We start from the raw sequence: 72,089 nt of genomic DNA, 5'->3' as shown, positions 1-72,089 counted from the left end.
TATGTATTTTGTTAGGACATATGTGATTCAATGTTAGGAACATATATCACTATTTTATGTAATTGGCTAATCCTTTGACAAAACACACTTTACTTATAATTGGGTAAATCTAGGATGTATTTAATACTTCAAGGAACAAGGTTTCAAGTTCAAGTGTTAAAGTCATGCAAGTCTGTCCAAGAGTCAAGTGAGAAAGTGCTGGATTTTAAAGCTTGACAACTAGCTTGACAGCTAGCATCCATCGAAGTTTAAAAGCTGTTTCAGCCCATGGCTCAACAGCTAGCTTAATAGATGGTTTTCTATCGAGATTTATGAAACTCAATTTTTCAGAACTGATTTTCATCCAATCTGTGGGTATATGTTTGGGCTTTCTTTTCTCATAACCCTAAACATATATAAGGATTATTTTATGGGCCGTCTAGGGTTGTGCAAGTGTGAAGCAAAGTTTTGTTCATGCAAATTGTGACCGGAGACAAAATTTTCCCTAGTTCATCTTTCTCTTGAAGAAGCTGCTGTGTTTGTACACCATAGGATTTTGTAATCAAGGAGCTTCTTGATCTTCATTGTGTGATGAACTGAAGAACTTTGTAGCCAACATCTTTCTCAAGTTGTTGATTAAGTCGTGTACTAGGATCCGTGCATCTATTGATTAGTCAAGTATTGGAAGCCGTGCATTGAAAAAAGAGATTGTCACTACAGAACAAGTCCAATTGGGTATTGGGGTAGGGGTTCAACTATAGGTTGATATAAGGTACTAGGATTCCTTTACTTGTAACCGCTTGTTGTGATAATAATGGATTCTTAGGAATGATGACCTTAAAATCACCCAGTAGAGGTTTTTGCCGTGTTGATTTTCCCCATTCGAAAAAAAATCACCGTGTCAATTTAATTTCCGCTACATTTAGTTTAAGTGGTGATTTGTTTGTGTTGCCACGCATATTATATGTTAATCTGATTAATTAATCAACTTGGCTAATTAATTGTGATAGTTTTTAGACCCCTTAAAACCAATTGATTTAACCTAGGTAATTAGCCAAGTTGTTACTTAATTCAATTTAACAAGTCTAGGTTATCACAATAACAAAGATCAAATCATGCAAAGCAGCAGAAAATAAATAACACAAGATATGATCACCTAGGAAACCAAATCGGTAAAAACCTGGGGAGGATTTGACCTAGCTATCCTCAAGGTAAACTTGAATCCACTATCTTGAAAGAATCGAAGTTCATACAATAAGACTTACAAGCCCCCACGCTCGACTTCTTATTGCTACCAACCAGTATAACTTACTGACACGATCACGTGCAAGCTTTGAATCCACGGATTCCTTCTTTCTTTGATTCACCACCAGATACAAGCACACCTGCTTGTGTTTTCTTTAAACTTCAATGGCAACAACTAAGTTGATCATCAAGGTGTAGATAAATCTTCTCCTTGAAAACCCTAAGTTTGTGTAAAAGAAAGCTCATCTAGATCTCACAAGAGATTTACACAAACAGCAATATGAGCAACACTAAAACGTGGCCAGGGTTTGCCTTTTATACTTAGGACAAATAAGAAATCGTAAAAACGTTTTAAAACAACTAGGGCTGAGTTGGAAAATTCTGCAGAAAAACATTCTGCCCGAGTTTCGATCGATCGAGCCTAAACTTCGATCAATCGAGCCAGGTCGAAATGCATTAATCTTTTCTGCATTAAGCTCGATTCCAACTTTACATAAACGCACAACTTTGAGCAAGACGAAAACACTTCTAAACACATTGTTTTGATCATGGTTTGCCAACAATACAAATTAGAATTCTAAATACATAAATTCCTAAGTCTTTAGAACCTAACAAATTCCCCATTTGGCAATCCGTGACAAAACACAACTAGAAACTCAAAGTTTACAAAATAAAAAGCCCTTTACAAAAATAATGCTCATAAAACAAATTTAATCCTAACTACTATCCATCAGTTGCAAGTGTAGACAACAGCTCAATTGAATCAATCTGTATATTTCCTGAAACACTAAACAAAATGCATAACTGCATGTGTGGAAACAATACAAGTAAACAAATTAAATTCTTGATTTCAAACAACACACAATAAAGACATATATCAATGAATAACTCATAAATATAAATCAATAAACAGTTTGAAATAAGAAACATATAAAGTACCAACAAAAAAAATACTCCCCCTAACATGAATATCCCATAAAAAACATGGCAAGAGCTAAAAAGGTAAAATACAATGTGAAGCACCTAGATACAATCTAAACTCTATAAGCTCCAACCAAAGAAAAAAACTCTCCCCTTGAAAACAAAAACTCTACAAAATACTCCCCCTTTTTGTGACGGAATGCCAAAGGGCAAACAAAATCCATCATCAAAAGGGAGGTGGTCGAAACTGAGCCAACTCCGCACGCAAGGCACGGATCTCATCAAGCACGTCCACCAAAATCTTTCCATGAGCTGTCTGAACGGTCAAGACATGATCCAATGTACGACGAATGTCTGAATCATCCGAAGCAGTCGGTGGAGGAACATCAGCATCAACAGCAGCACCCGATGTCTCAGCAACATCAGCACTTGTAGAAGAGGGAAGAGGGGGAACAGCACTAGATGACGCACTTCTAGAACGTGAAGGAGCAACTCTCAAGTGAGCAGCCCTCTGTCTAAGAAAGGTGGCACCTATGGGAGCAACAACATGCACAGGCTCACCAGACGGGAAACCATCTAAACCTAAAAAGAGCAAAATCCTATGAATGAAAATAGGATGAATAAGCGCATACCCTACGACAGAACTCCTATGAACCTCGTTCAAAGAACAAAGGAACAAATGAGGAAAACTGATAGACGCTCTAGAAACGAATGCATACAAAAACACACATCGCTCTAGAGGGATGGTGTGGAAATGAGAAATAGGCCACAACGAATGACACGCTATCCTAAAGAAAAGATAGGCAGTCTCGGTAAGCTCAGCGGACGTGATCCGAGTATCAGAACCCCACTAGATAAATGACCCGATGATGTAAGACATGACAACATCTAATGAGGGTGACTCATCATAGGGATAGTCAGGCTTCCGAACAACCGGAACCCAAGAGCCTCAGCCACTACCCGAGGGGTAATGATGAACTCAACACCTCGTATCGAACTCCTAACAAGGGTGTTGGAATCATAGACGTGGCAAGAGAGGTTCGAGAAGAACTCTCTAATCAGGGCGGTCGGGGGTAGATGATCTATCTCTAAGAGAGGCAACCAACCTCTAGACTCAAAATTAGCCCTAATGGTCGGATCAATCTCATCTAAAACTACAGCTCGCTCAGCCCATATCTTACGCTTACTGTTCAAAGTATCAAAGGCCTCTCTGCACTTATCATTCCTAAACACCTCACTCCTAGAGGGAGACTCAGAGGAAGTGAAAGGGGTCCTATGGGCTCTAGTTTGCCTAGGCATGGTGCTAGGATAAGGACCAAAACACAGAGCAAATGAACAAAAACACAAAAGACAAAAACCAAGGGCAGACTGCAAGTTAGCACAAAAAAAAATATAGAACAAAAATCTATATGATGCATGAACAATTTAAATGGTATGATGCATGTCCTAATGCAGTGCAATTAAGTCCAAAAAAGTTCAAATTCACAAAATTGGCTTGAACATAGAGGTATTAACACAAAAACCCCAAAATTTGGAAAACCACTTGATCAATTTGAAAGATATTGACGAATTGATCATCATACATGATAGAGTTCAAAAAGTAATGACCAAATACATCAATTGAACAAGCCAGTTTCATCAATTTAACCCTATTTGACAAAATCCCCAATTCAGATCAATTTCAAACCCTAGAATTTCCAATTTTTTAAAAACCACAAAATTGATCAAATTAAACTACAAGAATCATGATAGTAACATCTTAGAACAAAAACCCAATGATCAATTTCATCAAAAATGGTTTGAATCATCAAAAACCCCAAAATATGAAAAGTGTCGAAAATACCCAATGAATATGCATGAAAAATGCACGAAATCATGAAATAAAATGCAAAAGGAAGGGCAAAAAGGACTTACCAGCCTGGGGAGACAAAAACCTTGCAAAAATTTCAGAAGAAAACGACAAAAAATCCTTGGTAGAGCCTTAGCCAAGTTAGAGAGAGAGGAAAGTTTGAAAAACTTTTGAAAAAGTCCAATCTGACTTTTTAAAAAATATGATTCACGAGTTTCGATCGATCGAAACAGACAGAGGCTTTAACAAAATAATTTTAAAAGAATTCGATCTATCGAAAAACAGTTTCAATCGATCGAAACAGACAGAGGTTCTCTCTAACAAATTTAAAAATTTTCGATTGATCGAAAAATAGAATGGATCGATCGAAATGGGCAGAGGCTCACTAAATTTGAGGAAAAACACAGTTTTTTGAAAAACATTTAGAATCAACTCAAAGCATTGAAATTTAAGAACAAAATGCATGAGTATGTGATGATGTGATTTTCAAAAAACAAGAATTATAAGCCCAAATTTCCCAAAAATAAAATTTCTTGCATTATCCATAAATTTTCAATCAACAAATTAATTTTGCACAAAATTTAAAGTATTTGCAAAACATGGTTGGTCAGACCATAAACACACACAAAAACATGTACAAAGTTTAGTAAAGAGTAACTCATGTAGTGTGTGCAACTAGCAACAACTTGAGATACATGTGAGGCGATATGTGAATAACAATTAATCACAAAGTCTACAAAATTCATCACAAAGAATTTTAAAAGAGACTATCACCTAAAGAGTTACATCATATAACTCCCACATCTCCTAGATCATAAGCTTGCAATCATATAAGTTTCTTGAATTTATGCCTCATAATATACATACCAATTTTAAGTCATATGAGTTTGGCATCAAGCCTAATAGTACACACCAATTTTAAGTATTAAGCAATTTAAACCGAGGCTTCACCTTATGTTTTTTTTTTGTGCGTGTGCTACACTTTCTCAAGCACAAAATCTTATAATATGCACTAAGGTGTTCATGAATAGCTAGTGAACAGTGGTGAGATGGTTATTTATGCATTTCTCTAAAAGTTCAAGTCCAACATTCAAAAACAAGTGACTTCAAGATTAAGACAGAGTAATCAAAAACCATAAACATTTTTCCCACACAACATGCACTACAAAGCTTCAACTAGTAAAGTACAATAAGTAAGCTCATCAAAGCTAAATAAGGTACAAACGACATGTTATGTGAAAATAAATTGACCAACCTTGTTCTCAAAAACCAAGAAGAATAGTACAAAACAAAATTTGCTTCCTTTTTCTTCTTTTTTTTTTTTTTTTTTTTTTTTTTTTATTAAAAAAAACACTTAGAATGAAATGCATGAATGTTATGCAATGCAAATCCTAGAAAACAAAAAACAAAATAAAACCAAAGAACAATGGTTACAAAGGGTAGAGTAATGAAGCACAAAGACCATGTTAGAAAGACTCAGTTAGTTCGAGTCTTTTGCATCCAAAACCTTTTAGATGCACCCTGAACATTGGAGTTCTTATTCACATGGAAATGATTACCAACTCCAGGATTGGAATAAAGGTTTAAAACCTTTACCAATTCACCAATAAGTACCATAGGATCTTGTGCTTGAGGCACAGGTACTTTTAGTTTGTTTGCTCTCTTTGCAGCTTGCAGCTTGTAACAATTTGGACGAATGTGTCCAGACTTTCCACAAAAGTGACAAACACATGCAGGCTTATCATGTGTCTTGTCCTTAGATAGGATAGGCTTCTTAGACTTAGACTCCTTCAGATCAACCCTAATCTTCCTAGATGGTGAAACTTCTATGGGTTTGACAACCTCACTCACAGGGGGTTTGACAGTTTCACTCACTATCTCACTCACAGAAGGTTTAGAAGAAGATGATAAAGGAACAAACTTTGTGGAATGGGGAGCAGACACAGAGATGCTTTCAACATAGCCTAATCCAGTTTTGTCAGAAGAAGACTTTTGAACACTCAACATTTGATCAAGTTTAGAAATAGCAAATCTAGCAACAGATAAATCAAGTTCCAAAGATTTAACTTTATCAAGCAAAAGTATATTCTCAGTTTTCACATTGTTCAAAAGTTCATTAGTATCAAACAGTTTAACAAGCAAATTCTTCTTATCAAGCTCAAGAGATTCAATTTTCTTCAGGCCAAGTTCAACATTCATAGCATCCTTTGCAGCAACTTTGCAAAGTTTATTATAGGCCTCTTGAAGATTTGCATCTTCAGAGAGTTCCCCATCAGAAGGGTTCTCTTCAACAGATATGCTCTCATCGACTACAGCAGTAGCAGTGAAAGTAATGAAGTTTCCATCCTCATCACAATCAGACTCATTATCAGAAATTTCACCATCACTAAGGGTTACAGCCATAGCCTTACCCTTACACTTCAAATAGGTAGGACATTTAGATTTCATGTGTCCATACCCTTGACATCCAAAACACTGAGAATCCAAAGAATTATTAGAAGATTGACCTACTTTTTCTTTAGGTTTATCATTATTGTTAACCTTAGTGGGATCATGCTTCCTAAAGTTTCTAGGTTCAGCAATGTTTGTGCCTCTTGCCTTTCTGTGACTATTCCTGAGAAAGTTTCTAAAGTTCTTGGCAAGGTAAGCAATTTCTGTAATAGAGAGCTCATCATCAAATCCACCACCTTCAACATCATTAACTGACTTAAGAGCCATTGATTTGGATTTGGTAGTTTTGGGTAGATCCAACTCATAAGATTGAAGAGATCCTACAAGTTCATCAACAGGGATGGAGTTCACGTCCTTGCTTTCAGTAATGGCAGTTACCTTGGGTCTAAAGTCTTCAGTTAAAGATCTAAGAATCTTCCTAACAATTTTAGGTTGATCATAGATTTCACCCAAGTTAAAAGCAGAATTAACAATGTCATTCAATTTAGTATAGAATTCATCAAAAGATTCATCATCAGACATCCTAATGCTTTCAAATTTAGAAGTCAATTGCTGCAATTTATTGATTTTGACAGCCTTTGTGCCTTCATGCACAGTCTGGAGGATATTCCAAGCAGTATGAGCAACCTCAACATTAGAGATTCTCTTAAATTCCTACATAGAAACAGCATTAAAGATAGCATTCATAACCTTGCTATTAAACGCAGCTGCTTCTTTTTGAGAAATTTCCCACTCACTAACAGGAGTAGTGGGCTTCTCTCATCCGTATTCGACAGAGTTCCACACTCTCTCATCAATAGATTTCAAGAATGCTTTCATCCTTACTTTTCAATAAGTATAATTATTCCCATCAAAGTGAGGAGGAATAACTAGAGAGTGTCCGTGTTCCATGACAATAGGGGTCAAGGATCAGCTCAATGATCAAAGGATCAACAATAAAAGAGCAACCCCTTCTGATACCACTTGATAGTTTTTAGATCCCTTAAAACCAATTGATTTAACCTAGGTAATTAGCCAAGTTGTTACTTAGTCCAATTTAACAAGTCTAGGTTATCACAATAACAAAGATCAAATCATGCAAAGCAGTGGAAAATAAATAACACAAAATATGATCACCCAGGAAATCAGACCGGTAAAAACCTGGGGAGGATTTGACCTAGCTATCCTCAAGGTAAACTTGAATCCACTATCTTGAAAAAATCGAAGTTCATACAATAAGACTTACAAGCCCCCACGCTCGACTTCTTATTGCTACCAACCAGTAGAACTTACTGACACGACCACGTGCAAACTCCAAATCCACGGACTCCTTCTTTCTTGGATTCACCACCAGATACAAGCACACCCGCTTGTGTTTTCTTTAAACTTCAATGGCAGCAACTGAGTTGATCATCAAGGTGTAGATAAATCTTCTCCTTGAAAACTCTAAGTTTGTGTAAAGGAAAGCTCCTCTAGATCTCACAAGAGATTTACATAAACAACAATATGAGCAACACTAAAACGTGGCTAGGGTTTGCCTTTTATACTTAGAACAAATAAGAAACCCTAAAAACGTTTTAAAACAACTAGGGCTGAGTTGGAAAATTCTGCAGAAAAACATTCTGTCCGAGCTTCGATCAATCGAGCCTAAGCTTCGATCGATCGAGCCAGGCCGAAATGCATTAATCTTTTATGCATTAAGCTCGATTCCAACTTTACATAAACGCACAACTTTGAGCAAGACTAAAACACTTTGTCACCTCCGCATTAATGAGAGGTTCTCTACCTAATCTCTTCCACATTAAATGCATATAGGACAACCTGAACAGTGCAAACATCCCCAAAAGTCCTATTTCATAATGAAAGGGGGATAGAATTGAGGGAGGATGTGACAAGTAACCCAAAAAATCCGGCTAGGAGCAAGCCAGCTAGAGAGATAAAGGAAGAAAAAATGATTATAAAAGGGGAGGAGGCTGCAACAAAGTAGGGGCAGGAAGATCTTAAGAGAAAAGACCCTAGAGAAGAAAAAGAAGGAGAGAGAACAGAAGAAGCTGAGGAAAGACACATTGTACCTTTGTTTTCTTACTAACCCCATACAACTCGGGAAAGCAGTTTATGTATTTGAGATTAGTTCATCCTCACCCTTACTCTAATAGTCAGTTGTTTAAGTATCCCACTATGGAATTTCTACCTTATTTTTATAACAAGTAAATTATGCAAGTTAGTTACCTTGACATCTTAGCTCGTTACTGTTTGAGCTTGAGTTTTTGTCCCCCACAATAATTATTTATTTATTTTTTCCTAAAACTCAAACAAGGGAGATGATAAATAGCTGTGTTTAGACATAAAATTTAATTTAAAATTTCATTTTTTGGCTACCCATCATTTTAGAAAGTAGTCTCTTTCTTTTAATTCGTATATATAATTAGATGTTTCTACAGTAAAAAAACATATATAATTAGATAATTATAAAAATTTTACGTTTTCAAAACATTTTTTTATAGATTTTATGCAACGTTTATGGGGGCTTCAAATGTAAGTGATTGATTTAAAAAAAAAAAATTATTTTATTTTATAATTACATTGATTATTTACTAAATGATGAATAGTAAATAGCATATATATATATATATATATATATGCACCATCACCTTTAATGGCATTAATTAAATACAAAATAGTTATAACGTACCATTAATAGAGGACTAAATGTGTTGCCACATGTCTGATATGATGTGTTACAGACAAATTGCTACTTGCCATATGACACTATTTGTCCACATCATTCTAAATTGATTGAAGATTGCGCCACTTGTCATTACTGTATGCATTCACTAGCGTGGGATACTATTTATATATTAGACTAGTAAGTTACCTATGTAATGCATTAATAATATTATAATGTTTTATGCAAGATAGTTTTGAAGAATATTGTATATATATTATAGCATAAGTGTTATAGAACTTTGTTAGTAATGTGTTCATTGTAAAAAACCAAAAAAATAAAAAAATAAAATAAAATACCTGTAGGAGTTTCAGTGACTTAATGGTGATGGGAGGCCAGCATGACAATGGTTGCAGCTCGTCAAATTCCCCTCATTCTCTCTCTTACAAATGTTTTGTCAAACTTAGGTCTTTTATTTTGGTAATAATGAAATATTGCATTTCATTTAACAATTCACAACATTTTTGTGTCTCTCTATCTCTCCCTAGTGCCTTGTCTAGTTAGTTATATCAGTCCTTAATTATTATTATTATTATTATTATTATTATTATTATTATTTTGCTTTTTTTAATACTAAAACGGTGGGTATGCTAAAAGACATGAAGAAGAGAGAAATGTGTAGTGTAAGCTCAGACAATTAATGAAATATTAATGAGATAAATGTAAAAATAAGTTAATGTGATTTTTTTGGGTATAAGGAAAAAAAATAAATAAATAAATAAATGCAAAAGTAGAGTGCCACATAGCAGGATCTCATGCACCCTCACAAACAGTCTTTAAAACCAAGGCCGGCCCTAGGCCTAGGCCACTTAGGCCATTGCCTAGGGCCCCTTACTAGAGAAAGGCCCCCAAATTTTGGAGCAAAAATTTTTTTTGAAAAAAAAATATTTTTTTCGAGATCTAGGAAAAAAATTTTACTTTTTTTTTTTTTACTTTTAAAAAGTGCAAAAGAATTGGGTAATATTAGAAATAATATTACTTTAAATACATGAGTCTTACAAATTATGTGTCAGCAATCACAAGAAATAATTCAAATAGGAAAATGCTAAAAATACTATTAATTTGATTTGTATAGGTCGACAACTTATTAAATGCATTTTTGAATTACTTTTTGTAATTGGTGATACATCTTCTTCTTTTTTTCTTTCTTTTTTTTTTTTTTTTTTTTGTTTTTGAGAATCAAATATGGGTAATATTATTAAGTTGTTGGAAAATCAGAAATAACAAAATGACTGATACATTTTTTTTTTTTTTTTTTTTTTTTACTTTCAAAAAGTGCAAAAGAATTGAGTAATGTTAAAAATAATATAACTTTAAATACATGAGTCTTACAAATATACGTGTCAGCAATTAGAAGAAATAATTCAAATAGGAAAATGCTAAAAATACTATTAATTTGATTTGTATAGGTCAACAACTTATTAAATGCATTTTTGAATTACTTTTTGTAATTGGTGATACATCATTTTTTTTTCTTTTTTCTTTTTTTTTTTCTTTCTTGAGAATCAAATCTGGGTAATATTATTAAGTTGTTGGAAAATCAGAAATAACAAAATGACTGATGTTTGGTGGAACATGCTCCATCCAGACTAGTAAAGGAAATGAAACAATTGCTCTCTTGGCCAAAGCATGGGCTACACAATTGCCTTGCTGCCTAGTATGAGAGAAAGAAAAGGTTCTAAGTGAACCTATAATAGACACCGTGTCTTTGACAATCTCACCAATGGAGGAGTGACCCCAATCCGCAAACCTCAAAGCCCTGCACACCACCTCGGAATCACCTTCTAGTTCAGAATAAGATAAGCCCTACTCCACGACAAATTTTGCTGCTCTTCTATGTAAGCTTCATGTTGTAAAATTTATCATATCCCTAATACCATTCAATCAAATACTTGTTTATTATTTTCTTAAAATGTCACTAATCAAATCATTGTTACATCGTTTGTAAGTATTTTTGTAGTAAAATTTGTTATAGTTTTAGCATTTTTTCAACCAAAAAAAAAAAAAAAGAGTTTTGTTATAAAAAAAAAAATGATGATATTAAAACTAGTTAAATAGGAGTATTATTTAAGTGATAACAAAAACACCCCATTTAAATATATCTGCCTCATTTTGATGTTTTCATTTTTTGGTCAAATATATATATATATATATATCTGCCTCCTAATTCATTGCGCCGCCCCTGTTTAAAACTCTGAAAGACTGATATTATTAAAACGGACTCAAAAGTCAATCTAGTAGCCGCTCGACCCAACGAAAACTACTACTAGGAATTGAAACTTTGATACCAATAGGCGATAGGGAGTTGAATCTGGCGTATGTTATGTTTATGTGGTACCAAGATGCGCACCATTAGCAATCACATACCCCTTGGTACGATGATCATTCTATAAGTATAAATACTTGTGGGGTGTGGGGGGCAAGGATCGGGGTTCAAGTCTTTAGGAGGGAGTTTCACACGCATATATACTTAGATTAGGATAGAGTAGAATTCTATCTTATATATTAAAAAAAAAAAAAAAGCATCATTGACCATAAAAGAATGACCTCTCATATCAACATCTCCCACTAGTCTCACCGGCTCCAACTGCCGAGCCCGTGCTTCTTTAACTCTATTGACTATTATGCTAAAGAATGTCAATTCTTGTGCCAGTTGGATTCCATGGACGTTTCCATCACGTCATTAATCTTCTAGTCATTTGTATAGAGCTAACTTGACAACTCCAGGAATTTTCTGTACAAGGGCAATTGTAATGCCGTTTGTGTATGGCTAACTTGACAACTCCAGGAATTTTCTGTACGAGGGTAATTGCAATGCCATTAATCTTCTAGTCAATTGAACGGAAATCAGTTCACTTTATTGGAGTATTGCTAGAGTTACAACAAATATGTTGTTGACCAGAATTTGTTGAGAATTTATAATTGATTCTCAAAATTTTAAGATTAAGACTTAATTTTTTCAGAATTCTAATAATATAGAATTATTAAGAACAAAGTTTACCATAGCACACCCTTGGTGCGGTAGTCACTCCACAAGTATAAATACTTATGGAGTGCAAGGGGCAAGGTCTTGGATTCAAGTCTCCAGAAGGAAGTTTCACACACATATACACTTAAATTAAACTAGAATAGAAATTCTATCTTGTATAAAAAAAAAAAAAAAAAAAAAAAAAAAAAAAAAAAACAAAAACAAAAACAAAAACAAAAACAAAAACAAAGTTTAGCTACAAAATTGGTTATAACCTTAGACTACAGCCTTACTTAATATTTTTTTATTGGAGGTGAAGTTTGACAAATCCACCATTAGATTACAACTTTTTCTTATATCCTTTATGCTTGTAAAATTACTAGAAAATTAAAGATCAATAGCTATGTCATCAATGCATTGTTTAAATTGCAAGTATTTGTAGTTTAAAATTATGCATAAAATATAAGCTTATAGATTATATAGTAAATAATATCTGATTGACATAAAATTTGACGTGTATTAAGAGAGTAAGGAATATGCAATTTAACGGTTAGATTTTCAAAATATGTAGTAATATTTATTTTATTGAGTAAGGTTGTAGCTTTAGACTCCAACCAATTTTGTAACTGAACTTTGTTCATTTAGTAATTAGAGAGTACTGGCATAAGTGCATAATAAAAAACGTATCATAGTTTAGTCAACTAAGCCCAAAACTTAGCCACATTAAACCATGCAAAGTTATCCACATTAAGTCATGCAAAATTATGAAAAAAATACACGGTTGCTGTAGTAATCGTGTAAATTTTACATTTAATTTTTTGTTCTTTCTTTACGTATCAAGAAGATGAAAAAAAAAAAAAAAGATGAAAAAAAAAAATTGATGATGATTACTGTGTGTGAAGAAAAAAGAAACAATTAAAAAAAAATTTTAATATTTTAATAACATGTAGTGTAAAATAAATAATCTAATATGAGATGTTTTGAAAAGTAAGTATGTAAAATAGAAAAAGTAAGTTTCTATGCTAAAATAGAAAGAAATTTTTGCCCAAAATTATACGAAAGCTCTTACTAGCTTTTTACTTATCTAAGGCTGTGTTTGGTTGCTGGAAAACGTTTTCCGGAAAATACATATTTTCCGGAAATGCTAATTTCCGGAAAAGGAAAATGTATTCGGGTGTTTGGCTGTCTCAGAAATCGTTTTACGGAAAATCAATTCCGGTGTTTGATTCGTCCAAATATTTTACGGAAATCGTTTTACGAAAAATTAATTCCGGTGTTTGGTTCGTCCAAATATTTTACGGAAAATACTTTACGGAAAATACTTTACGGAAAACGTTTTCCCATGTTTGGTTCAGAAAATACTTTACGGAAAATGATCTAGAATCTGACCCAAAAAATCGTCCATCCATGAATGAAGTTTTGGAGGAATTGGAGAAGATCAATGCTATTAAGGAAAAAGTAGCTGAGCCGAAGCATAATCCTAAGCCCAATAAACGCAAAGAAGATAGGTACCAACACCACCAAAACCATGGTGTTAATCGAGCTGGAGCTAAAGCTTAAAAATAACTAGTTTGAAGCTATATTTTGCTCTTATAGATAAAATTCAAGAACCTGCATTCCCTATACATATCTGTAACAATACAAAAATTATGGTCATTTGGTTCAACATCAAACATAATCATTCGAATATACCCATAATATTTATATAAAAACAGCCACATCAATCATTCACCATTGGCATTACACCTCAATGGCATACGAAAATGATACCTATTTGTGGTATCTGAACAGTACAAATACATAATTTGGGCAATTGTATCGTCCCAATAATACAAAAGAGTACATATATAATACATTGATAGGTCAATATTAATACTACAACAAAAGTTAATTCCTAAATCTACCATCACAGTCAACATGAAATAAGCAAATCAAATTTGTGAGAAAAAATAACCATCTAACCACAGCTTCCTCAACCTAGCATTCTTGGCTAAAAATCCACGTGCCGTCTTCTCATTCTCACAAAGATGATCGAAGGCAGTAACGAGCATATCTTCGCTATATCCATCCGTCATCATAGCCATTACCTCATTATACAAAGTTGTATAATCTACCGGACCCCGATTAATTTCTTTCAGAGCGACAGCTATTTCCTTCAGTTGATCAGACAGATCAGTCAACACACTATCATCAGCATTAGAAGCTGCACGCCCTCTTTTGCGGGACTTGGAAATTCCCGACCCAGTGGTGGATGATTCATTTGCATTCTTCCCCTTTTCAACCACACATTCCTTCACATTATCTGCAACAAACTCTGCACTATCCCCATTATCTGGCTCATTTTCGATATCCACTCCGGACTTAGCAAAGCCACCTGTGGCTGTGTCCTTTCCCACCACAATCGCTAATTCATCGTAAAACTCAATTTTTTTGTTCAGATACTCGGCATGCTTCCGATGTGCCTGTAAGGGAGAAAAGAACGTATATAACAATGCAATAATAACTTCACTCATAAATTCAATATAAAAGACTATGCAATAACAATTAAAGCAAATACTCCATACTTTTTCCTACATTTTCTCAGTAATCAAACAAGTAATGCAAAAAAACTCTCAAATAAGGATGAAACAAGTAAATACATTATGTTACTATTATGCACACTTCACTGCTAAGAGAGCCCAATTAAAAAAAAAAAAAGAAAAAAAACACAACAGCAAGCACAAATCTTTTGGTTAAAAACTTTGTTTTCTTTCATTCACTTCTTCCTAGCAACCAAATAGAAAGATCAAAGAAAACAGTGGGTCCTTAATTTCCTATTATTCCCAAGTCATAGCTGAAAAAAAACCCATTAAAAAAATCACCTTAAAAAGAAAGTATCAATCTTTTCTTTACTTTCCCAACATTTTATTAGCAACCAAACCGAGAACCAAAGAAAATTGTAGCTCAGACACATATACACATATAGATAGATGAAAACGCATAGATATGTATAGATATAATACATAGGTAAGGTGACATGAAAGTTATGTTTGGAAAACCTTATAAAAGCAATGGAATTCTAAAAAGAATGACACTATAAATTTCATATAAAAGGCAAAAACATATATTATTATCTATATTAAGAAAATATAGTTGGAAGCCATACCATAACTTCTTCTTGGTATGTTTTAGCGTCACAAGTTATCATTTTCAGATTTTCGTCCCAACCGAATCCACTCTTCTTTCTAAGCTCTTGAATAGTTGCCCACATGGACCTTAGAGTTCGCATCCGGTTCTCCACAAATACAGGGTGGCACTCAACCCCGAAATGGGCCGTTATCTCCTTCGCTACAAGAGCAAAGGAGCCGGCCCTAAAAGTATTAGAGGGCTTATTGCCCTTTCCAGCCTCCTCTGTAAGTATCTTTAGCATCATCTCATGCATAGGTGGCAGCCACCTAAATTGCTTGCTGCCGCTAACTTTTTCTTTGCCCTTTGACATTACTACATATGAAAATAGTATAGTGAGAGTAGCATTTAGTAATTACGCTCGGAACATGAATAACAAATCAAACACACATACAACCACGCTTATGAATGTGCACAACAGAATGGAACATGCTAACTATGGAAATGACAATGTAATACCATCAAATAACAATGTAATGCTAAAAATACTTTTTCATTACATCACCAAAAGTCTATATTACATACATTGTCTTTACAAAAAAACAAAAAGAAAAAACACATTACAATCATAGAAATCTAAATAAAGTACTACTCTCCACTCCTGATATAATCAGACCACATGGCTTGGCATATCTCATCTCTCTTAGCATTCCATGATCTACTATCTTCGACGGACTCCCGATGGGATTGTGTTTCTTGTTGGTGGTCACTAAGCTCTACTTGGTTCATTGCATCTTCCATAATATGGTCATTTGGTTCAACCCCCATAATGTGATTATGAACCACACAACACGCTAACACTACTTTCACTTGGGTTGGGAAAGACCAATATGGTTCTGCATCCAACACTCGAAAACGTTTTTTCACCACTCCAAACCCTCGCTCAATGGTAGTTCTCAATGAAGAGTGTCGGAGGTTGAACAATTCTTGCGCATTCTCAGGAGGACGATCACTAAACTCTTTCAAGTGATATCGTACACTCCGATACGGTGACAATATTCCATTTTTATTACCATACCCAGCATCACCAAGATAAAATTTACCTACATATATTAAAAAAAAAAAAACCAAATCACTACTATGTTTAGGAAAACACATAATATTTATTAAACTAACAAACCAAAAGGGTGAAGTAATCGTGTAATACCATTGGGAATTGAAAATCCCCCTGTCCTAGCAAATGCATCATTTAATACACGTGAATCATGTGCACTGCCTTCCCATCCAGCCAACACATAAGTGAACTTTAAGTCAAAACTAATGGCAGCTAACACATTTTGCGTGGTTCCATCTTTGCGACCACGAAATCTTCCTTGTATTTCAGGTGGCACAGATGCACGAACATGTGTACCATCTATTGCTCCAACACAATCCTAATTTTCGACAAACATAATGGTTTAAAATTACATAAATCTTCACAATTTACAAAAACACACAAGTCGCAATATTTACCTTAAAATATGGGTAAAACCTTCTGCTATTCCTTATCTCTGGAGGTGTATCTTCGCTACGCAGTCTTATTAGAGCTCTATATAATTTCAGGACCCCCCTAAGGACAATCTTGAAGTATCTATGAACAGTCTCAGTTGATCTATAGATCCGACTACCCATTACACGAAACCTCACATTATGACCAATAATGTGCAAGAAAATGAACACTTGCTCCGTAACAGACATGTGAACAGTCGGACGTACGTGCTCCCCCTCAGTGAGGGTGTGACATAAGTGGTGGAAAGCTATAGGCTTCATCCTAAGTTGATTCACACAATGTCTCTCACTTCCATGCAAAACACTATTTATGTATTCCTCTCTCTCGGCGGCATGGTTAACATAAGGCGCCCTAGGCAGTTCTCTACGTCTACGTCGTAATTTCTTTAACAATGCAACCCCCACAAGGAGGACAGATGCAACTGAGGCAAGAATTGCAGCTTTGGTTTTTTTCTTCATCTAACAAAATCACAAACATTGTAGTTTAAGAGCTATGTAAACAAGTATGCTATTGATTACACCATAAATAAAATCAGCCACAAACATATAACATCCAAACCATCACATTGCATTCTATTTACGCTATAACAATACCATCACATTGATAACTGCACATTGATATAGCACAATACCATCACATTACATTCTATTTATAATCACCTATATACCCAAAGCACCTTCAATGAAGGTTTAAACACACACATATTGGTCTACAAGAACATAATAACACCAAGCATGGGTGAAGCCCCAAAATTTCTACACATAACCCAACTAACCAAATTCTAATAAAAATCACAGCAAAAACCAATCATGCATAACCAGTCAAGCCCCAAAATTCTAAAAAAAAAATTCAGACCACAAACCAATTGGGAATAACCTGCAATCAGAAAAGCCCCAAAATTGATATATGCATCACCCATAAATACACAGTTTCATAAACAATGGATAATTAAAAAAATTGATAAATAACCTGCAATCAAAAAAGCCCCAAAATTTCATATGCATAATCCACAAATACACAGTTTAATCGACAATGGATAATTGAAAAAATTAATAAATAACCTGCAATCAGAAAAGTCCCAAAATTTTGATATACATTACCCACAAATACACGGTTATAAACAATGTATAATACAAAAATTAATAAATAAAAACATGTAAATAATTATATAAATATTTATATAAATAAACAACTAAATAAATATATACATATATATATATATATATATATATATTTCAGAGATCGGATCTGGAGGATGGGCTGGACCGGTGAGGTGAGTGGATCGGAGGTGAGTGAGTGTGTGGATCGGACGTGTGGGTCGGAGGTGAGGTGAGTGTGTGGCGGATCGGTGTGAGTTTGAGTTGTCACTCACCGTGGGTCTGCGGCGTTTGGCGCGATGGTAATTTGGCAGAGCTCGGCGTGACCGGTGTGAGGTAGATCGGTGTCGATTCATGGATCGTTGGCTCTCGCTCTTCCTGTGTTTGGTTGGCCGGATCGGAGCTCTGGGTGGCTGGATCGATCGGGGTTTGGTTGCTGGAAATCGTTCTTTCTCTCGCTTGTTGGCCGGATTGGAGCTCTGGGTGGCTGGATCGATCGGGGTTTGGTTGCTGGAAATCGTTCGTTCTCTCGCTCGTTGGCCGGATCGGAGCTCTGGGTGGCTGGATCGATCGGGGTTTGGTTGCTGGAAATCGTTCTTTCTCTCGCTCGTCGTTCTTTCTCTCGCTCGTTCTTTCTTCGATTGTTTTTTTTTTGTTCTTTCTCTCTCGCTCTCGTGTTGTGTTTTCTGTTTTTTCTCTCCCTCTCTCTGCGTTTTGCAAGACACGAAAATGAATTGAAGTGAAAATGAAGGCAGAAATTCATTTCCGTGGTCAAAGCTGAAAATTTCGGTCAACAGGAAATCAATTTCCAGAAAATAATGTTTTCCGTGACAGCCAAACGCAGAATTTTCCGGAAATTGATTTCCGAAATTGGTTTGAAGTCGATTCAAACGCAGCCTAAGCAAAAAGACTTTTTATATATATATGCACACACATTGTCAAAAGAATGATCAATGATGCAATTTAGTCATATGACTTTGAAGTCTCAAATCTCAATGAACATCAAGTGATAAATAACGACCATTTATCGAATGAGTTCCACTTAATTTAATGTTTAGAAAGAGAAATTTTCATCTTTCCACAATGAATTCTTGTCGAAAAAGAAGAACCAGATTTTTGAAAATTGAAAAAAAATTAAAAACAACTTCTTGTTTCGTAGATTCTAGAAGCAAGAGCTTGCCTTGCTTGACGGTGCTAGAAGCCCAGGTCCAAGGACTTGATGGCCTTACTTTGTGGATCGTAAGCCACTAGTTGGACCTTGGGTCGGCTCAATACTCCACACAATCATACTTGTCGGCCATCTTTTCTGGCCCATCACTGCACACCAAAGGCCCGTCATCAAGGACTCTTAAAGTGATTGGACTTTGGACATCGTTCCATACTCCCATGAGGAACTGCATGTGTTTTAATTTTTATTTTAAGATCAGGCCACTCATACTGATTGCTCTCTGTGTACATCACATGGTAGCCCACGCATTCTCTTCAATTTCACCTTGTAATTAGTCTGCTTGATATGAAGTTTTTGGAACATTTCTGTGTCATGTTACAGTTTTCTAGTCCTTACACAGGTCTCTTGGTTTGATCCTCGGTTCTTTTTGGCAAGAGATTTCATTCTTGAAGCGACTTTGGGGTGATTTGGAGATTCAATTTTTCATATTAATGTTGTATTCCCATGCAGCATTTTCAGGTCTACAGTTAGCACCAAAAAGTTTCTTAATCTAGTTCTTCAGTGAGGATAGCTATATATGCCATAGAGATCTCAATACATTGAATTTGAGACAAAAACTGATTCCTTTTATTTGCTAAAAATGACAGAAATCTTCACTTACCCAGCTTACAGACAGTTATGTCAGATGTTCGTTGCAATAATCTTGTTTCACAGCAATTGCCATTCATGGGACATCAAATTTTACTCTTAAATCTCTTCTGATCAGCAAAAAACTATATCATGGCAATGCTCTTCTCACTGTTGGAGTACTTCATTGAAAATTTTTATATTTCCTGGGTTGAAGGAACACTGGTGGGGAAGCAACTTGGGCCTCGCAGTGGTTATAGTTGGCTAAATCATTAGGAAAACATCAATTATTATAGCTGGTCAGGCCTTCGCACATCTTATCAGGATTAATCATAAGGAGCATCACACACTGATTACTCATGGAATTTATAGATGTGTCCAACATCCTGGACACTGGTTTCTCCATCTGGTCAGTTGGTACTCAGATAAATGCTCTGTAATCCCTCAAACATGTATCCCCCAAATGTAGTTTCTTGCCGTGCAATCCAAGTAAAAATTAGTTATGTTTGTCATTTCTTGTGAAATTAATATCCTGTCCAATAAGGTTGGGGGTCTAAACAACCAAATATGTTACTCCAACATTTGATATAGAAGAAAATTTAGTTGTACAATCAAGATCATCAACCCACAAAAAGAAAAAAATCAAAAAAACCGTAATGATCAGTATATTACAACTTAGGACATCACCATTTTATGAGGCAATTGTCCTGTGCAATTTTATTTAAGCTAATTCAAATTTGAAATATAGTGGACCTCAACTTGGATTCTCTAACATCTTCAAATCCTAAAACCAAGAAAAGCATTTTTTATTGAATGTAGTTCCCTGCTAACTTTCTCCATATTCATTCTTTCCTTTGGTGACTCAAGGGAACATGCAAGGCCAATTTCAAGGACTGAGAATAAGCACTTATACACATTAGCTTCCACTTTGCTGTGGTTAACAATACCTTCAATTTTTTCATCTGCTTCAATTTCATTCTCATTATTATGGTCTCTAGTTGCCACTGCAGTTGCTGGCATTTCTTCAACTTCCCTTACGAGAAGTGTTGGGTCCACAATTTGAACAAGTTGTTTTGGCAATGACATCTTAACAAAATTGTGAAGATTGAGATCATTTTTAAACATTTCATTAGTTGGTCTCTTTCCCAAGAACATCTCCAATAGAAATACTCCAAAGCTATACACGTCCCCCTCAGTTGATACCTCTCTGCCCATGCCATACTCTACAATTTATGATATGTAAGAAGATTTTGCAATTCTTATTATAATGAGATTTGGGATTTAATGAGAACGCAAATTCATTTGATTCATCAAAGACCAAAAAGAATTTGAACTTAAGAAAGAAGGGTATGATAGATGCTCATTTCATAATATCATGTGAGAAAAATGATAATTTCTACATTAGAATAGCACCTTAGGGTCTCTGGTCGAACTTGGGAGGTAATTTTTTATTTATTTATATGAAGCACAAGAAACACGGTTTACGTTAGGATTATGACAATTTAATCAAATTATTTTACAATTGATATGGATATGTTGCACACATTAGGTAGTGGCCTTCCGAAATCAAGGGTCCAATTATTATCCATTACTTGAATAATGTTGGTTGACATGCAGTAACAAAAAACATAAAACAATACATTAGATCTGTTTTGAGACTAGCTATACCATATCTGATAGAGTTGATTGACAAGCTATCATCACAACAAATAGAGTTGAGGAAATAAATGCCTAAAAAAACAGGCATGGCCAATTGATAGTCAATATTTGATGCCTATCAATTAATCAAATTTATGATTTATCAAGGTATAAATCATGTTGTGAGTTTGTGTGTTTTTGTGCTGCATATTAATACAAAGAAAATTTTATATTAATAGTAAGATAATTGCAAAAAAACAATTCAATATGTTTCGAACAGCTATTATTAACAAGATCTATAAGCATTTTAAAGAAATTAGACAAAGTTGGAAAGATAATTACCTGGAGCAGCATAGCCAATGGATCCCTTTATCCCAATTGTACTAGTTTGCTTTTGAGAAGAATCGGTAACAATTGAGAGGAGTCTTGCTAAACCAAAATCACTTACATGAGCAACCATGTCATCGTCAAGAAGAATATTGCTTGGCTTCAAATCACAATGAATGATTGGTTGCACAGATTGGTTGTGAAGATAATCTAATGCACAAGCAACATCAATTGCAATATTTAGTCTTTGAAGAAGGCTTAAGACCCCTGATTGATCTTCCCTGTCTATCTTTGGATGCAGTCAGGTATCTAGACTCCCATTTGTCAAGAATTCAAAGACTAGAGCTTTAAATTCATTCCCACTGTAATCCATGCTTGAGCAACATGATAATATCTTGACAAGATTCCTATGTCGGATATTTCTTAGTACATTACATTCAGCCATAAAACTCTTGGAAGCACCCTTTCGTTGAAGGTTAAGGACCTTTACAGCAACTAATCTTTCCTTGGGGTGAAGAAATCCTTTATATACAGAGCCAAAACTGCCAGTCCCAACTAAGTTACTAGGAGAAAATCCATTGGTTGCCTGATAAAGCATCTTATAAGAAACATTTGGAAGGAGTTCTATTGTTGAGCCCAAAGAAGATGAATTCCTTTTTGATATTTTCCCCCAATGAAGAAAAAGAATGAATGAAAACAGAAGGAAACATACAACGACAACAATGATTGCAATTTTAAGTTTGAATGAAAGGGACTTTGTAGGTTTCATGACTTCAACTGGACATGAAGGCAACATCAGTTGTGGAACACCACCACAAAGTTTAGCATTTCCGATCACTGATATAGCACTTGCATTTTTGAAAACTCCCTCTGTTGGCACCTCACCCTCGATATCATTGAATGAGAGGTTCAATTCTTTTAAAGAAGAAAGCTTTTCTAAACCTTTTGGAATTGAGCCTGATAGGTTATTTCTTGAAACATCAAGGAATTTGACGCCTTTTAAGAAAGCCATAGATGAAGGTAGGGATCCTTCAAAGGAATTACCTTGCAAGCTAAGGTACTCCAAGCTCAAACAATTTCCCATGGAGCTAGGAATTTCCCCAAACAAATTATTCTCAGAGATATCAAGTTGGTTAATATTTATCAGATTGCCTACTTCAGAAGGTAGTTTGCCGGTAAATGAGTTATGGGACAAGTTGAGTAGTGTTGAAAGGGAAGATAGACCAATAAGCTGCGAGGTGATGAATCCACTAAGATTATTTCGTGAAATGTCTAAGGATTGCTAATGTTGACAATTACCAACACTTGGAGGTATGCTTCCTTCTAATCTGTTTTTATGTAAATCGAGTAGGAATAACTGAGTAAGGTTGCCTATGAAAGTTGCTATCTCTCCTAACAAGCTATTTCCATTTAAACCCAATAGTTGAATTTTCTGAAACTTTTCAAAAATAGTGGGAATGAGGCCTGTGAAAAGATTATTCTCAAAGCTCAAGACAATTAAGTTGACAAGATTCCCTAATGTTACAGGAATAGTTCCAGAAATTTCATTGCCTCCAAAATATAATTTAGTAAGTTGGGTTGACAAGTTGCCTATAGTTATGGGCAAAACACCTCCAAATTGGTTTATACTAAAATCCAATATATCTAGTTTACTACAATTTGTCAAAGATGTTAAGAAATCCAGGCTCCTCCCTAGGTGATTGTCACTCAAGCCAAGCCACTGAAGATCTGGCACATTTCCCAAATTATTTGGAACTAAGCCCAAAAATTTGTTTGCACTTAGATCAATTGTTTGAAGCTGAGATGCATTGCATAATGAAACAGGAATTGGCCCATAGAATTCATTAAGACCAAAGAAAAGTTCTTTGATATTAGGTAGAGTGAGGCCTATGTTGGCTGGAAGTGTATCTTTAAGTTGGTTTTCTGAAATTGAAATGGTTTGTAGAGATGATATATTGTAAAGGGAGGAAGGGATTGTACCTGACAATTTATTGGCTGTAATTGAGAAAAATAATAAGCTTTGTAGATGACCTATGCCATTTGGAATATTTCCCACCAATTTGTTAAATGATACGGAGAAAGCTATGAGTGAGGAAAGATTTCCTAAAGATGGTGGAATTGTTCCTGTCAGATTGTTTGAAGCAAGCTGAAACAGTTCAAGCTTCTTCAAAGAGCCAAACTCTGCTGGAATTTTACCATTAAGATTATTCCCGTGAAGATTTTGTTGGGGAGATAAACATCTTGGGGAGCTTCCTTGAGTAATTAATATAACATATAGAACACACTTTAACCCAAAAGGCCTAAACCCAATGGGTATGTGCTCAATTATGTTATATTAACCACTCATTCTTCTCATCTTTATTCAATGTGGGACTTCACTCACACGTGTAACCCAACAATCTCCCCCTCACGTGTGAGTCTCTGCCTCTCTGTGGGCTTCAAGACCTCTCTATGGGCCATGAACAAGTCCTACTTACTCCTCCTTGCCTAATGGGCTTTTCACTTCATCAATGCATCATCCATGAGTCTCTCGTACGCCATCCATGGGAACCACGTGTCAACCCCGCACGCACATCCATGGGAACCCCGCACGTTCATGTCCATGGGAACCTTGCATCACACCATTATTTAGCACCATTAGCAATATTCATTTGTTGGGCTTTTTTTCTTCTCCAAGATCTTTATGTGTGGGCCGTTAAGGCTTTTTCTGTCCCCGCTGGGTAGGGACCATGAACACCTCACCACCTTCGCCGCACACCACCATGGGCTCTGATACCACTTGTTAGGGAGATAAGCACCTTGGGGAGCTTCCTTGAATAATTAATATAACATATAGGAACACACTTTAACCCAAAAGGCCTAAGCCCAATGGGTATGTGCTCAATTATGTTATATTAACCACTCATTCTTCTCATCTTTATTCAATGTGGGACTTCACTCACACGTGTAACCCAACAGATTTATCACTATGGCATTGGAGCAGTTGGATAAGATGGATGGTACTTCACCCTCCAATGTGTTATAGTTAAGACGGAGCTCTTGCAGTCAGAACAAATGACCAACTTCATGCGGGATTTTGCCATAGAGGCTGTTGTTTTGGAGTTTGATGATTCTAAGGAAGGTGAGGTTGCTGATGTGAGGTGATATGGATCCTCGTAACTTAAAGCCTAGTAGGTCCAAGACCGTGACTCTTTGGTGTCGTCGGCCACATGTGATTCCAAACCAGTTGCAGAAGTGCATAGAATCATTCCATGAGCTCAACATCATATGTGGGTCATGAGTTATAGATTCTTTGAATTTAATCAAAGCCAAACGATCAGTCTCGTTTGTTAGAGCATTGGCAGTAATGGTGGGCTGCAGTAAGTTTATAGAAAAAAGAAGAATGACATGAAGGTGCATAGGCCAAAGTGCATACAGGTTGGTTTGGTGAGGCTTCATTTGGTTTGAGGGGGTAGGAAGCTGGTAAATTGTTTGTTGGTGTCAGATATGCAACTGAACATTCAACTTCACTTGGTTGCAATTATGTAAGGGGGACGAGTGAAGATCTATATATAGAATATATTTTTGGTAAAGGTGGACTTGCAATGAGAGCTAAGGTTGGAATAGACACACAATGTGCCAGGAAAGTCTGGGAAAGCCTTAAAGACTTAGGAATCACACCAAGATAACACCATGGACGTCTCCATCGCCTCATAGTCTTCTAGTTAATTGAACGGAAATTATTTCACTCATTCATTGTATTGGAGTAGTGCTAGAGTTACAGCAATTAAGTTGCCTATCATGATTTATTTGTAGAGAATTCATAATTTATTCCAAAATTTTAAGAGTACAACTTAATTGTACGTGTTTTCAAAATTTTAATAAGAGGAAGTTATTACTTAGAGCACTCGTATTGTATCAGTGTTTGCATATATCAAATTTTAGCCAATCAAACCTAAAATTTATATAGGCCATGCAACATTATGTAAAAATACGTGGTCAGCTATAGTAATAATGTGTATTTATATTAGTATTATTCATTTTACATTTAATTTTTATTATTTCTTTACATATTCATAGATAAAGAAAGAGAGTCGATGGTAATTATTGTGTATAAAAAAAGAGAAACAATTAAAAAGAAAAATCAAGAAATTTGATATTTTAATGATATGATGTGTAAAATAAATAATCTAATGTGGATTGTTTTAAAAAGTAAGTACATAAAGTAGAAAAGTGAGTATAAGCGAATGCTTTTACTAGCGTTTTTTTATTTTTTATGTAACCAAATAGACTTTTTATATTTTATGGGTCTGTTTGGATTGAGCTTATTTTTGCTGAAACAAAAAACACTGTAGCGAAATATTTTTTAAATGTGTGAATAGTACCGTGGGACCAATTTTTAATGAAAAAATTGTGAAAAGTGAAATTTGTGGATCCGTGAACAATGCACAAATGCACTGTTCACAGTGGAAAAGTTAACATATACGGCTGAATAGTAACTGATTACTCCTGAAACGCCAAAAAAAAAAAAGGACATGTTTTCTGTGTTACTGTAACGTGGGTCCCATGCCAAAACGCAAACGCGTTTCAACAACAAAACGTCCAAAGCAAACGCTCACTATATATACGGGCAACCTTAAGTTCAACTAGTGGCTTACAACCCACGAAGCAAGGCGGGGACATCAAGTCCTGGGACCTAGGCCTCTAGCACCGTCAAGCAATGGCAAGCTCTACATATAAAGTAGTTTTTAGATATTTTCGATTTAAAAATATCTGGGTTTTCTTTTTAGTCAAGAATTCATTGCGGAAGGTTGAAAATTTCTCTGTCAAAAAAAAAAAAAATATATATATATATATATATATTTGAAGGGCTCTGTCAAAATATTAAAATAAGTAGAACACACGGCTGTTTATCACTTGATGTTTATTGAGACCTGAGAATCACATGACTGGACATCATTATTGATCATACAATTTCAAAAGAAATTTTCATTAAATAAAACTAATGAAATTTATCATATCCTTAATATCATTCATTCAAATATTTGCTTATTATCTTTTTAAAGTATCACTAATCAAATCATTGTTACATCGTTTGTAAGTATTTTTATAGTAAAATTTGTTAGTTTTAGCATTTTTTCAACAACAACAAAAAAAGCATATTACAAAATATAAAGAATAGAGTTTTGTTATAAAAAAAAAATGATGATATTTTTTTTTTTGAAATTAAAAAAATGATGATATTAAAACTAGTTAAATTGGAGTATTATTTAAGTGATAACAGAAACACCCTATTTAAATATATACTCCTCCTAATTCGTTAGGCCACCCCTGTTTAAAACTCTGAAAGACTGATATTATTAAAACGAAGGACTCAAAAGTCAGTCTTGCAGCCGCTCGGCCCAACGAAAACTACTACTAGGAATTGAAACTTTGATACCGATAGGCGATAGGGAGTTGAATCCGGCGTGTGTTATGTTTATGTGGTTCCAAGATGCGCACCATTAGCAATCACATACCAAGATAATACCGTTTTATAAATTAAAAAAAAAATAAAAATAAAAACTGAAAGACTGATATTTTTAAAACGAAGGACTCAAAAGTCAGTCTAGCAGCCGCTCGGCCCAACGAAAACTACTACTAGGAATTGAAACTTTGATACGGATAGGCGATAGGGAGTTGAATCCGGCGGGTGTTATGTTTATGTGGTACCAAGATGCGCACCATTAGCAATCACATACCAAGATAACAACGTTTAAAAAAAAGAACGACCTCTCATATCAACATCTCCCACTAGTTTCACCTACTCCAACTGCCGAGCCCGTGCTTCTTTAACTCTATTGACTATTATGCTAAAGAATGTCAATTCTTGTGCCAGTTGGATTCCATGGACGTTTCCATCACGTCATTAATCTTCTAGTCATTTGTGTAGAGCTAACTTGACAACTCCAGGAATTTTCTGTACGAGGGTAATTGCAATGCCGTTTGTGTATAGCCATTAATCTTCTAGTCAATTGAACGGAAATCAGTTCACTCTATTGGAGTATTGCTAGAGTTACAACAAATATGTTGTTGACCAGAATTTGTTGAGAATTTATAATTGATTCTCAAAATTATAAGATTAAGACTTAATTGTTAATTGTTAAGTGTTTTCAGAATTCTAATAATATAGAATTATTAAGAACAAAGTTTACCATTGCACACTCTTGGGGCGCTAGTCCCTCTTGTAGGGTGTGAAGCGTAGGGTCCTTAATTCAAGTCTTCAAAAAAGAGCTTCACACACATATACACTTAGATTAAGCTAGAATATAAATTCTATCTTGTAAAAAATATTAAGTAATAGAAATTCTATTACTTAATATTTTTTTATTAAAAGTGAATTTTGACAAATCCACTATTAAATTACAACTTTTCTTATATCCTTTATGCTTGTAAAATTACTAAAAAAAATTAAAGATCAATAGTTATGTCATCAATGCATTGTTTAAATTGCAAGTGTTTATAATTTAAAATTATGCATAAAATATAAGCTTATAGATTATATAGTAAATAATATCTTATTGACATAAAATTTGATGTGTATTAAGAGAGTAAGGAATATGTAATTTAATGGTAGATTTTCAAAATATGTAGTAATATTTATTTTATTGAGCAAGGTTGTAGCCTTAGGCTCCAATCAATTTTATAGCTGAACTTTGTTCATTTAGTAATTAGAGAATACTAGCATAAGTAAATAATAAAAAACATATCATAGTTTGGTCAACTAAGCCTAAAACTTGGCCACATTAGACCATGCAAAGTTATGGTTTGGTGAAGCTTCATTTGATTTGAGGGGGCAAGAAGCTGGTAAATTGTTTGTTGGTGTCAGATATGCAACTGAACAATCAACTTCACTTGGTTGCAATTATGTAAGGGGGACGAGTGAAGATCTATATATAGAAGGGTCTGGCTAATGTGTGCCCTTAGGGCACACATTAAACTTTCTATTTTTAGAAACATTTTTTCGAGAATTAAAAAAGCTGTCATTATTTTTTCAATTCTCGAGAAAATTTTTTCTAAAAATGAAAATTAATGTGTGCCCTTAGGGCACACATTAGTAAATTCCTATATAGAATATATTTTTGGTAAAGGAGGACTTGCAATGAGAGCTAATAAGGTTGCTGGAACACAAACACAATGTGCCAGGAAAGTCTGGGAAAGCCTTAAAAGGCTTAGGAATCACACCAAGATAAGATAACACCATTTAGGAGAAAAAAAAATTTCTTGTTGACCATAAAAGAATGACCTCTCATATCAGCAACTCCCACTAAGTCTTGCCGGTTGGATTCCATGGATGTCTCCATTACCTCATTCGTAGGGGTGGCAAATGGGCGGGTTGGGTCATAAATGGGTTGAGTCATAGATGGGTTGGGTGTATAATTACCCATTTATCCATTTATGACCCATTTATATATAAATTAATTATCCATTACCAACCCAACCTATTTAATTAGTAACCCACCCATTTAACCCAATATGACCCAAATACCTCTAAAACTACTAGAATACCCTCTTGACCTCCAAAATACCCATTGTGGGTCCGGGAAATTTACAATCCGGCCCAAACTCTATCTAGGCCCAAGGCCCGTGCCGAGGAGGTCTCTTGCCGAGGACGAATGATCGATGGCCGGGGTGTTAAGAGGAACGGCTGAGAAGCTACCTTATCCTCGGCACTCCAGAACTTCGATGGGAAGATCAACGTCTTAGTGAAGGCTATCCCCAAACAGCCCCCTGAAGAGGATGTGAGTGGAATGGGGTCCACAGGGAAGCAGGGTGTAAAATTGGACCAAGGAAAATGCGTCCCCTCCTCAGTAAATGCACCTGCCAATGCCCAGAGCCGATTAATGAGAAAAGACGTTTGGACGGTATAAACTTCGATCCTAGCAACTAATAGAAAGTAAGAGAGGACGGGTGATGGGATGGACACAGAAATAAGTACCTGCCTGACCAACAAGTGGAGGGCTAGGATCAACCAAGACGGACTATATAATAAAAGGGTAGGTGCACCAATCAAGGGGTTGGGAAAAATGGCCAAAAACCAGAACCTCCCAGCCCACCTCCAGGAGTAAGATTCCAGGGGTGAAGAAAACTTAACCATGTATGAACACCATGGAAAACCCACCGCCTGATGACCAAGGCCTAGCCTTTCAAACCCACGCTCTACAAATGATATTGTATGGGCCTTTTTTACATGCGAATCCAACCCCGTTGTGGTTTGATACGAATCGTGTCCCTACAATTGGCGCCGTCTGTGGGAAAGGCTTGTGTGTTGGCATAGACGGTAGGTTGAGAGAGTTCCTTTGCCATTTTTAACAACTGGTTATAGAGTTTTAGTGTAAAGTTCCGCTAAGGTCTATGATTCTTGACTAGGGGCTACGTTGGCTAGCGTCAATCGCTTAGATAACCCTAGGGGCTTGGCTGAGGAGCTAACTCCCCTAAAACCAAGGTCCCACGCAAAGAGAAAACTAGGTTTTGGACAGAACCAAGGCATTGCATGGTCCTCGGACTCAAGCCTATGGGGAAACCAACTACTTGGATGAGGAAAACTAGGTTTTGGACAGAACCAAGGCATTGCATGGTCCTCGGACTCAAGCCTATGGGAAAACCAACTACTTGGATGAGGAAAACTAGGTTTTGGACAGAACCAAGGCATTGCATGGTCCTCGGACTCAAGCCTATGGGAAACCAACTACTTGGATGAGGAAAACTAGGTTTTGGACTTGCATGGTCCTCGGACTCAAGCCTATGGGGAAACCAACTACTTGGATGAGGAAAACTAGGTTTTGGACAGAACCAAGGCATTGCATGGTCCTCGGACTCAAGCCTATGGGGAAACCAACTACTTGGATGAGGAAAACTAGGTTTTGGACAGAACCAAGGCATTGCATGGTCCTCGGACTCAAGCCTATGGGGAAACCAACTACTTGGATGAGAAAATTGGGCACTAAGTAAGACCTAGCTACTATGCGTGACGTTGAAAATGGTGCCTATACCTTTGTTAAACGAGGGTCAGAAATGAGTCTAAAGCCTCTGCGGGTGCAAGTAAATTAGGGATTGGGGAACATGATGATGAATGTATTGCATGCATAGATATTCGTACTTGTTAAAATGAATCAGCGCAGAATTCATAAACAATATTGCGTATCAACGAGGGCAGATAACGATGTAACCAGAAGGAAAAAAGAAAAACAAGATTTCATATATACATGTTCAAATGCTTGCAAATCACCAATAAATTAGGAAGTTTTTGAAATAAAAAGAAACGAGTTAATCGTTAAAATAGAAACGAATACAAAAGCCTAGCCAGGACCTCTACTTTTCTGCTTTTTCGTCGGTTACGTCCTGAGAGGAAGGAACAGGATCAGTTTCGATGCCCGGAAGGATGGTCCCTGCTGGAGAAGGTTGAACAGGGTCAGCACTGGTACTCTGAAGGATCACAGCAAGGGGAAAGGCCTGTGGCGGCTGGGCAGGTGTGTCTGGCTCTTCTGTACTAGACACCTGAATGCTAACCACGGGCTCAGTAACCTCTTTAGGTGCCTCAGGGTCCGTATGCTGGGATATCACTATCACATCCTGAAGTGCTCCCTCTTTGGGCGCTTTGCTAGAGGAACCGCTGGCCTATAAGTCTTCCAACGGAGTGACCTCTTCCCCGGGTTGATCATCCGTAGCCGCTGAGTTGGTAGAAGTGGCCTCGCGGATGGCCGCCGGGTAGAATATGCTCTCCGCCTTCCACAAATCAGATGAAGCATCCACCCCAGCTTGCTTCAATGCTTCTTCCCAAACCTGGGAGCAATAAAACCTGCACACTCCAGGAATCTGCGCCTTAAGGGTGGCCTGGGTTTCGGCTACTCCCATGTTGTAACCGTCATCCTCGGCCGTATTCTTGGCAGCCTCTGCCTCATTTCTGGCAAACTCGGCTTCCTGCTTTACCCTTACGGCTTCATCACGGGCATATTCTGCCACTCATTTTTCATGCACAGCCGCGGCCAGCTGCTTATTTAAATCCTCAATCAGGTTTTTGGCTATTCGCAACTGGTCCTCGGCTTCAAGTGCACGCTTGGTTTGGTCCTTGGCCTATTTTTGGGCGCTAGCTAGGCCCGCCGAGACGTTATCCCTCTCGCGGGTAGTTATTGTTAAGTCAGCCTTGACTTTGGCAAGTTCATCCTCAGAAGCTTCGAGAGTCTTCGAGGTCGTTATGCGCTTCTTGCGTTCGTTCTCGACCGCCTTACTCCTGTCATGCACTTCTTCCTCCATCCTATAGGTTGCCTGGAGAGCCTGTCAAGAAAGATGAGCGCGTGGTTAGTGACAAACCCGTGGCAAGAGTTAATAAAGTTTTAGGTTTCAAGAAATCTTACCATGCACAGGTATCTCTTAGTGTTGAGAAAAACCTCTTGCATCCTCATTCTCCTCAGTTCATCCATGTCATTAGGGAGTAACATGGTTCTCCCTAATGCATCCGCCACGTAGCCACCCTCGCCGTCTCCAAGGTCCCTCAGAGAGGCCGTCTCCAGTAGTGGACCCCCGTGAAGCATTGGGGCAGGAAGCCAGGCACTCGGTAGGGACTGGGACTCAATCCCCTTTCCCTTGCCTTGAGAAGGTTGGACTTCAGTTTCTTTGCCCTTGCCTTGGTGTCCAATCTTCAGTTGTTTTGTGCGCGGAGCCTCAACCTTCTAAGAAGGTTGGGATTTTCCCTCGTCCGTGACGTCCTTGCCCTTGGGGCTCCTCTTTCTCTTGGAATCAGCGCCTTCAGATCGAGGAGGCCGAGCTGGTTGGGAGGAAGTGGGAATTTCGGGGCGGGTGGATTGTGGTTGAGACTTGGTGGAGGATGACCTGGTTTGGATAGTAAGGGGCCGAGGTGGTGGAGGAGGAGCATCGGGTTGTGGTGTTTCCTGTGTATCCTTCCCGGGTTGGCCCTCGAGGAGTTGGAGAAGGGGGGTCAAAGGTATTCTCTTGAGTCCCATCTCGGCTTGAGAAGAGATGCCTACTGACGACGATTCCGCCTCAGACAAGACTGGGTCACCTATGTCACCAGGGGGGTCCTCGGATTGGTAGGCTAGGTCAAATACCCCGAACCCTTCCTCAGGTTGATCTGGCTCACCTTCGTCCTCTGCTGCTTGATGAGACGAAGAGGGACCTACCTGTGGGATGTTCTCGGGGACAGCTGGCTCCTGGGAGATTAAAAACCCCGTCTCAACTACGGTAATTTTTGGAAGCCAAGGACGGTGGGCACTAATCACATGCCTTGCGTCCCCAAATGACTTCTGAACAGGAGGGTACCCTAGTATTTTGTGAGCTGCTCGGACTTGGCCATCTCTGTCATTCACAAAAATCGCCGCTTGTAAAACGGTCTCCAAGTCCGCCCGATTGACTAAGTGAAAATGCCGTGTGTAGGCGTGTTCATCTACAAAAAAAACAAACACATATGCATGGTTAGTTATCAAACAACATTAGATTAGAATGGCGTAAAGGGTTATCCCCCTTCTATTCCCAGTACCCCACCTGGTTCTCCTTCTACTATGGGGCATGGATCGCCATCGTGCCATTTCCCAGAGACGATAAGGAAATCCTTGTTCAGTCCCTTGTTGGAGTCAGGGAGGCACTGGATCAACCGAACCCTTTCGTCCCTAGACCTCATGTAGTAGGTTTTCCCTTTCAATTTTTGAAGGTTATAGCACCAGTTCACGTCATGATGGGTCAGTCTTAACCCCATCTTCTCATTTAAAGCATCCACGCACCCCAGAATCCTAAAAACGTTGCCGGCACATTGGGTGGGGGCTAAACGGAAATGTCTGAGATAACCCCTCGTCACTGGCCCCATAGGAATTCTCATACCTCCCTCAACAAAGGCAAGGACGGGAATTACCACCGCGCCCGTTCCCCTCTTATAGTGCCATTCCCCCATCTTACAGTGCTCCAGACTTACGTTGGGGGGAATCCTATAATCAACGATGAGCTTATTCATCGCCTCTTCAGTATCGACTAACTTCCTCAATCTCAATTTAGTCATCTTTGTGATTTACTAAAACAAACCTGACCCGCGACGGGAAGGAAAGGGAGCCAAAGAGAAATAAACTCAGAAAAGAAAAAGTACGAGTTAATGGAGGTAGGGAACTTACATAAAAGAAGAATTACGCTTCGGATAGGCTTTATGTGCTTGAGATAGACTTGAATTTGGGCGGAAGTTCAGATAAACCCAGGATACACGCACTAAAACTCTTAAGTGCAGAACTGAAGAGACGGATCCGTCTCCAAAAAATCTTTTATACTTTCTAGGGTAACTGCACACCTTTTCCCGCCCAAAGAGGCCAGGGGATCACCACCGTTCGATTTCCATCACACCGTTGAACGGGGGAAGCACAAAGCCGCCCGTATTTAATGAGGCCACGTTTCGCCTTCCAGGGGCTTTAGGAACATGCCTTGGGCAGGTGAAAAGCCTCGGGAATCGATAGATGACAAGGATTGACAGGTATGGGCGGATCTCTGATGTCATCAAAACCCTCCTATCCATCCGAAGAGACGGATAGCAGGATTTTGAGGGGCTATTGTGGGTCCGGAAAGTTTACAATTCGGCCCAAACTCTATCTGAGCCCAGGGCCCGTGCCGAGGAGGTCTCTTGCCGAGGACGAATGATCGATGGCCGGCGTGTTAAGGGGAACGGCTGAGAAGCTACCTTGTCCTCGGCACTCCAGAACTTCGATGGGAAGATCAACGTCTTAGTGAAGGCTATCCCCAAACAGCCCCCTGAAGGGGATGTGAGTGGAATGGGGCCCACAGGGAAGCAGGGTGTAAAATTGGACCAAGGAAAATGCGTCCCCTCCTCAGTAAATGCACCTGCCAATGCTTAGAGCCGATTAATGAGAAAAGACGTTTGGACGGTGTAAACTTCGATCCTAGCAACTAATAGAAAGTAAGAGGGGACGGGTGATGGGATGGACACAGAAATAAGTACCTGCCTGACCAACAAGTGGAGGGTTAGGATCAACCAAGACGGACTATATAATAAAAGGGTAGGTGCACCAATCAAGGGGCTGGGAAAAATGGCCAAAAACCAGAGCCTCCCAGCCCACCTCCAGGAGTAAGATTCCAGGGGTGAAGAAAACTTAACCATGTATGAACACCACGGAAAACCCACCGCCTGGTGACCAAGGCCTAGCCTTTCAAACCCACGCTCTACAAATGATATTGTATAGGCCTTTTTTACGTGCGAATCCAACCCTGTTGTGGTTTGATACGAATCGTGTCCCTACACCCATAAATACCTAAAATGATACAAATACCCCTAATCTTCCAAAATTACCAATATACCCTTGGACATCCAAAATTATCCCCAAAATCTCTAAAATTAGCAAAATACCCATGAAACCTCTAAAATGACCAAAATACCCCTGATATCTCTAAAATTACCAAATATGCTTAAAAACCATGAAAATGACCAAAATACCCCCTAAAACCCAAAAAATTACCAAAATACCCCCAAAACTAAAAAAATTACCAAAATACCCCCAAAACTTAAACAATGACAAAAATACCTCCAAAACCTAAAAATGACCAAAATACCCCCAAAACCCAAATAAAATGACCAAAATACCCTTAAAACCCAAAAAAAATGACCAAAATACCTCTGAAACCCAAAAAATGACCAAAGTACCCCCAAAACCCAAGAAAATGACCAAAATACCCCCCAAAACCTAAAAATGACCAAAATACCCCTGAAACCCAAAAATTACCAAAATACCCCTGAAACCTAAAAATGACCAAAATACTTCCAAAACCCAAAAAATGACCAAAATACCCCTGAAACCCAAAAAATAGCCAAAATACCCCCGAAACCCAAAAAATAGCCAAAAAACCCCAAAACCTAAAAAATAACCAAAATACCCCCAAAACCCAAAAACTGACCAAGATACCCCCAAAACCTAAAAATTACCAAAATACCCTCGAAACCCTAAAAATGACCAAAATACCCCCAAAACCTCAAAAAAAAAATACCAAAATACCCCCGAAACTCAAAAAATACCAAATACCCTTGAAACCCAAAAAATGACCGAAATACCCTCGAAACCTAAAAATGACCAAAATACCACCGAAACCTAAAAAATTACCGAAATACCCCAAAACCTAAAAATTACCAAAATACTTCTGAACCCTAGAAATTTACCGAAATAACCCTAAAACTAAAAGATGACAGAAATGCCACCGTAAACTAAAAAATGGCTAAAATACCCTTAGAATCTAAAAGATGATCAAAATAACCCCGAAACCTAAAAAATTACCGAAATTCCCTCGAAACCTATAAAATGAATGAAAGACTCTTAGAACCTTAAATTTTTCAAAAATATCCTTGAAACATCCAAAATACCCTGAAACCTCTATTTCGATAATTTTAGATGTTTCAGGTGTATTTTGGTCATCTTACATGTTTAGGGGCATTTTGGTCATAATTTGGGTTTCAGGGGGTTTTATCGATCATTTTTTTAGGTTTTGGGGTTATTTTGGTAATTTTTTTAGGTTTTTGGGGGTATTTCGATCATTTTTTAGGTTTCAGGGTATTTTGGTAATTTTTTAGGTTTATGGGGTATTTCAGTTATTTTTTAGGTTTTAGAGGTATTTCGGTCATTTTTTTAGGTTCATGGAGTATTTTGGTAATTTTTTAGGTTTAGGGAGTATTTTGGTAATTTTTTAGGTTTAGCGTGTATTTTGGTAATTGTTAGGTTTTGGGGGTATTTTGGTCATTTTTTAAGGTTTTTGGGGTATTTTGGTCATTGTTTTAGGATTTGGGGTTATTTTATTCATTTTTTAGGTCTTGGAGTATTTTAATCATTTTATAGGTTTCAGAGGTATTTTAGTCATTTTTTAGGTTTCGGGGGTATTTTTGGTAATTTTAAGGTTTCAAAGGTATTTCGGTCATTTTTAAGGTTTAGGGGGTATTTTGGTCATTTTTAAGGTTTAGGAAGCATTTTGGTCATTTTTTGGGTTTTGGAGGTATTTTGATAATTTTTGGGTTTTGGGGATATTTTGGACATTTTAAAGGTTTGTGGGGGGGGGGGTATTTTGCTCATTTTAGAGGTTTTGGAGGTATTTTTCTCATTTTGTGGGTTTTGGGGGTATTTTGATCATTTTTTGGGTTTTGAGGGTATTTTGGTCAGTTTTTGGGTTTTTGGGATATTTTGGACATTTGAGAGGTTTTGGGGGGTATTTTGCTCATTTTAGAGATTTTGGAGATATTTTGGTCATTTTGTGGGTTTTGGGGGTATTTGGTCATTTTTTGGGTTTTGAGGGTATTTTTGTCATTTTTTGGGTTTTGGTGGTATTTTAGTAATTTTTAGGTTTTAGGGGTATTTTGGTCATTTTTTGGGTTTCAGAGGTATTTTGGTCATTTTTTGGATTTTGGGGGTATTTTGGTAATTTTTGGGTTTTAGGGGTATTTTGGTTATTTTTTGGGTTTTGGAGGTATTTTGGTCATTTTTTGGATTTTGGGGGTATTTTGGTCATTTGTTGGGTTTTGGGGGGTATTTTGGTCATTTTTTGGGTTTCAGGGATATTTTGGTCATTTTCTTGGTTTTGGGGGTATTTTGGTAATTTTTAGGTTTTGGGGAGTATTTTGGTCATTTTTTAGGTTTCGGGGGTATTTTTGTCATTTTTTGGGTTTTAGGGGTATTTTGGTCATTTTTTGGATTTTAGTAGTAATTTGGTCATTTTTTAAGTTTCAGGGGTATTTTAGTCATTTTATAGAAATTTAGATTTTATGTTGTTTATTTAAATTTTAGATGGGTTTAGTGGGTATTTTTAGGTTTCGGGGGTATTTTGGGTTTTGATGGTATTTTAGTAATTTTTAGGTTTTAGGGGTATTTTGGTAATTTTTGGGTTTCAAAGGTATTTTGGTCATTTTTTGGATTTTGGGGGTATTTTGGTAATTTTTAGGTTTTGAGGGGTATTTTGGTCATTTGTTGGGTTTTGGGGGGTATTTTGGTTATTTTTTGGGTTTCAGGGATATTTTGGTCATTTTCTTGGTTTTGGGGGTATTTTGGTAATTTTTAGGTTTTGGGGGGTATTTTGGTCATTTTTTGGATTTTAGTAGTATTTTGGTCATTTTTTAAGTTTCAAGGGTATTTTAGTCATTTCTAGAAATTTAGATTTTATGTTGTTTATTTAAATTTTAGATGGGTTTAGTGGGTATTTTTAGGTTTCGGGGGTATTTTGGTTATTTTCTGGGTTTTGATGGTATTTTAGTAATTTTTAGGTTTTAGGGGTATTTTGGTCATTTTTTGGGGTTTCAAAGGTATTTTGGTCATTTTTTGGATTTTGGGGGTATTTTGGTAATTTTTAGGTTTGGGGGGGGGTATTTTGGTCATTTGCTGGGTTTTGGGGGGTATTTTGGTCATTTTTTGGGTTTTAGGGGTATTTTAGTCATTTTTTGGATTTTAGTAGTATTTTGGTCATTTTTTTAAGTTTCAAGGGTATTGTAGTCATTTTCTAGAAATTTAGATTTTATGTTGTTTATTTAAATTTTAGATGGGTTTAGTGGGTATTAGTGGGATTATCCATTTAGACCCATCTAATTAAATAACAAAATGGTCTTTACCCATTTAACCCAAATATTCAAATGGGTTGGGTTAAGACTTATCCAAATAAGGTGGGTAATGGGTGGGTTCATGGATATGGATAAAAATTGCCACCCTAGTCATTAGTCTTCTAGTTAATTCAACAGAAATCATTTCACTCATTCATTGTATTGGAGTAGTGCTAGAGTTACAACAATTATGTTGTCTACCATGATTTATTTGCAGAAATATCATAATTGATTCCCAGAATTTAAGAGTACAATTTTTTTTTTGAGAAAAAGAGTACAATTAATTGTTAAGTGTTTTCAGAATTCTAATAAGACGGAGTTATTAGTTAGACCACTTGTATCAGTGTTTGCATATATCACATTTTAGCCAATCAAACCCAAAATTTATACAAATTAGGCCATGCAAAATTGTATTAAAATTATATAAAAATACATGGTTGTTACAGCAATCGTGTCAATTTGCACTAGCATTATTCATTTTACATTTAATTTTTAATATTTCTTTACGTATCCATAGATAAAGAAAGAGAGTTGATAGTAATTATTATGTGTGAAGAAAGAAAAACAATTAAAAAAAAATCAAGAAATTTGATATTTTAATAAAATGAAGTGTAAAATAGATAATTTGACGTGAGGTATTTTAAAAAGTGAGTATATAAATTTGAAAAAGTAAATTCCAATACTAAAATAAACCTAAAAAAAAAAAATTTATACTACTTATACGAATTCTCTTACTAGCATTTTATATTTAAGCTAATAGACTTTTTTTTTTTTAAATTTTATATATATAAAAGAGGATAGTTTTATTTAGTGAAAATTTCTTTTGAAAATGTATGATCAATGATGTTGTTCAGTCATGTGACTCTCAAGTCTCAATGAACATCAAGTGATAAACAGCGACGTGTCCCACTTAATTTAATATTTTGACAGTGAAATTTTCAATCTTCCACAATGAATTCTTGTCGAAAAAGAAAAACCAGATTTTCTTAAATTGAAAATATTTAAAAACAACTTCTTTTTATGTGGAGCTTGCCTTGCTTGACAGTGATAGAGGCCCAGGTCCCAGGACTTGATGTCCTCGCCCTGCTTTGTGGGTTGTAAGCCAGTAGTTCAACTTTGTCTTGGCCCAATACTCCACACGGTGATACTTTTTGGGCTTCTTTTCTGGCCCATCACTGCACACCAAGGGTCCACCATGAAGGACTCTTTTTTACATCATCTCTCTTCTTATAGGTGATTGGACTTTGGACATGGTTCCATAGTCCATACTCCCACGAGGAACTGCACGTGTTTTAATTTTTAGTTTAAGATCAGGCCACTCATACTGATTGCTCTGTGTACTTTATTACTTTCCAATTGTTTTCTATATTTTCTTTTCACAAAAGAATCTACTCAGCAATTATTGAAGAGATTCGGCCAGCTAATCAGCTCACATCAAACATTTTCCATAAGCCATTAATCTGTAGAACCTTTTATACTGACTGACACACTGTGAAGTATGGATGTGGAATGAACAGTCCAAAACTTTTGGCTCTTTTATTATATTGTTAATTTTGCTAAACAATGAGATAGAAAAATGAAATTTTCAGGTCAAGAAAACATCAACCCAGATCTTTAGTTAGTTCTAACCTATGATTCAGAAGAAGAAATCATAGGGCTCTAATTTCTATTCTAGACCAATATTCGATACATTTTAGGTGGGGGAGAGAGGAGTTGAATCTTACATGTTTTTGTTGAAATTTTGAAATACCAAACAATGTCATTGAGCTATACTTTTGATACATATTAGTTGAAATAAAACATCTGCTTCATTTTTGCTTTGTATCCCATTGATATTAGGATCGTCATGTTTTCCTAAAGCTTGTAAAAGCTATGCAGGAAAAAGAATGCATAAAAAACTCGACCCCACTCAAACAAGCAATTTTATGAGTGCCTATTCATACATTGCATTACAAAATGTCACATAACTTTTAATTTTTTTTTTTTTAATAAAAAAATGTCATGCTCAAACGCATACTTCTTGTTCACCCTGTGTCTCTATCCAAAAAAAAAAAAAAAAAGGAGTTCTTCACCCTGTGTTGCATGTGTCAAGAAAGCATTACTATTCAGAAAATCAGACAAGAGATGATAAAGAAAGATCTGTATAGGTCCACCCTATAAAATATCTATTGTCGTTATGATTGAGATGAATAAAGAATTCAGAACCTATGCTACCGACATTGGGACACAGGATCTTCAAGAACACATCACATAATACAAACATTGAAAACATTGCAACAACCATCTGATTAAAAATGTTATTAAAAACAAAATATTCATTGAATATTCATCTCGATAAGTTACACAAAGCTGGAGAAAACAACAAATAATTTATTTCTATATATACAATTTTAAGATACACGTCACACCAATGTGCATTTTATGCCCTTCAAAAAAAAAAAAAAAGAAAAAACACTGACCCTTCCAATAATTTAACTCAGATTTGAAGAAACTGACTTTTACAAAGAAGAGAAAAGGGGAAAAATAGAACAAACATGTTTCAGAGAATCAGATGCAATAACTTTACTACTTCCTAAACACAATACACAAATTTCACAAACACTCCCTGCTCACATTACAATCTCTGGCTTCAAAATGCTTGCTTTGATCTCTTTGTGGGGCAAAACCACACCACCATTACTGTAAATTTCATCACACACATGTACATCTTCACCAAGAATGGTCATGTTCTCCACACGGGCCCATTGCCCAACAGTGGAGTGCCAGCCAATGATGCTGCTGGAAATGCAAGCATGCTTCTTGATGCGGACTCCCCGCATTACCGTGCAGCGAGAGAGCCTAACTCCCGACTCAACAACACAACCGGGGCCAATGGCAACATCGGGCCCAATCAGACATCCCTCGCCAATTTTGGCAGTCTCATCCACTATAACATTTCCCACAATGTGGGGGCCATTGGCCAACTTTGATGGAGAATTCTTTCTCAATGAGTCTAGGTAGAGTCTCAGCCCTGTAATGTAATCCCTCGGTTGTCCAATGTCCATCCAAAACCCTGGTAGCACCATAGCATAGAGCTTGTTCTCTGCTGCAATTTTTGGGAAGACCTCTTTCTCAATTGAGGTGGGCCTCAGTTCAATTCGATCAAGAACTGAGGGGTTCAACAAGTAAATTCCAGCATTTATTTTGTTACCAACAAATAATTTTGGCTTCTCTACAAATTTCTCAACTTTTCCAGTAGATTGTTCCATAACCACCACACCATATTTTGATGGCTCATCCACCTACACAATAAGAAGAAATTACTTGTTATCACCTTTCCCCGCATGTTTCACAATGTCTTCAAGTAAGATATATTTAGAGTGTTACCTTGGTCACCATTATTGAAGCTTCTCCTCCATGGGACTTGTGGAATGCAATCATTTCCTTAAGAGGATATTCACTAATAACATCACTGTTGAGAACAAAAAATGGCTCACCAGAATCATCTAGTAGTTTGTCCCTAGCAAGAGCAAGAGGACCAGCAGTGCCGAGTGGCTCAGTCTCTTGTGAGCATGTGATCTTGATCCCAAGCTTTGTTTCAAAATCCTTCAAGAAGTTCAACATTACCTGCAGAACTTAAGCAACATTAATGTCTGCAGCATTAAATCATCACTATACCATAGCAGTAAGAAGAAAGGCCATATTCTTTACCTCTGGTTGGTAATTGATAGCCAAAACCACTTCACTGACTCCAATAGCCTTAAGAGCCTCTATCTGATGAAAAATTTAAAAGATATGTCAACTTACATTTATCACACAAACAAACAAGGGAAAGGCAGGTAAGGTGGGGGAAAGGAGGCTGTACAACCACAACAGGGATTAAGAAAGTAATAAAACAGAATCTATAGTAATGTTTGCAATATATTATAGCATTTTCTTCACAATCAAACAAGTTCATTAATGTTATTTTAATTTTGTATTCATTTTCTAAGAAAAATTGGAAAATTTTCACCATCAATACCAAAAAAGAAATGATATTTATATAAAGAATTCAGAATACCAAGTCAGAGGTTGAATTTCAAAACTTCAGGACTTCAGGATTATAGGTGGACAAGGAACATGGTGAAAAAATATTCAATATCATACTTGGTCAACCATTGGAACTTTTCTTAACACTTTACCCAATTACAAATTTCACATTAGTAGCTTCTCAATTACAAATTTCAATCATGAAAATCAAAATAAATATTTCTCTAACAAAAAATTTCACAGAGAATATTTTCCAATTGATGAACATAGTTGAACATAAACTAATACCTGATGAAGGATCATAGGTTTGTTAGCGAAATCAACAAGAGGCTTAGGGAAACTAAGTGTCAATGGCCTCAACCTTGTTCCAAACCCTCCAACGAGAATAAGTGCCTTCATTGTGATATGCCCCTTGCTTTTTCCTGATGATTACACGGTCAGAATGTTAGCAACAGTTTTGAACACAGAATAATAAAGAATCCAAGTCAAAGTTCGGATGGCAGATAAATCCCCATTATCTCCTATACGTAAAATATCGCCACAAACAAATACATGCCTACAGAACAACCAAAAGCTTCACACAAGTATTATAAGATAAATCATATTGCCGAAAACAGTTAGTGAAAATCCATCCACAAATGATTTAGCTCGAATTATAAAACCGAGACAAATTCCAGCTATGCCAAAGGCCAGAGCTGTCAACAAGGCAAACCCGTTTTATTTTGTTATTAATCAATATAGGAAATGGAATCTAAACAGGATATATTACCAAAAAACAACTACTGCTTCAAGTAAATGACGCGGTCTAAAATGTTCTTAATTATCTTTCATAGACCAGACCATTTGAACCATTCTAAATGTCCAAAAAACATTCTTTCCTTATTTCCACAAAACCCCAAAGACTGTCATACATTTCAAACTCCATACAATTAGTAACATGCAGCAACTTCAGAGCCAAAAACAATTGAACACGGACTTTCTAGAACATTCTCGTTTCTACACGCTAATACGATTCTTATTTTGCCATTCTGTTTACTCTTAAAATTATGATTTGAACCAATAAGCAACAATTAAGCAGCATCTATATCACAATTTAAAATTTTTAGAAACACAACCCTTATTGGTTGGGTTTGGCTACAAGAATCATAATCCTCAATTAATCCGTTTGCATGTAATAAATATAAGTTCAATTGTGTGCCAAACAAACACAGATCAAAAGAGAAAACACTGTAGTGCGTAATTCAAGCTGAATTGTAAATTTTAGCTACAAAAATCACAAACCAAAGAAAGAAAACATACAGAGCAGCAATATAGTTACCAGATCTGACAAAATAAGCAAAATGAATTCAAGCAATTCAACATGCAAATCAAAATGAGCTCAAATTCAGCACAAAAAATCCATTAAAAAACTCGTAAAATACGCACATTCAAAACAACTAAACGAAAATTCGAACCACATTGCGCGTAGAGCTCAAAGCAAAAAAAACTAAAACCATCAGATCCGACGAAACTCGTAACAAAAAATCAACATGCAGAATTACCTTTAGATCTCAGCAATTTCGAGCTCAAACTCAGATCCGGGCGGACGAGTCACGAAACCACTGAGTCGACTCGGTGAGTTTGAGTTTGAGTTGGAGACTGGCGCTCTAAATTTTTTTTTTTTTTTTTTTCTTTTTGATTGGGTTTGCTAAGATACCTCCCTAACGGTCGTTAGTACCGTTCCGTCAGGGACTGGTCTGAGCTGTGAAAAAACTGAAAACAGAAAAGAGAGTCTTGGTTGTTGAGGTCAGAGAAATTGGCTATGGGGTATGGCTATTTATACCCGCGTGAAACTGACAAGAGTAACATGGCATTTTGGCGGACTTGAATTAAAAAAAAAAAAATTGAATTTTGTTGGAGTGAAGGTGGGGCTGGCTTTTTTTTTTGAGTTGTTAAAGAAAACACGGTCAGTTTCACGTTGGCTGAGAGAGAGAGAGAGAATTGTTGGGTAGGGACTAAGGTAAGGCTCTGTTTGGAAAGTGCAGTTTCGGGGTGGTTTCGGATTTTTGGTTGCTTTTGCGTTTTGTGGATAAAGATAAATTAGTACTACGGATACGGGTTATAGAAGGAAAGAGATGAGTAACGGTGGGTCAATGTTGGCTGTAATTGTGGTAGTCACAGTCATTTGAGAAACCCCTACTTTTTAGTTTAAAAAAAAAAGGGGGCTTATTATTATTATTATTTTGCTTTTTGTTAATGAGTGCATGAGGAAGTGCACCTTATCATTTTTGGTAATGCAATAATTTTTCTTTAAAAAATAATATAAATAATTAATGTCAAATTTTGCACTCATTATATTCTATATTATAAAAAGTTTGGCTTAAAAACCGTGATTTGACCAAGTTGATATTTTGTGTTTAGATGCCAAGTTGGTGTACCAAATTGCAACAATTTTTTAGATGGAAATAACAATTTAATTGTTCTATTAAACTTTTTTTTTTGAATGAAGCAACAACTTAATTGTTCTAATAAACTTTTTCTCTACTGTTTTATTAATTCTTTTAATAGACATAGTTAGTGTCAATTTAATTATAGTAAAATTTTCAACCCTATTTAGCTTAGATCGTAATCTATAATTTATATTTATCTATATATCAATTTTTTTTTTAAATTTTGATTCTGCAATTATTATCTCCAACTCAAAAGCAAATTCATGGATCCCAATTCAAAAGAAAATAATATCTCAAAATTTTATTTTTTTTTTGGATAGATACAATATAATTTGAACATATGTTATCTGCTCTATGATAATTGTTCTTTATTATCAGTTTAAGATACCAATTAATTTTTAATATGACCAAAATTAAAATCTCATATTCTTATTCAACAACAAGAGACTTTACTAGTTGATGATTTATGAGGAAAATTAAAAGTTGAGAAAATGAAGGAATAAAAAAACAAAGTGAGGGTGACTTTATATATATATATATATATATATATAATGTGATTTATATCCTATTAGAGTCTCATTTGAAAAAAAAAAAAAAAAAAAAACAAACAAACAAATAGAGAAAGAGTAGATTTATTGCAAAGCTATCAATGGCTATCAGCTTAAAAAATTTCAATGCTCTAATCTACACAAACCATCTTCACTTGAAGAGATTCTAAATGCCAATAGAGCCTTATAAGTTATAACTCAAATGCGATTTTACTAACTTTTTTTCTTTTTTTGAGAAAGCGGCCATATTTTAAAGTGTTTTGGGAGACTTTTATTTTATTTTTCGAAGTTCCTAATGCCCAAAAGCATAAATAACATCCTAGAAAGATCATATTTAATAAACCTCTAAACTCTAAAAAATGCTTTAAAAAAACTATGCACAACAACCATAAACGGATTAACCCTATCCATATTATATGTACAAAATAATTTTAATGATACTAAAGGGTTCAACTCAATTCTAAAAAAAGGGGGTTCAACTCTTAATAGCTAGGGTTGTGTTTTTAATTCATTGTAGTTTAAAAAGAGAATAGAGACTATTAACACAGCTATATATATAGGAAAAGGTAAGTACATCATCCAAATTTGGTGGTAGTCTTATAAACTATGTTGGTCCACTTTACAAAATATTTTTAATGATCCTAAAGGGTTCAACTCGATTCTTAAAAAAAGAAAAAAAGAAAAAAAAAGGGGGAGTTCAACTCTTAATAGCTAGGGTTATGTTCTTAATTTATTATAGTTTAAAAAGAGAATAGAGACTGATAGGGGTATTTTGGACAAGAATTTAATACCACTAAACGCATCATGCAAGGAAGTTGACGACACCTACAAACCCGTCAACTCCACAAAAATAAACGGAAGACCCAGAGTGACGAGAGCACAAGGGACAGCCTCGCAATGATACCCAACAGATGCCTCTACAAGCCGACGAGAAACCCTCGGACAAGGCGAGGGGCAAACTGGGTGAAGAGATTGATGGGTCCAGCATGGCTTAACATGGTCCCCACGAATACCCATACATGGAAACATCTTGCATAACACGCAAGATAAAACCCATTACTCACCAATATCTATCTCACGTGGAAAGGCACCCTAAAATCTTGGAAACCCTAAGTGCCAAATCCTCCTAGCAAGAAAAGATCCCTACCTCAAAGGGATTTCGATTCACCCTTTACCACTATATAAGCACCAGACCTCCACTTTTCTCAAGTATGCAAAAACTCTCTAGCTCTCTCACTATAAAGTTCTTAGAGGCGTCTCATTCACTAACTTGACTTTTGGAGGGTTTTAGGACGGTACCACACTAGTGCCTTCTGTTTGATCCATTTGTTCTTATTCACAGGTACCCATTAGAGCGACTTGGAGCTTACAACTCACTGACAATTTTAGCACATCATCAACGACTATTAAAGTTACTATATATACAAAATATTTTTAATAATACTAAAGGGTTCGACTCAATTCTAAAAAAAAGGGGGTTCAACTCTTAATAACTAGGGTTGTGTTAAAGACTACTAACACAGCTATATATATATATATATATATATATAAACTATCTTGGTCCACTTTAGATTTAATTGATCTATCAAACTAAAACATAAATTTCAGTCTCTTTGTAAAGCACAAGCTCTATTACTAGTGCATATGAATACTTAATATATAAAAAATTATTATCTTCAGTGTGATAGACTAATATAAACTTTTTTTTTTTTTTTGCTAAAGATTAATATAAATAAATGAGATTGGTATTATAAATGAAGGATTTTGTTAATAGAAGCCATAGAAAATACCTTTAGAGTTTGTTCTTTACATTTTTCTTTTAATTTTTCCAAAAAAATGGTAACAAAACATTTATAAAATAACTTATTAACAAATATTTTAAAAATACCAGTTAACTAAACCAATATAAGGTCCAATTAACGAATGTATTAAGAGTGAGAAACTCAACGCAATTGAGCTACTTTTTATCAGCAACAGAGTTACCTCCAATCATAAAGTCTTTATCTCTCATATTGGATTGCTTATTTAATTTTATCTTGAACCTGAGTTCAATAATAAAATTTAAATATATATATTATTTGTTTAAGCCAAGCACAAGTCTTTTATATATATATATATATATATATATATATATATAAAGCTCAAATTTGCTTACAAGGATGAAGAAGATTCCACATGGATAGAAATAGCAGAATTTTTTTGTTTTAATGAGAGACCTATAATGAACTCCAACGCAGATCTAAGTTCCAACATGAATTCCAGCTAATTTATCCCTCGAATATTCTTCTTTCTTTCTTTTTTTCTTTTTTCTATTTTTTGAGAGAACCCTCGAATATTCTATATTCTTTTCGTATGCTAGAAAATTTGGCACCGAGTGGTTAAATTTCAATAGACACTGTCAAAACAGGACGTGGTCTAGGAAATAAATTAAAATATCTATGCAACCAACATGGCAAAACTATATCCATATATGGAACTTGCATAGAGAACTAATCTTGTTGAACTTTGATTCTCGAATTTTTTTTAATTTGTTCTTAACCAATGGAAAGCGTCTCATAAGTCATGCCCAATCTAATTTCCTAGGTGTTGACCAGCTGCATCACCCTCGGGAGTATAAAAATCTAATTTGTGTTTCTGTGGGTACGTCAAAATTCGCAAAATTAAAACTACTTTCTTAAGTGCAAATCGACCCACCAAGGCCTCGTGTAGGCGAGTTGGTACCCGGATTGTATAAAGACCTAATACTCGGGGTTCAAGCCCCTGCATTTACATAGCAAAAAAAAAAAAAAGTGCAAATCAACCCATAAATCACGTTCTCCTCCCTGAATAACCGGCCGCACATTTTAAAAATGGAGACATAGTTCTCATTCTTTTTTACTTGTGGACACTACCATAAATATAATGAATAAACTCTATTATGAATGTGAGAAAAAAAATAAGTACAATTTTTCATACTACAAAAATACTTAAGAATTATTCTTTAAAATTTTAAAAATTAATACTATTTACTTTTCTTTCTTGATCTAAGTGTGTGTTTGCGTAGCAGCATGCGTGCGCATTTTGTGTTTTTTTTTGGGTCTCGTGCACTGTTCATGGACCAACAAGTACGGAAAAAACACAGCAATAACTTTAAAACTGGGTCCCATAAGTACTATTTATAGTTTAAAATTTATTTTATTACCGTGTTTTCAATAATAAGTTTTCAGTTTTTAGTTTTCAGTAATAAGTGATATCCAAACAGACCCTAACACAACCTGTGAGCCACTAATCAAACCTGTGGGTACATCAAAGTATGGCATATGTACGTTGCTGTACAATAATAACATGTTCAATATTAATAGAAATTTTTTCTAAGTCAGAAAATCTCTAATGTTGGTTTTAAACTAATCTTAGTAAACCATTAGTGTGTGAGAAAGTAGTAAACCATTAGTAGATCAATAAATTTGCACTTTTTTATTTTTATTTTTTAACTATTTCTTTTCCTTTCAAATTGAAAGGGTGACACTATATAAAGTATAGGATACGAGATTAGTCATTAGCTCAGTCGTAAAATAAAAGATGAGACAATGAGATCGGCTTTAAAAAATATTCATTATTATCTTAATATGTAGAGCTTACATTATAAATTGGAATAATTTCGTATTTATAAAAAGGAAAAAAAAATTCAGATATAAGATAAATCCGTAAGCTGCATGCAAAAGTGCAAATAGCCTAACATAATATTAACAATTCATATGGGTTGACCTCTCGGTGTGCGGTGTGCCCTTTGACAATATAGCAAGGCATAGATTTGGGCGGCCTAAAATTGGAAACCTCACTTTATGAGTGTTTATTGCTTATTATACCAAATAGTGAAAGTCAATGAAATACGATCATTTGAAGCAAAAGCAACAATCAAAGCTTAGCAAACCTTATCAGAACGCATGGGTTCAAAAAGCAGTATAGACTATCATTTCTTGATTATTAATTGGCGTAATGAGGACCAAAAGGCACCCTTTGACTTTCTCTTCGAATTTCTAAATCTTTGAGGAGCAAAAGACACCAAAGCATTGTTTCTCTACGGGATTGGCGCACAGATGATAGAGCACAGCTAGTTCTGCCACATGGAAATTATAGTAGGGGAGAGGATTTCTTATTGAATGAATATTCATCCTCTCACATACTATGATACTCACATATCTAAAGTCATTTTGTGAGAGACTTCTATGTGTTAGGAATATATTTAATTTTCAAATAAAGCAATTAGAGAAGAACTAGTGCCACCACGGAGGAATGGCATTGGCACATATGAAGGGAATATAACTTGTCACGTTACATTTTAAAACATGGAAATGAGGTCATAGCATCAAAATTCACAAATATAATTGAAGTGTGTGAAAAATTCTTGCAATTACAAAGATTTAAACTAGTAAGATAACAACCAGAACTTAATGACAAGTCTCTTATAAAATTATAAGGCTGAAGCAACATATGGAAATAATGATCTTCTATAACCGTCGAAACTTAGATGAGTCACTTTTCGATTCAGCAAAAAAGAAAAAAAGATTCATTTCAAAAATCGAACACACACATCCAAGCCAATCACATTTCACTTGTCAATCTCTGGCTTAGGATTATTGTAATACATTAATGCAAGTATGTAGTTCAATTTATCGTAGTTGTTAAACTTTTATTTATGTATTGTTGTTAACAATTTGCATAGATTCATAAATTGTTTGATTCCTTAGTTGTTTTGTAGTTGAGGTGTTTTCCATCAATCTAATTGTAATTCAACATTTTCTTTAATAATCCACGTAGTTTGATTTAAAACCATTAATATCGGTAGAATAGAAGTCCTCTTATTAATGTGAAATGAATCCACAATCCACAATTATATTCCACATATTAAAATTGAAAGATGTTAAAACAAGAGGTGAGAAGTGAGATGCATATCGCTGCCTGATATCATTACTTCACGTGCATAGATTTCAAAGATTTTTCCTTGTATTTATTTAATGAATTCTTTCTTTTTCTTTTTTTCGTTTCTTGTGGTTGGGATTGGGCGGCTCAGCTGGCAACTGGAATAATGTTGGTAGGGTCAGTTGAAAATCTACCCATATGGCTTGTTTATGATCATATTTTGCTTTTCGAAAATTTATGGTAACTATTGTTTTGAGCATCAATGACAACAAATAAATGGTGAGATAGTAATAGTTAACCAGCTAATTAGATTCTGAAAGATAATGACTTATAGTAGTGATGGAAATGTAATTAATTATCAGAAAATGTCACCTTCAGTCCTGCGAAGCCTGAATGTATAATATTTGTTGATCAACAGCCAGGGCTGTCAACTATATATCAATATAATGCTTGTTGAAACAGCTATGACAACTACTCTGAATTAGTATGACCATCAATGCATTGTGTTGGTGGCTTTTCCTCCTATTTCACCTATCTTTGCAAGTTCCTTCTTTAAGCAGAATCTAAACTCAGTTTGTATCATTTACCAAACATAGGTCACAAATCACACTGATCATTCCTAAGTGACCATATACATTATCAAATAATAAAGAAAGAAGATAGCTAATTAAGAAAATTTGAAAATAGCTTGCTCATCTTATGCAAATTAAAATTTAAACAAAAACAAAAAAAAAAAAGAATAAGAATAAGAACAAAATTGTGAATTACAAAAATAAATATACTTTTGTCTAAGAGAAGTTCTCTTAGAGAACAGTAATACAGTATACTTTTGTTGGAAGGAAGAATGTAATAGAACATTTTAGGAAGGGAATAAAAATAATAATATTCTCCTAACCCCCCCCCCCCCAAAAAAAAAAAAAAAAAAAAGCTTTGATAAAGTATGTGTATATATATATTAAAGGTAATTACAATGGCAACCTCTTGTTAATGTCAAGACTCATTGCTCATTAGTGTCCTATTAGAAAAACTTAATTTTATTGCCTTCTTTGGCTTAATGATTAATTTAGGTTAAAGTATATATATATACATTTCTAGAAGATAGTTAAAATTTTTTAAATCTAGTAAACATAACATTGTGGCTCAAAAAACGACAAATATTTAATTTTATAACCCCATAGTATAAAAAGACTATAATTTTTTGCTCAGCTATCCATTTGAAACTTTTTTTTTCCTTTTCTTTTTTACATAAATTCCTGGTATCTATATTATAGAGAATTTGTTAAAGGGCGTTTGCTCATTCTAAGCACGTTAATCAACATAATGGAACAACATCTATATATGTTAAAGATAACATATAAAATCATGTTTAAATGTTTGTTGAATAAAAAATCAAACAATTCTTTTTATTAGTGAGTTATACACAAACTCTGTAGATTTTGAATCCATCACCTCACCCCTTCACTTCATTTTTTATGGCGGGAAGATATGTCATTTCAGTTAGTGCTTATTGACATAACAATAAAAATCAATTACACATATAAATGGTAATAATATATAAGTTTAGCATATTAAGTAAAATGTAAATTATGTTGTTCATAAAAAATAAAAAGATGTAAATTATGTGATCACTTAAATGATCGACTCTAAATACCATTTCATGCATTACAAATCTTACATGTCCTTTTTGTTCCATTACTATGATATTTCTCTTTCTCTGGTATCATTCTCTTTTATATTTCTCTTAAAATTAAAATTATAAGAACTCAAGCTATAGACTTCCATTGTCACTACTCGTTACTCGTTAAGGGGAAAATATCATTTTCAAAGAAAACTAATTAAAAAAGCGAAAAGCCTTTAACAATTCACACGTTTCTCATATTCAAGAGAAAAAAATTCAACAATTTCATTCTTTCATAAAAAAATATATTTCTATGTAAACCATGTGATGTTTGGTAGATTTGTCAGCAAGCATTTTGCTTAAGTTTTTCGACAGTCAAAAGAGGGGATCTGTTTAGTTTTGTTGCTTTCGACAAAGAGAAATATTAGTTTTAGTATGACAAATCTAATATATCAATTGGATATATAATTTATAAGGTGGCCTTGATGGATAGCTTGCCTATCGTGGGCCGAGGTTGAATTAGAAGACTTTTAGGCCTAACTTTCCATCATTACCTAACTTTTTTAGCCCAAAAGAAACAAGCTATAATGTTTTTAGATTATATCAAAATAAGGACGAACCACCTTTTCCAACGAGATTGCTACCTAACAACCACTTTTATAGTTGCCTAATTCCGATTTGTTTTTCTTAATTACTTACCTTGACCAATCATTACTAATTTTACATTGCTAATGGAATATTCGATATATCAAAAATTTCAAGGTCTATATATATATATATATATATATTCAACTATCAGTATAGATGTTAATTCAATAAGAAAGAAAGAGAACAAGACATATATATATAGATGTTAATTCAATAAGAAAGAAAGAGAACAAGACATATATATATATATATATATATGTCTTGTTCTCTTTCTTTCTTATTGAATTAACATCTATACTGATAGTTGAATAAGAGATTTGAGATTCAATTCCTGTCTACATCAAAAATCGATTAATGTCTTATGTAATGCCCCAATTTGATTAATTGTGTGATGTGTGTGAGTATGTGATGAGTCCTACATCGGGTATTTACTGGATAGATCTGAGATTTATTAACAACTACATGAGTCTCAATTATGACTAGTCATTTTGAGGTATAGCGCAGATATGACTAGCACTTTTTCTTAAATCGTTACTGTACGGCACCGAGATCCCTGTCCCATACGGGCCCTGGGCCCAGCCTCATGCCGTCCTTGGGCACAGGCCCATATAGGCCCTAGGCCCGGTCCTATGCCGGCCTTAGGCACAGGCCCATTAGAAAGGTTCAAATCTCCTGAGCCCTTCTTGAAGCTTCCTTGATGAACAAACAAGTGTAAGGTATTGGGGTCCAAGTGGTGGTCGGTCAAAAGTTCCTGGTCATGTATATAACCCGTTCCCGGGAAGGTGTGATTTGCACAGGAAACTGAATTGCCGAACATAATCGGGCAAGATGGAACCAAGTTCCAAGATCATAAATGCCGCACCGCCCTCCCACCTGAACATCCACTTTAATCAGAAAGTATTGGACCTTCAGTAGCACTAACGGTGGCTGTAATCATAATCTCCCCACTAACCTTGGCTATAAATAGAAGAAAGTTGGGAGAAGAAGGGGATTCAGAAAATTTGAAGGAAAACAGTGAAGGAGTGAATATCCACAGGGCGTTGCTTTGAGTCTCTCTGCCGAGAACGACCCATAATAGGAAATCTTCAAACCCACTACAAATAAATTGTGAGCCCAAAGTGATCTAAGGCCCATAGGTCTCATACTTGGTTCTTACAATTGGCACCCACCGTGGGGCCCTCCTACAAAGCTGTGGTTCGACTGAGACTCAAACGAAAAGAATTTATGAGGAGCGTTCAGGAGAGCGTGCACCAAGCGGCTCCGTGGGATCTTCTCGGGGGTCAACATGGAGGGAGAGAAGGCAAAAACGGTGGGAAGATAGGGAGCTCTCAAGAAGGGAGGAAGGGTCCGGACAGGGAGAGGGGTCGGCTCAGACACACTGGACGGTTTCGGACGTCTTGGCGCATCGGCAGCATGACGAAAGGGACCGAGAGCTGGAACGGTTACGCAAACTGGTAATGGACTTAGAGCTGGAAGCAAGGGGTCGGCGAGATGAAAGGAATCGCAACCCCCAGCAAAGGAGAAACCAGGGCGAGGGCTCCAGCCGGTCTAATACGCATCGATCCCGAGACCGGTCGCGTTCCCAAGAGTCGCACCGGCAATCACGGGAACCACGCCATCGGCGGAACCGTTCACGGTCGCATGGTTATGATCACCAAGGATCAGAATCGCCGGAGGAACGACTGCACCACAATGCCTCCATGGACGCAATGAGCCGGGCCTTGCGGATGGTGGCCCGGTCACCATTCTCCGATGAAATTGAACGGGCCCCAATGCCGAGCAGATTCACACGACCACCATTCAATTCATATGAGGGAAGGACAGACCCCGTGGAGCATGTTAGCCATTACATCCACATGATGTCTTTGCATGCGCACAACGATGCGTTGATGTGTAAAGTTTTCCCCTCCAGTCTCGGCTCCACTGCACTGAGATGGTTCAATGGGTTGCGGAAGGGTTCTATACACAGCTTTGCTGAGCTGATTCAAGAATTTGGCAGCAGGTTCGTGACATGTAGCCGGGTGCAACAGCCAGTTGACGCACTACTTTCCATGAAGATGAGGGTCGGGGAAACCCTTCGGAGTTATGCCAGCCGATACTGGGAACTCTACAACGAGATTGGGGGAGGAAACGAGAAAATTGCGGCAAGCACCTTCAGGATGGGGCTCCCTGAGGATTCTGAATTACGGGAGTCACTGACGAGAAGACCCCCCGAGGATATGAGGCAACTGATGAGACGCATAGAGGAGTACAAACGCCTGGAAGATGACTGGCTGCAAAGCAGGGGGAAAGCTCCTTAGTGGGGAGATCTCGGCAAAGCGTTTTGCCGACAAAACCGAAACGAGACTTCAGAATGCAGGGACCAGAGGTGCAGATCGACGGGGTCAATGTGGTGTTTAAAGAACCAGTGCACAAGATCTTGGAACGGATCAAAAACGAGCCATTCTTCAGGTGGCCGAACAAAATAGGGGGCGACCCATCTCGGAGGAACCAAAACCTATACTGCACCTATCACAGAGACAAGGGGCACACAACCGAGTAGTGCCGGGTATTAAAAGATCATCTCGGACAGCTAGCAAGGGCCGGGTACCTAAAAGAGTTTGTAGCAGATTTCGTTGACCGAGAAACCGGGCAGGGCGCCCAACAGAAAAGGAATCCCCTTCCACCACCCCTGGGGGTAATCGAAGTCATCCATGCCGCACCAAGAAGGGCAGCAGCGGCAAAAAGGATAGTGACAGTGGCCTGCGCGGAAGGAGAATCATCCAAGAAGAAAAAGAAAGTTAGACGGCTGACCATCTCGTTCGGAGAAGACGATTTCGAGGGGACGGTCCAACCCCACGACGATGCTTTGGTGGTGACAGCCCGGATAGGCGGATTCCTGGTGAAGAGGGTAATGATTGATCAAGGAAGTGGAGCCGACGTCATGTACCCAGATCTCTTTGAAGGGCTAGGGTTAAAGACCCAGGATTTGGCAAAGTATGACACGCCGTTGGTCTCGTTTGATGGGAGGGTTGTAATTCCCGAGGGGCAAATCTCTCTCCCAGTGGACATGGAAGGCAAGGGAGTTATAGTTACATTTATAGTAGTCCGATCATTCGCACCGTACACCGCAATCCTGGGAAGGCCGTGGATTCACGCCATGGGGGCTATCCCGTCCACCCTTCACGTGAAAGTAAAATTTCCTACTGAGAATGGAGTTGCCGTGGTAAGGGGGAATCAACAGGTGGCGAGACAGTGCCTTGTCGCCGCGGTTCGGTGGGAGAAGGAACAGCTCGGTCGAACTGAGGAGAACGAGAAAGAAAATTCATAGCAATTACAGAAACCCCAGAGGGAAGCTGGGGCGGATGTTGCCGAGGAGGTGCTGAAGGTAAGAATCCTCCCAGATGCTGACAAGTATTTCCAGATAGGTACAAGCATGAACGACCGAGAAAGGGTAGATATGTTGCTGTTCCTATTGCAGAACGTGGATGTTTTCGCATGGAGCCCGTATGAAGTGTCCGGCGTAGATCCCGAGTTCATTGTCCACAGACTCAACGTGGATCCGTTATTCCCCCCAAAGAAGCAGAAACCGAGAAGAGCGTCGAGGGAACACGTCGACGCAGTAAACCTGGAGGTACAGCGGCTGAAGGATGCCGGAGCCATAAAGGAGATATTCTTCCCGAAGTGGTTGGCAAACACTGTCGTGGTGAAGAAGAAGAACGGGAAATGGAGAGTTTGTGTGGATTTCACAGACTTGAACAAGGCATGTCCCAAGGACCCATTCCCGATGCCCAAGATTGACCAGCTAGTAGATGCGACGTACGGGCACCCGAGGATGAGCTTCCTAGATGCCTTCCAGGGCTACCACTAGATTGCCTTAGCGCCCGAAGACCGAGAAAAAACAGCATTTATCTCCCCGAATGCAAATTATCACTACGAGGTCATGCCGTTCGGATTAAAGAACGCTGGGGCTACGTATCAGCGAATGATGACGAGAATGTTCCGAGAAAAAATTGGATGCACGGTTGAAGTTTATATCGATGATATGGTGGTAAAAAGCAGAGTTGAGTCGCAGCATACCGAAGATCTCCGGGGAGTGTTTGAGATACTACGTCGGCACAAATTGCGCTTGAATGCCGGGAAGTGCACTTTCGGAGTGAGGGCTGGTAAGTTCCTGGGATATCTGATCTCTACTCGGGGAATAGAAGCTAACCCCGACCAAATAGAAGCCGTGAACCGCCTCAAACCACCAAGCAATCCCAAAGAGGTGCAAGTGCTCACTGAAATGTTAGCGGCCCTGAACAGATTTATCTCCAAGTCTGCCGACCGTTGCCGGCCGTTTTATCAGCTTTTGAAAAAGTAGAAGGGGTTCCGATGGGACGAGAGCTGCGATGAAGCCTTTCGAGAGCTAAAGGAATATTTGGCAAAGGCGCCGAGGTTGACGGCCCCGGAGCCCGGTGAGGATCTGTTTATGTACCTCGCAGTCACCGACCATGCAGTAAGTGCTGTGTTGCTAAGAGACCGGGGAGTGCAGATGCCGGTGTATTACGTGAGCAAAACCTTGGTCGATGCCGAGACAAGGTACCTGCCTCTTGAGAAGTTAGTTTTGGCCCTGGTGCACGCCACGAGAAAGTTGCCGCATTACTTCCAGGCACACACAGTGTTCGTCCTCACCGAGTATCCATTGCAGTCATTATTGAAGAGATCGGACTTCACAGGGCGGATTGCCAAATGGGGGACTCGGTTGGGATCGTTTGACATAAGATACCGACCTAGAAGCTCAGTGAAGGGACAGGTTCTCGCTGATTTCATCGCAGAGTTTACACCCAAGAATGAAGGCAAGGTAATCTGTAGTGCGGAGATTCGCCCGTGGAGGTTATTTGTGGACGGCGCATCGAATGCTATGGGGGCCGGGGCTGGTATAGTCATAATCACCCCTGAGGGTATACGACTGGAACACTCCCTTAGATTGGGGTTCAAAGCCTCGAACAACGAAGCCGAATACGAAGCACTGCTGGCCGGGTTAAGGGCAGTATTACATCTGGGCGCAAAGGACGTAGAGATCTACTCAGACTCTCGACTGGTTGTTTATCAGATCACTGAGGACTTCGAAGCTCGGGACCCCAGAATGAAAGCTTATCTCAGTACGGCAAAGCAGATTATCGGTCAGTTTGGAACGGTAAAGATATCCCAGGTAGCCCGATCACAAAACAAGCACGCTGACTCTCTTGCCACGTTAGCCTCATCGGCTACCGAGGATACGCCGAGGCTCATCACGGTAGAACTTGTAAGGGAGCCAAGCATCCGTGTAAAGAATGTTCCCGACCAAGCCGGAGTAGAGGTTGCGCAGGTGGCAGTGGCTGGTCCAAGTTGGATGGACCCGATCATAGACTTCCTTGTCGAAGATAAAGTTCCGGAGGATGAGGCCGAGGCCAACAAAATTCGACGAATGGCTCCCCGGTACTGGCTGTCTCCAGACCGAAAATTGTACCGAAGATCCTTCGCAGGCCCTTACCTCTTGTGCCTACATCCCGAAAGAGTCAAAGAGCTTCTGACCGAGCTGCATGAGGGAGTGTGCGGCAGGCATGCCGGGGGACGATCTTTAGCACACAGAGCAATGACACAGGGGTTTTGGTGGCCACAGATGCAGAAGGATGCCGCCGAATACGTTCGAAGTTGCGAGCAGTGTCAAAAGCACGCCCCAATGATCCATCAGCCTGTAGGACAGCTAAACCCTGTCAGCAGCCCGTGGCCATTTGCACAATGGGGGCTTGACATCCTCGGGCCTTTCCCCCGGGCAACGGGGAACCGCCGTTTTGTACTGGTGGCTGTAGATTACTTCACAAAGTGGGTTGAAGCTGAAGCCTTGGCTAATATCCGGGATTCTGACGTGAAAAAGTTTGTATGGAAAAACATAGTTACACGGTTTGGGGTGCCGAATTCGCTAGTGACGGATAATGGGCTGCAGTTTGACAGCAATGCTTTCCGGACCTTTTGTAGTAAGCTTGGCATCAAGAACAAGTATTCAACCCCGGCATACCCACAAAGCAACGGCCAAGCTGAAGCGGTAAACAAGACTATTTTGAACGGGCTCAAGAGAAGGTTGGACGGAGCGAAGGGAAGATGGGCGGAAGAGCTACCCAGTGTATTGTGGGCCTACCGCACGACCCCTAGGAGATCCACGGGCGAAACCCCGTTTTCCCTGACATACGGCTCAGAAGCAGTTATACCAACCGAGGTGAGCTTATGCAGTGCACGGGTCGCCGGGTTTGACCCCATACAGAACGCCGACCTGATGATGGAACATTTGGATTGGCTAGAAGAATGCAGGGAGGCCACGACCGTACGTCTTGCCGAGTATCAGCAGAAGCTGGCCCAAAGGTACAACCGAAATGTAAAGAGCAGGGAATTCAGTGCCGGGGAACTAGTGTTAAGAAGAGTAGTGGGGAACATGCGGGACATGACTGCAGGGAAGCTCGCTCAGAGTTGGGAAGGACCATACAGAGTCACAGCCATTGCGGGTGCAGGGGCCTACTACTTGGAAGACCTTGACGAGAGGCCGCTCCCCCGACCATGGAATGCCAACAACTTGAAGAAATTCTACGCATAATCATCGGTGTAAACCAGAACTTGTATTCCATTGAAATTAAGAGCATGATGAATCCTTTTGTATATGCTGTTTTTCACTCCTTAACCGTACGCCGAGAGAATCACCATCAAATCTCTAAGGACAGAAACCTGACCCTCGGTTTGATCAACATCACCGAGCAGGTGGAAACCTTACAAACAATCTCTGAGGACAGAAACCTGACCCTCGGTTTGATCAACATCACCGAGCAGGTGGAAACCTTACAAACAATCTCTAAGGACAGAAACCTGACTCTCGGTTCGATCAATATCGCCGAGCAGGTGGAAACCTTACGAATAATCTCTAAGGACAGAAACCTGACCCTCGGTTCGATCAACATCACCGAGCAGGTGGAAACCTTACGAACAATCTCTAAAGACAGAAACCTGACTCTCGGTTCGATTAATATCGCCGAGCAGGTGGAAACCTTACGAATAATCTCTAAGGACAGTAACCTGACTCTCGGTTCGATCAATATCGCCGAGCAGGTGGAAGCCTTACAAATCAATATCTGAGGACAGAAACTTGACCCTCGGTTCGATCAATATCGCCGAGCAGGTGGAAGCCTTACAAATCAATATCTGAGGACAGAAACTTGACCCTCGGTTCGATCAATATCGTCGCGCATGTGGAAACCTTACAAGCAAATAGCCTAAAGTAGAAAACACGATTCTCGGTTAAGCCAAAGCCCGATGAAAGCCTAACCCTTTTTGCAAATACAGAATCCATTAGCGCTCTCTAAATTAGCCAAAAGCACCGCACAACAGGTTTTCGGGAGTACCATTCTATTAAGCAGCAATAACACTGGCGTGATTCAAGCAAAACATATAAATAGATGTAAATTCATTCAACAAATTGAAACGGCAAAAGAAAACGAACTACTAATTAAAACAAATTAAGGCAATTGTTCGGTCACCACATCCCGGCGACGTAGGCAAATAAAACCAACAAAATAAAAATAAGCAAGTAAATAAAAGTAAAATCAGCTCGGAGGTTGGGTCGGCGGTGTCACTTCCTGCTGGACGGTCAGGGGAAAAGGCAGGGCCTCACCGAGAAGCTCTTGTACAGTCGGGATACTGGTGGCTTCCATTTCCTCGGGCTCGGCGTGAGCATCGATTTGTTCAACCAGCTCCCTCATGCTGGCCGTCTCCTCCTCGTCAATAGCGACCGGGGCTTCCTTGGCGGCAGGTGTAGGGCTCGGGAATGGAATCTGGCCTGGGTCTCTCAGATGGGAATCCTTGGGAACTCCGAGTGCTTGGAGAGCGGCAAACCACCCGGCCTCAAAACCCATATTCCGAGCACGAGCCACCACCGGCTCTGCGGAATTTTCGGCATCAGCAAAACCGACATCATACCATTTTTGCTCCGCGGCTGCCAAGCCTGCCCTGAGGTCGGCAATCTCCTCGGCGTTGGAGGTGTTAAGGCTGATGGCTTTTGCTAGCTTGACCTCCGTGTCATTCTGCTGAGTCAGGAGCTCTGCGCACCTCTTCTCGGCCAATGACCGGTTTTTCTCAGCAGCAGCGGCCTTTTTCTCAGCAGCCTTCAGCTTTTCCTTAGCTGTTTTCACCGCAGACTCCCGCGCCTCCTTCTCGCGCTCGTTCTCCTCGGCAAGCTCCCGCGCCCGGGCAGCCACAATGTGAGCCATTTGAGCGGCCTTGAAAGCAAAAAGGTTAGAAAGGAAGCAAAAGGAAATTCGATTGGAGTAGACAGATAAAAAATTTACCGCGATGGCATGCCACTCTAACCGACGCCCCACAGACTCCTCGGATCCATCCTTGAAAGCATGCACGTCCTCGGGGAGTAGGAGAGCTTCAGCCAAAGTTTGGGCAATACGGCCGCCCTCGCCCTTGTCCCACATCCGAACACAGGCGGTTGAGGGCAAAGGCTTGCCATCCAAGATAAACTTTGGCTTCCACGCTGGAGCCACTTGGGAGGAGGACGCGCCCCCCATGCCAGTTTCGGTTTGCGGCTCGCGGATAACGATTGAACCTGCTGGCCGGGGAGGAGTATGGACAGCGGCATCCCCCGAGACCGTGGAAGGCTGGTCGGTAACCTTCTGCTTCTTTTTGGCACGACCGGCCTGCGAAGGGGATAAGGGCTGAGGCAATTGGCCCCGGCCCTGAGAAGGCGGGGGCTGATTGGGTTGCCGAGCACCAGGTACGAACCGTTCTATTGACATCACCTTCCTCGACACCATCTTTCCGCTAGATCGGACAGCTTCAGCTAGCAGGGCAGCCGCTTCTATCGCTTGTTGTTGAGGCACAGCGGCTGGGTTCTTGGGAATGGGCTGCTGTTGCGCTTGTTCTTCTTGCTGTATGGCTTCGTGGGCTATCTCCCTGAGGCGCCGGGATGCTTGCTCTGCAGATTCGTCTCGCAAAGGGGCTAGCTCGTCCGCGCAAGTAAACCGCGGACCAAATTCCCTCGCTTCCCCGATTGTAAGTTTCGGCGGCAAAAAGTTCACGTACCGGATGTCTATGTACGATAGCAAGGGGCTGTCAACTATCAGTGCCTGCTTGAAAGGCTGCCAGGTAGAATAAACCGGCTCCACTCCAAGGATCAAGTGAGAGGCCCGTAGTTGCCCGTCCCAATGCACGTATATCTCGGAACGGAGGACGAAGTTTAAATCCTTGACGTGGACAGGTCTGAGGTCCTGCACAAACACTTTGCCGTCTGCAAAAGAACAGGTGGCATATTAGTCTCTTATAATAAAGATTGTACGGGGGGAAGAAAGCAATTGTACGGAGGGGATGGTACGAACCCACTTCACGCCGTGTAAGGGGGCAAGGGATATCCCCGGCAAACCAATTGCCGCGCACCCTAACGAACTCCCCGGCGGAGTTCCTGTTCGAATCAGGTAGGCATGATATCAGCCGTACCCGAGCATCTCTTGTCTTTAGGTAATAATTGGTGGCCTTGCTCCCACAGAGCCTATACATTTGGTTAATATCGTGGTGGTCTAACTGTAAGTTAAAGGTGTGGTTCAGCTTACTGACACAACTAACTACCCGGTAAAAATTGGGGGGAAGCTGGTCGGGGCACAGCCCATAGTAAGTGAGTGCGTTTATCAGGAGGGGATCTACGGGAAACCTGACCCCACCTTCTAAAATGGACATCAAAGGAAAGAAGGCTGTACCCTGCCCTCGGTGGAGTTCAATATCACTCTCATGGCAGTAAGCCACATCCACGTCATTGGGAATGTTAAATGTACTCCTAAAGGTGGCCAAAGCAGCAGGGGATTCTAGGAGGTAAGAGTAACCCATATCTAACGCCTAAAAATTACGAAAGTGAACTCAAAGAAATAAAGCTGAAGGAACAGGAAAGGGAAGAAAAACTTACTTTGGGTTCTAAGGAGGAAAAGAACACTGAGCAAGCAAGCGCACAGAAATGTGGTCGGCAGAGAGTAAGCACTAAAGATCAGAGGCAAAGGAAAAATAGAATAGTGTTCAGAGGGGGACTATTTATAGAACCAGAAAGAGATGGGGGAAGAAGAAACGCCTAATCAAGCAATAAATGGGCACAGTGTACGAGCGACCCAGCGAATGCCAAGCGTAACCGATTCGCATGCCGCTTCGGTTCACGAACCATCAGGCAATGATGACGACTGCGCCTGGCGCCGCGAAACGGCGCGTCTTTTGAGATGAATATTAATGAGAAGCGACAGTCAGAAGTCCCAGGCTAGAAGATTCCCGAGGTCAAAAGGCCCAGACAGCTCCTTGATTCTTCTCGGCGCCCGAGTATGAATCAAGGGGGGCTATTGTACGGCACCGAGATCCCTGTCCCATACGGGCCCTGGGCCCAGCCTCATGCCGTCCTTGGGCACAGGCCCATACAGGCCCTAGGCCCGGTCCTATGCCGGCCTTAGGCACAAGCCCATCAGAAAGGTCCAAATCTCCTGAGCCCTTCTTGAAGCTTCCTTGATGAACAAACAAGTGTAAGGTATTGGGGTCTAAGTGGTGGTCGGTCAAAAGTTCCTGGTCATGTATATAACCCGTTCCCGGGAAGGTGTGATTTGCACAGGAAACTGAATTGCCGAACATAATCGGGCAAGATGGAACTAAGTTCCAAGATCATAAATGCCGCACCGCCCTCCCACCTGAACATCCACTTTAATCAGAAAGTATTGGACCTTCAGTAGCACTAACGGTGGCTGTAATCATAATCTCCCCACTAACCTTGGCTATAAATAGAAGAAAGTTGGGAGAAGAAGGGGATTCAGAAAATTTGAAGGAAAACAGTGAAGGAGTGAATATCCACAGGGCGTTGCTTTGAGTCTCTCTGCCGAGAACGACCCATAGTAGGAAATCTTCAAACCCACTACAAATAGATTGTGAGCCCAAAGTGATCTAAGGCCCATAGGTCTCATACTTGGTTCTTACAGTTACATATGGTATCAGAGCCTATTTACTGGGTAGTGATCACTTCATACGAAGACTCTAGTCATTAAAAAAACAAAAAAAATATTAATTATGTGATCACTTCAAACTCTAGTCATTAAAAAAACAAAAAACAAAACTCTCTCATGATATTAATTATGTGATCACTTCATATGAAGACTCTATTCATTAAAAAAAAACAAAAACCTAGTGCTTTCTCTTCCCGATATTAATTATGTGATCACTTCATAAGACTCTAGTCATTAAAAAAAAAAAAAAAAAACCTCTCTCATGATATTAATTATGTGATCACTTCATATGAAGACTCTAGTCACTAAAAAAACAAAAACCTAGCGCTTTCTCGATATTATTTATGTCATCACTTCATTCGAAGACTCTAGTCATTAAAAAAATAAAAAACAAAACTCTCTCATTATTTCATATTATTTCATTGGGTCATGTATTCACAAACTCAAACTTGTTGACTTGACAAGTACAATGTCCCACATATTTCTACATATGGATCTAGTTCAAAGCAAAACATGATTTTGTTATTGTTATTCACGAAATTATGGCTATGATGCCTCCATACAAAAAAAGCAACATGCACAAATACAAATTCCCTCATCTTGAATTCATGGTGATAGATAAATTCAAGTCGACTCCGAGATTATTAAATTTTCAAAATTCCATAGGTAATAAATGTCAACTTATAATAATCTACAAAATCTGAAAATAGATTTTATATTGCTCCGCTTGATATATAATATGGACGATTTTATGGGTGATAAAAGTGAGAAAACAAAGTCAGATGTTTTGCGTTCTCTCATTTGGAAATGTGAAGCCATAAAGAGCAATGCTTAAATGAATATTGTGAGCTTAAATGAATATTGTGAGGGCCTAATTCTGACTTTGGATTTTAGAAATATAGCCATCCCTTAGTGATTGTGATTAGGAGTAATTTTGATGTCTTTCCTTCAAAAGTTTGAATTGGTATTCAAACTTCAAATAAATATTAGCATGATATAATTTATTTTAGATAACTTCTTTCACATACAACAAATCCCAACAATTCTCACAAGTTCTAAAATTTATCATAAAAAGAATTTATGTCCAAATCCCGACACTTCTTAACAACTAAGCTCTAAAATTTATGATAAAAAATTAATAGGGCACAATTTGTTTTTGGTGTAAATGCACTTTTAGTCCCTACATTTTTATTTTTTTCCATTTTAGTCCCTACATTTTATTTCTACCAATTTTAGTCCCTAAACCAATTAACGTGGGACATTTAAGTCCTTGAAGCACTATTTCGTCACCAAACTAACGGGAAAACTAGACGTGGCTAATGTGGGCATTAAAATATTATTAAAAAAATTATTTAGCATTTTTTAAATGCCAAAATTTAAAAAAAAAAATTAATTACTCAATTTTCTTTTCATTATTTGTGTTCTTCCCGTGTTCTTCCCTATAATCAATCTCCAGCAAAAAACAAACCCTAAACCTAGATCCTAACCAAACCTCAAACCCATATCCCCAGTAAAGCAAACCTTAGCCTTCAAACCCATAAATTTTCATGGCAAAAAAAAAAAAAAAAAACTCCAAATCACCACCACCGAATTAAAGAACATGAAGATCAAACCCAAGCAAAAGAATAGAAACCCAGCAACCAAATGGAAAAAAATAATAATAAGTCTGGTGGATGACATTTTTACACCATCCAAGATATTTTTTTATCGATCTGAAAATTTCAAATTTTTTAAAAATATCTCAAACGCACACAGAGAGAGAGAGAGAGAGAGAGAGAGAGTGAAACTTTGTGAGCGAGTGTGAGTGAGAGATGGAGACAAGAGAGAAAAACCAAAAGAAAAGAGAGAGAAAAAAAAAGATACAATTTTTTCTTTTTTTCTAAAGCAAAGCAAAGAAAAATGAAGATAAAGAACAACGGTAAAGTATACCAATCTCCATCCTCATCCTCATCTTCTTCCTCATCTTCTTCTTCAGTGATTCCATGCCATTCCGATGGAGATTTTCTCTCTGTGTTAAAGCTTTTCCCAACTACGATTCTAGCTCTAGCTTCTGTTCTTTCTCTTGAAGACCGTGAAGTCCTTGCTTACATGATTACCCACTCCATGAAAACCACAACCCCATCTCCAATCACGCAAGATTCCAAGCGAAAACCTCCAAAGAAAGCCCCAAATAGCCACAACAAGAACAGTAACAACAACAACAGCAATACCACCAACAATACCCATAAGCCACCTATGTTTGAGTGTGACTGTTTTGACTACTACACAAGCTACTGGTTCAAATGGGACTCCTCGCCAAACCGCGAGCTCATCCACCAAGCCATTGAAGCGTTTAAGGACCACTTAGCTCACGGCGAGAAGTCAAAGAAGGTCAACGGCAGAGGCAAGCATAGAGACAAACCCACTCACCGTGTCCCAGAGAAACCCTCCTCCGATGATGTTTCTGAAACCCCATTACCAGAAATTGAAGAAAGCTTCAATTTTTCTAAGGAGAAAGATGATAAAGTTGTTGTGATAGCTGATGATGATGTTGAAGAAAGGGATACTGAGAAGTACGAGGTCGAAGAGTGCGAGGAAGACAATAAGGAAGAAGAGATGGTCACAGTTCGAACAATGGTGGCGGCGACAACCAACAACAACACACCAGTGAGTGGGTTTTTTTTGTGTTTGTTTGCCAAGAAAATTTATGGGTTTGAAGGCTAAGGTTTGCTTTACTGAGGATATGGGTTTGGGGTTTGGTTAGGATCTGGGTTTAGGGTTTGTTTTTTGCTGGAGATTGATTATAAGGAAGAACACAGGAAGAACACAAATAATGAAAAGAAAATTGAGTGATTAATTTTTTCTTTTAATTTTGACATTTAATAAATGCTAAATAATTTTTTTTAATAATATTTTAATGCCCACGTCAGCCACGTCCAGTTTTCCCGTTAGTTTGGTAACAGAATAGTACTTCAAGGACTTAAATGTCCTGCGTTAATTGGTTTAGGGACTAAAAGTGGTAAAAATAAAATGTAGGGACTAAAATGGAAAAAAGTCAAAATGTAGGGACTAAAAGTGCATTTATGCCTTTGTTTTTAATTTCCTCCAATACTTTATCTCTAATTGTGCCATAAAATTAAATAAATCAATAAAAAAAATTTCTAGTTATAATATCCATTTTTTATTTTACAAACCATCCAATTAAAAAACAATCAAAGAAACTCAAATTATATCATTTAAAAATAAAATTGTATGATTATAAGATTTTAGCGCAGATGCATTCATTGGATAAGAATCTTTTTTTTTTTAGAAACAAGAACACACACAAGAGAGATGAAAAGAGGTTCTAACGTAAAGGCCTTAATAAATAAGAATCACATTTCCATATAGATGGCCAACAATATAGTGATCATTCACGTGTAACATGCAATAAAAATGCTTCATTAATATTATATATACATACATATATACACACACACATAGTTAGCAAAAGTTTGGTTAGGTTATGGAGCATAATTTGAATGAAATCGACTTACTAAAAAAAGGTATTAATTCAAATGACATTTTACTATTTTCCTTCTTTCTATGTTCAAGGTTGTTAAAATCAAAATCCTACATAAGACTGGTGGATGAGCTTTAGGGATTAGATCAAGAAACATGAGATCTAAATTTTTATTTTAAAAAAAAAAAAATTAAAAGTAATGATTGTGTATGTCAAATAATCATTAGAATCATCCTTTATAATATTTTTATTATTGAACCAAATAAATATAAGTTTAATATAAATTTTTCATTGTCACCCTGTATAAGATAACTTAATCAAACCCATTACATAGAAGTAGATAACTCATAGACCCACATACAAATAAGCTTATAATCCACAAGCATTTGACTATGAAATTGAATTATCCAAATTATCAAAAAATAAAAATCCCAACCCCACAAAAGATTTAACTCTAAATCAAAGGGTTTTCTTTCTTGATAAATGGAGCATTTCCAAAAAAAAAAGTTCACTATTATAGGGAAAAATAAATATCGAATGGAGCATTTCTTGATAAATGGGCTCCGCCCAAAGGCGTGGATATAGATGGAGCGGCCTAGGAAAATAAAAGACAACTCCCTAGGATAGAATCCCTTGGATACTCGGGCTAACTCCCACTACTGAGGTCTACTGCCAAGGTAACAAGCGGAACCTTTACCGTAACAAATACTAAAGGAACCTTTGATGACTAGTTCCCTTCTGTACTGAAGTGACACCCTCTATCAAACTCACCCCAGGAAACACCAAGAAGAGATAAGGACCACTGGAGCAGTCAACTCCACATTAATGAGGTGTTTCCACCTAATCTCTGCCACATTAAATGTTGATTGACTGGCTTGAACAGTGAAAACACCCCTAAAGTCCTATTTCATGGTGAAAGAGTGGCAAAACAGACGAATGATGGGACAAGTATCCCCCCAAATCCAACTAGGAACAGGCCAGCTATCGAGAGAGGGAAGAAAAAAATGCCTATAAAAGGAGGAGAGGTGCAACAGGAAGAGGGGTTCATAAAAATTTAGGAAGAAACCTTAGAGAAGGGAGAGAGAGAGAGAGAGAGAGATGTAATAGATCAATATTTCTAAGAGTATTTAGTCTTTAATTTCTACCCCTTGTACCTTGGGAATCCTATTTCTATATCAATAAAAGTCTTTCTGGGTTCTTATTATCTTTCAATCTACTATTTAGAACCCCTATTGTGGAATTTTTACTCTTTCTTTTATAAATTAATTATGCGAGTTATTTTCCCTTGTCACTATCTTCACAGCAGTAGTTGTTTTTGAAGCCCACAAGTACAATAAACTAAAACAAGAGGAATTTCATGTAGAAGTGAAAAACCAAAATACAAACATGAAAGAATAAAGAAACATTGTTAAAATCAAGATCCTATGTTAAATTGGTGGAGTGGTTTTATGATTCCATCGAGAATTGTAATATCATACTTTTCATTTAATTTTTTTTTTAACAGTAAAATGATAAACAAACTTATATACATCTAAATCTTGAAAATTAAAATTACCCTCAACGTTAAGGGTTTAGATTTTTTTTTTTAAAATATTATATTTATAAATCTTTGTGGCTTAGAAAAAACGAATAAAACAAATTTATCTTTTTAGTTCGTTGGGTCAGGAATTACATTATAGAAAAGAGCCCAACTCAAATTAAAACTTTAGAAGAGTAACTTACCCAGCCCAAATGAGCAAATCCGAAACTAAAACGCCACCGACTCTCTATGTCGGTTCGTATGTGATATAAAACAGTTCGAAACCATACAGACGTTACAGAGTAACAACAACAAACACATACTCAAATCACAGAGCGAAACCATGGCGATAGACAAATTAAGTAACGATCCGAACCCGAACCAGAATCCGAAGCCGAAGCAGAAAAAGTTCCAGTGGTGCGAGCTAGTTGATGAGGACAATGGGAAGGACTTGGATTTTCTGTTGCCGCCTCGGCAAGTGATTGGGCCGGACGAGAGGGGAGTGAAGAAGGTGGTCGAGTACAAGTTCGACGACGAAGGGAACGAGGTGAAGAAAACGACGACGACCCGAGTCCAAAAGTTGGCGAAGACCCAGTTGAGCAAACGAGCCATGGAGCGCAGGGCCTGGCCCAAGTTCGGCGACGCCGTCCATGACGACGTTGGTGCTCGTCTCACCATGGTCTCCACTGAGGACATCTTTCTTGAACGCCCTAGGCCTCATGGTTCGTCTTCTCTCTCTGTGTGTGTTTAATTTCTATGTGTGGGTCTGGTTTCGATTTCTTTAATATTTTGAGTCTATTTTTCTAGAGTGTTTTGGGTTCTAGAACTGTGAAAGAATTGAACTAAACTAGGCTTAATGGTTGAATTATAAGTATTTTATGCTAAGAAAGTACGAACACTTCACTTCATTTAAAGTGCTTTACTCATATGATCATATCATATAATTGTTCAAAAATTACTTTACAAATTGCTTATGCCGCCATGTCGTACTCATACCGTGTCTATGTATGTTCTTCCTAATTTTATGGAGCTTTTGTTTCCTTAAATTAAGCTGAATGTACAAGCTTTAGAATTTTTCAATTTTTTAAAATTCTATTGAAATAGTAGTACTTACAAAAAGTGAGCTTTAAAAAGCTATAATTTGAAAACTGCTGAAACAAATAAACCCTTTACGCATTGACTTGTAATGTGGTTATGAAAATTTAGTATTGGCGGTTATGCAAACCTAGGAAACCAGACTACTTACTCGCATTCTGTGGTTAGTGGGTCTTTTACATGGATTGTACATTGTTGAGGCCTCACCGATTTCGGTTCCTAACTCACGGATTTCAGGATTTGATAATTTTTTTTCTTTCAATGTGCTCTCTTATTTTGTGTATGCCTCAGTTTGGTTCATCCAAGTGAACTGAAACTATTACCTGCTTTGCATCTTTCCTTTTGTGTTTATAATAGAATGTTAACATTGTAGAATATGGAAGCTAATTTTCTGTTCTCATGAATCTGGTTAGTTTTTTTTTTTTTGAAATTATGAATCTGGTTAGTTGGTAGTTGTCTATGTGAATTCTTAATTCCCGTCATAATAGATTTCACACTGTTGCATTTACATGTGAATAAAAAAATCACAAAAAAAAAAAATATGTGTGTGTACCTGGTATCATTGTAATTAAGGCATAGGTATTTCACAGCCCAATGATGTGGTATAGAAATTTTGATGAATAACTGCCATGACATTGTGGTATATTGGAAACAATTCATAGCCTCTACTTACAGAAATCTCAAGCCTCCTTTGTGGCATACAAAATGTAAATTACTTGGAAAATAGGAATCTTATGTGCTTTCGGTTGATAATTTTCTTTTAGGGAAACTCTTACGTTTAAGTTTCAATTTGGACTTGCCAACAGGTAGCAAACCAGAAGAAACCGAGGTAGCAGGAAACTTAGGTAACGCAGGTGCCGTTCTCATGGTATGCAGGATTTGTAATACGAAAGGTGTTCACTGGACAGCAAAGTGCCCTGCCCAGTATCTTGCCCATCACACTGATGATCCTAGAGCCAACGAGGGAGCTTATGTGCCTCCAAGCATGAGACGAGGCGCTGAAAGAGCCGGTGGATCAGATATGAGGCACCGGAGTGATGAAAATTCAGTTCGGGTCACCAATTTATCAGAGGATACTAGAGAGCCTGACTTGCTTGAACTATTCCAAACATTTGGCCATGTTACTCGTGCGTATGTTGCTATTGATCAAAAGACGGGCATGAGCAGAGGCTTTGGTTTTGTCAATTTTGTAAACAGAGAAGATGCTGAGAGAGCAATCAACAAGCTCAATGGGTATGGTTATGATAACCTCATCCTTCGAGTTGAATGGGCTACACCCAGATCAAATTAGAATATTTTTTTTCTGAGGAAGTTAGCCTTCACAGAAATTTTGTAGAGTTTCTGTCAAATTTTGCTAGTAGGGGTGGTTCTAGATTTTCGTTTTTCTGTCCTGGAGTCTCTTTGTTATATTACCTCTTGGGTTAATTTTTTGAGTTAAATTCATCATTTGGTAGCTTAATATAAATTCTTTCGTTGTGGGGTTTCTAAATTTTATCTACATTAATTGCATTGTAAATCATATATTTTGATCTTTACAAACCCTGTATCTCGGGTAGCTTTGGGATATCGGTTGGCTTCCGCTTGAGTTGAAAATTTGCGTACCAAGGGATGGTAATATTTGACATGACTTGCAAACATAATATGGTTTTTTGCAGGTTAATATTTAGGGTAAATGGGTATTGTGAAAAACGGGTTGACACATTTTAACATGATTAATAAATTGGTCAAATCCCATTGATTTTCTTAATCTACAATAAATAATAAATAAAAATAAAATAAAAAAACCCAATCAATATCAATATATATATATATATATATCATATACTATATATAATAGCAGAAGCCTTTAAGGAGGTGCTGCCACATTAGGAAAAATGACCGCTTAAAATTCTGACATGTGTGCAGTCAAAAGTTTCAAAATACCGTATGTTGCACCGATTGAGGACTTTAAATTCTATCCATTTACCGTGCACACGGTTTAACACAAAAACACCATTAAATTGAAAGAGACTGACCAACTGAGAGAGACTCTGATAAACAAAGAGACATTGGAGCCAATTAGGTGCAAAAAAATCTATGAAATCAGACATAAACTACATATTCCCCATAGTTTCCTAGTATATATAAAAGTAGAAACCTCTCGTGGGAATGCATGAGGTCCTGCCATATGGTGCTCTAAGCTTCCATTTAGTCTTTTAAACATTTTTCATTAAGTTTTTAAAATATTATCCAATAACTTATAGTAACTTATTTTTACTATTCATTTTTGATATGGACAGAGGTTGACAATTAGATCAAACAAATGTAATTATCTAAAAACTAATGACTACCTTCTCAAAATAGACAAAAAGTCTAAGCCCAGCCATTATGATTTATGACCCAAGTCTAAACTCTCCACCCACATGTAGCTCAAAACCTACAAGGTCTGACCCATTCCCAAACCTATGTACATCAAAGATTAAACCTCTGTATCTATTGTTTATCCTCAAAAAAGATTAAAGCTCCGTGCAGCAAAATTTTGTATTATTAAGTCGATTATAAATATTTAAAATAGTAATCAGTATTTAGAGTGTAGACTGTGGAGTAATTTGTTTTTATCCTTTTTTTTTTTTTAATCTT

General features: G+C 37.6%; 4 protein-coding genes and 2 pseudogenes across 4 annotated transcripts; 3 read left to right on the top strand and 3 right to left on the bottom strand.

Annotated features, from left to right (window-relative positions):
* Nucleotides 1-14,255: 14,255 nt before the first annotated feature.
* Nucleotides 14,256-17,199, bottom strand: LOC115955959 (putative nuclease HARBI1). Its single transcript, XM_031074383.1, has 4 exons — nucleotides 16,735-17,199; nucleotides 16,430-16,655; nucleotides 15,263-16,325; nucleotides 14,256-14,579 (listed from the first exon to the last, which is right to left on the bottom strand). The coding sequence occupies exons 1-3, from the start codon at nucleotides 17,029-17,031 to the stop codon at nucleotides 15,871-15,873; spliced, it is 978 nt and encodes a 325-aa protein (XP_030930243.1). The 5' UTR covers nucleotides 17,032-17,199; the 3' UTR covers nucleotides 14,256-14,579; nucleotides 15,263-15,870.
* Nucleotides 17,200-18,026: 827 nt separating this feature from the next.
* On the top strand, nucleotides 18,027-20,185 carry LOC115957190 (annotated as a pseudogene).
* A 98-nt stretch (nucleotides 20,186-20,283) lies between these two features.
* LOC115957189 lies at nucleotides 20,284-33,548 on the bottom strand (annotated as a pseudogene).
* A 7,025-nt stretch (nucleotides 33,549-40,573) lies between these two features.
* LOC115957468 (mannose-1-phosphate guanylyltransferase 1) lies at nucleotides 40,574-44,154 on the bottom strand. The gene is made up of 5 exons (XM_031075711.1): nucleotides 43,766-44,154; nucleotides 42,513-42,646; nucleotides 41,907-41,969; nucleotides 41,583-41,822; nucleotides 40,574-41,497 (listed from the first exon to the last, which is right to left on the bottom strand). Exons 2-5 carry the CDS (start codon nucleotides 42,621-42,623, stop codon nucleotides 40,826-40,828), a joined length of 1,086 nt encoding a protein of 361 aa, XP_030931571.1. The 5' UTR covers nucleotides 42,624-42,646; nucleotides 43,766-44,154; the 3' UTR covers nucleotides 40,574-40,825.
* Nucleotides 44,155-65,274: 21,120 nt separating this feature from the next.
* LOC115957187 lies at nucleotides 65,275-66,987 on the top strand. Its single transcript, XM_031075401.1, has 2 exons — nucleotides 65,275-66,021; nucleotides 66,949-66,987. Exons 1-2 carry the CDS (start codon nucleotides 65,275-65,277, stop codon nucleotides 66,985-66,987), a joined length of 786 nt encoding a protein of 261 aa, XP_030931261.1.
* Nucleotides 66,988-68,680: 1,693 nt separating this feature from the next.
* On the top strand, nucleotides 68,681-70,858 carry LOC115958067 (eukaryotic translation initiation factor 3 subunit G-like). The gene is made up of 2 exons (XM_031076430.1): nucleotides 68,681-69,097; nucleotides 70,277-70,858. Exons 1-2 carry the CDS (start codon nucleotides 68,719-68,721, stop codon nucleotides 70,759-70,761), a joined length of 864 nt encoding a protein of 287 aa, XP_030932290.1. The 5' UTR covers nucleotides 68,681-68,718; the 3' UTR covers nucleotides 70,762-70,858.
* Nucleotides 70,859-72,089: the final 1,231 nt, after the last annotated feature.

This window comes from Quercus lobata, chromosome 8 (genome assembly GCF_001633185.2).
Source record: "Quercus lobata isolate SW786 chromosome 8, ValleyOak3.0 Primary Assembly, whole genome shotgun sequence".
NCBI classification, from domain to species: Eukaryota; Viridiplantae; Streptophyta; class Magnoliopsida; order Fagales; family Fagaceae; genus Quercus; species Quercus lobata.
Note: the sequence above shows the minus strand (reverse complement) of the source record. Positions and strands in the feature narration are given on the sequence as shown.

What these genes read in the sequence shown, in the direction of transcription:
- LOC115958067 (XM_031076430.1), top strand. Translation starts at nt 68,719, where the DNA reads ATGGCGATAGACAAATTAAGTAACGATCCGAACCCGAACCAGAATCCG. An exon ending in TGAACGCCCTAGGCCTCATG is followed by an intron (nt 69,098 to 70,276) that starts GTTCGTCTTCTC and finishes ACTTGCCAACAG; the next exon opens with GTAGCAAACCAGAAGAAACC.
- LOC115955959 (XM_031074383.1), bottom strand. Translation starts at nt 17,031, where the DNA reads ATGAAGCCTATAGCTTTCCACCACTTATGTCACACCCTCACTGAGGGG. An exon ending in GGTTTTACCCATATTTTAAG is followed by an intron (nt 16,656 to 16,734) that starts GTAAATATTGCG and finishes GTCGAAAATTAG; the next exon opens with GATTGTGTTGGAGCAATAGA. An exon ending in GGGATTTTCAATTCCCAATG is followed by an intron (nt 16,326 to 16,429) that starts GTATTACACGAT and finishes TAATATATGTAG; the next exon opens with GTAAATTTTATCTTGGTGAT.
- LOC115957468 (XM_031075711.1), bottom strand. Translation starts at nt 42,623, where the DNA reads ATGAAGGCACTTATTCTCGTTGGAGGGTTTGGAACAAGGTTGAGGCCA. An exon ending in AACCTATGATCCTTCATCAG is followed by an intron (nt 41,970 to 42,512) that starts GTATTAGTTTAT and finishes ATTTTTCATCAG; the next exon opens with ATAGAGGCTCTTAAGGCTAT. An exon ending in CTATCAATTACCAACCAGAG is followed by an intron (nt 41,823 to 41,906) that starts GTAAAGAATATG and finishes TAAGTTCTGCAG; the next exon opens with GTAATGTTGAACTTCTTGAA.
- LOC115957187 (XM_031075401.1), top strand. Translation starts at nt 65,275, where the DNA reads ATGAAGATAAAGAACAACGGTAAAGTATACCAATCTCCATCCTCATCC. An exon ending in CAACCAACAACAACACACCA is followed by an intron (nt 66,022 to 66,948) that starts GTGAGTGGGTTT and finishes TCTATGTTCAAG; the next exon opens with GTTGTTAAAATCAAAATCCT.